Consider the following 72,089-nt stretch of genomic DNA (forward strand, 5'->3'; position numbering starts at 1 on the left):
TATATCCATTTGGGTTACAAACCACAAGGACATGAGGTTGAACCCAGCTCTCCATTCTCCAGCTGTGTGACTTTGGATGCTCTTCAGTGATATCCTTGGTAGTTCAGATACCAGTGTGTGCCCAATGGGATTCTAGGAATGATCTCTAAAGTTACAACTTTCCCAGTCATATCATAGGCCCAGCCACCATCTCTGAAAGCAGAGGTCAACATGCTTTTTTGGGAATGAGCAAGGTAGTAAAAATTTTAAACTTTGCAGGCCCTCTGGTCTCTGCTGTGACTATCCATCTTTGTCTTTGGAGTGCAGAAGCATCCATAGGCAACAAGCACATGTGTGGGCATGGCTTCTGTGTGGGGAGGTGTGTCCAGTATTGAGGCTAACTGTGCTGAGACAGGTGTGTCTCCAGGAGCACTCAGCCTCTTATGCTAGACTGGCCTCTCCCTTTCCAGAGGAAATTTTATCTCGGGCCTTATTGACTTGTCCTACTATGGGTCTTGGTAAGATCCCCTGAAGACATCCTAATGAATTGTCTTGTCTTTGCATCTGGAGCAGCAGGGGTTGGGGTCTTGGTTGCTTCTGACCTAGAATGTTCCAGTCTTCTTATTTCATCTTTGTCTTTAAGGTCCAGCTCTGCAAACCCAGGAAAGTGGCAGTTTTTGCAAAGTTACTCAGAGCACAAGATGTTGTTAGACAGCCCTTGCAGTGACGCACTGTGGGAGCCCCATGTTATTCCCTGATAAGGAGCAGCAATGACAACACAACATCAGCAGACCATCCCAGCCTGTGTTGTTTCTTTGTTGCTATAGCTACTAAAGGCAAAAGTTGTCACTATAGGCAAAAGATCATGTTATTGTCACCTGTGAATTTTCTCAGCCAGAGAAGATACAGCAAGTTTGATTCTCTCAGATAATGAATTTAAGGAAAAGTAGGGTGTTTAATAGAGTGAAGCTAATTGCCTCAGTGGTAGTGGTGGGAGGGTGAAGCTCCCCAGACAAACATCTACCAACCTGCCTCTCTGCTGGGCTGGTCTGTGAGCCTGGGGTTGTTTGCCCAGCCCACACACTCATAAGGTAGCCATTGCAGCCTAGCATTTTCCTGAGCCCTTTAAAAAAGTTCTATTTAAATTCTGGGTCAGAAGGGTTGATGCTGAGATATTTATGCCCTCCTAGAACTGCTGCCTAACCTGCTTCTTTGACAGACAAATTCTAATTAAACGGTTTAATAAGTTGAGAAACACAACACCTCTTGGTGCTTTTCCTGTGGCATGTCACATCTGTAAAAGCCACATCCTGTAACTTGCGGAGACAGTTTTAGGAACTGTCTTCGTGAAGTCCCGCTGCTGTTTCTCCGGAGATGTTGGTGATGCTAACACACTCTCATTTTTATTTTTTTTCTTAGTGACAACTATTTTTAGGTAGCAAATTAATTGTAGGGAAGTTCAGGTCAAAGAGATTTGTGTTTGCAGCAAATTCTGCCCTTGGCTTAGGAATGTATACCAGCCAATTAAATGGCTGAGTTGGGATTTGAACCCAAGAATTTCTGTCACCATACATTCCAGGAAATAAAAGGAAAATGAAAAACAACAACAGAACAACAACAACAACAAAAAACACCAAACCAACAACAACTAAGGTGTTTGACTCTGAGTATAAGATTTGACTTGGATTTGAGGAATGGAGGGTCATGGTAGTGGTGATAGCCAGTAAATCAGAAATGTGGGCCTGGACCTTGGGTGGCAAGTGCAGAGCAGAGATTGAATTTTGTGAGTCTCCTATTTGGGGCTTCTTTCTTTTTTCCCCTTAACCAACACAATTTGTTTAACTTCATTAAATGGCATTTTGTATAGGTTGCATCAGAAAGAGCACTAAAGGGGAGTTAAGACAAGCTTTTTATACTGGTGTTGCCTTTATACTTGCTGTGTGCTTTTGGGCGAGTCACTTAACCTCTCTGACTCTGAATTTGGTGGGAGTGGTGGGCATTGAGGCTACCCCAGGCTTGTTCATGTGCAGGCATCGGGTTCCAAGACAACTGACTAGTGGAAGCAGCCAGGTCTCAATGCCTCTTCTGTCCCTCTCTCCATTGGTCAAAGCAAGTCACAAGGTCAGCCAGATCGGAGGAGCTGCAAAATAACATTGTGAAGAGTTGAAGAAAGAGCCCAGCTGGCGCTCGGTCCCCAGGGTGGGGCTTGTAAGAGACAGCCAATCAATGATTCTCTCTCATCATTGATGTTACTATCTCTCTCTCCCTCTCCCTTCCTCTCTGAAATCAATAAAAATGTATTTTTTTAAAAGAGGTGACGGAAGAGGAGAATTATCCCAAGCAATCTATGCTGAATTAGTTTTCATTCTGGGTCTTCATGGAAAATGAGCGATAATGTGGTGGTTTGGGCGTGTGCATGGCATTAGCCAAGAGGAGTGGAAGGTGAAAATGGTTGAGGGAACCCTAAACAGGGAAGCAAGACTTACCACCTGTGTGGCCTGGAACAAAATACTTGTCAGAACCTCATGTTTTTTTTTTTTTTTTTTTTTTTTTTTTTATCCCAACTTGCCCAAAATTTATATTAAGCTGGTTCTATTCTAGGCACTGGAGCCACAGATAGAAAAAGAGGCGATCCTTGTGAATTTCTGTAGTTTCGTGATTTTGGGAGTGAGGAATGTTAATGCTAGCCTCTTTTGGCAATAAAGGGTCATGTTGTTGAAAGTGCACTGGGCCCCTGCTGGCTGTTGTTGGCTTTTGAGACTGGAACGATGTTTCGCTGAAGGAGCTCCCAGTAACCGTGGGAAATCGTCCCTTGTTAACTCAACTTGTGAACTGCTTGACCCCTTCGGGGGACATAGGTTGGTAAAGTCGTCTAGTGCTTCTATATTCTGTTCACTTGTCCTGGTTGATTTTCAACTCTGTTTTCCATTTGTGAAAAACATACGGATGGATGGCAGTAATTGGGAATTTAATAATTTTTTGATGTTTCTTATGGTGCTTGGGTACTCCATTGAGACTGATATACATTTTTTCAATGTTTCCCCATTCTGTGCTAAAACTATACATGCATTTTATCTTCTCTTTTTTCTTTTAGAACAGAGCAGGCTAGCTTTGAAGTCAAGTTTCTTTTTGAGGGTGTGTGTGTGTAGGTTCCTTATTTTCTCCTTGTTTTTAATGAGAATCATTGATTGGCTGCCTCCTGCAGGCCCCATGTTGGGAATTGAGCTTGCGACCCAGGCATGTGCCCCGCTTGGGAATTGAACTGTGACCTCCTGGTTCATGGTTAACACTCAACCACTGAGCCACACCGGCCTGGCCTGTCCCTGCTTTTAAATATTAATATTCCTCTAAGTGCAGCCTATGAATAACCTCTCTTCTCCGCCTATGTGGGAATCTCATGCACTTCCATAGATACATCTACCCTTGGTGGACAGATGAATCACACATGTACGTATCAGCCCTGACATGTATCCAGGCTCAGGTCTCACAGTCATTGGTGAACTTGACTTAATTTTTATTTTTTGCATTTCCTACAGTGACTAGCACTGTGCCCATATTAAATAGGTCTTCAGTACGTATTTGTTGAGTCAAAAAAGTGATCTTTTAAATTACAGGTATAATCTGACTGCATTGTCTCAAGTTTAGAAAATAGAAGAAAAAAAAGAATCACTCATAAACTTACCACCTTGATACACTGTTCCAGTCACTTTGGTATATTCTCTCAGTAGTTTCCCCACTGTTTTTTTATGTGTGGTTTGCAAAGTTGTCATTGTTGACCCAGAAGTCTACCCAGAACACACCAAGTTTCTCATCAGTGATGCAAAGGGCTGTATTGTAGCCATCAATGCTGCTCACCACATATTTCCAGCTCTCCGTTGTCCTGGTAGGATTGTGCTTCCTAGTTCCCTGTGGTTAAGCAAGGACAGGTGACCAGTTCTGGCCTAAAATCACCTCATTGTTGATCCCTCAGATCTGTTTTCATGGCTATTCCATCAACCTTGGTCCTTGAGTGAGATGGTGACACAAAGGGAGCCCCCTTGATGGACATGAAGTAAGAGTGAGAGAAAAGCTTTATTTTAAGCCATTAAAATGTGGGGTTTATAAAGAACTTGTATGGGTATATGCATAATCCATGGACACAGACAATAGGGTGGTAAAGGCAGGGGAGGGTGTATGGGGGTGGGCTAGAAGGGGTCAGTGGGGGAAGAAAAGGGGACATATGTAATAATTTCAACAATAAAGATTTAATTTTAAAAAAGGAAAAAAATGTGGGGTTTATCTGTTACTTCAGCAAACCTTAGCTCAGCCTGAGATATGGACTGCTACTTCTGGGAGTGAGAGAAAACCCGAGAGATTCTCGAGTTTAACACCACCATTTTACAGATGGAGAAACTGAGGCTCAGAGAGGGAAATGGTCTAAGTCATAGAGTCAGCATTAGCACTCGCCTGGAACCCAGGTCCACTGTCTCCTTGACCACTCTCCTCTGTTCAGTAGCATTGAGACCAGCCTTGTACGATGCTGCCCTGCTTTTCCTCCTGCTTCGTGGCAATATTTCTGCTGCAGAGTGTGTCGGGCCAGGCTGTCCCTGGAGTCTGGGTCACCGTCCTGCTCTAATTTTATACTTGACAGGTCATTCGAGAAAGCCCAGGAGTCCACTTTTGGAGCCTTCTGCACAATGCCACGACACAGCACCATAGCAACTAGAGGAATGTTTCTCTTTACAGATCGCTTTGAGTTCTGTGCAACCGCATGTCCATACCAGTGAAAGTTCAACAATTCTACTTGGGAATTATCCGATGGTGACGAAATTCTCAGATTCAAAGGTATGAGGATAATTAGGACTCTTGTTAATCATTCTGTATCCCTCTCCCACCCTCACACCCCCCAGCAATGAGATTCATACAGATTAATTACTGCCTGCTATAAATAAACGCAGAGAAAAGCAATCTGCCTAGGAGAGGCAGAGGGTAACTGTCATTTAATATATCACAGCTTTCCACACACCTGTTCTCCCTTCGCTGTTGCCATGGAAACCACACTTTATAAGAGAAGCGATGCATAATTAGCATGGATGGAGGTCTATATCAATCAGAATAATTTGGAAGAATACTAAAAACCCAGAGGAGCAGGCCAAACTACTTGTCTCAGTGGGAAGGAATCAGATCTCCGCTGTGTGGTAAATGAGGAAGCAGTTACAGTAGGAAATCAGCAGAATTAGCAATTCTGGGTCAGCTGAAAAACCGGGAGGCAGCCCAACTCCACTAGAGAGAAAGGAAACTTTGTCATCAAGTTTGACTTTTTTTCTTTTAAGTGCTATTTAGAGTTGCACAAAGGAAATACGAAGCTAAACAAACACAAATTATTTTCGAGGCGATGGGGCTCGGAGGACAGGCTCTGCACACTGGGGGACTCCTGCAGGGGGGTTAGGCGCTGAGGCTGGGGCTCCCAGGCTACAGCTGTGGGAGGGGCGGGTCGCTGAGTGCCAGGTTCCTTCAGGGAACAGTGAACAGCTTTCAATCAACGTATGGGATTTTATGAGTGGTTGGAATCGCCACATTTATTTTTAGTGGTGGAAGGGACTTCTGAAATCATGGAGTTCAAATGCCCTAGTTTTCGAAGGAGAAATGGGGATCATGGGAAGATGCAACTTGTGGGAGGTTCCCATTCAAGCTACTGGTCAATCCTGAACTTGACTCAGCTTGCAGGTTATCGCTGAGTACTGTTTGCGGAGGCCACTGATTGGACCACTACTGGGCTGGCCATCCTGGTCAGAGATTCTTAGATTCTTTATTATAGATACTGAGCACCTGGCATAAGAAGGCATTTAGACTTTGGATTTTTCAGTCTTTGAAAATTTCCCTTCATGGGACATGCAAAGTCATTATTCACTCATTCATGCAGCAAACATTCATTAAGTAAAACAGAATAATATTAAGTTCTTTTGAGATACACGCACAAAATTGCCTGTAAACTCTAAATTTCCAGAGATCTTACTGGATCACTGTTTATGTTAATTAATATTCATTCAACATTTATGTATAGAGTACCCTACTATGAGCCAACTCTATCCTGGGTGCTGGGATACAGCCACGAGTAAGGCATGAAGATCCCTGCCCTCACAGAACTTGCATTCTAGTGGGGAGAGACAGACCTTAAATATGGGAACAAATAAAATAATTTTATGTAGTGGTAAGATCAGTGAAGAAATAAAATAGGGTAATGGGTCAGGGTTATGAGTTTATTTTATCCTAATTGCAAAGAGCAGTAATCAAAGAGTATTAAGCCAGGGGAGTGGGGTAATCTGAATAATCAGTACCTTTCTTTGTTCCCTCAAACAGGATCTGAGGTCATTGCTCTGGGAGATTCTTGGGTTAGCAGGGTCTGTGTCCAGAAGCTTCCATTGACCTCAGAGCAGGCCTTGGGGACAATGATAAAGGAGCCAAAGCCTGGGTATATGACTTTCCCTTATTTTGCCTTTTCTTAGTTACTCAATCTATGCTTTATCTAATCGTGGCCCTGCAAATAATTAAAATAATAAAAATGAGAACAATAATAGCAGTGAAAAGGCAATAATAGCAAACTTTTACAAAATGAATCCTTGCCATATGCCTGATAGTGAGCAAATTTCTGTATGGTATTTAGCTCATTAAAGCTTCAATATGTGGAAACTATCATTATGTTGATTTTATGGACAAGAAAACTAAGGGCAGAGATTAAGTAGTTTTTTCAAGGTCAAATCCTTAATTTAATGCTGGTGCTAGGATTTGAAACCAAAACCTGTCTGTGTTCAAGGTCTATGCTGTTAACCTCTATGCTAATTTGATAAATCAATAGTGTCAATATGTTAATAGAGGAGGCTTGAATCCTACGGTTCCCACTTAAGGGAAGTGGGAAGAAGGAAGGCGTAAACACAGTGTCTGCTACATGGGTATCATGTAGCTCATCTTCAGGGTTAGGAAATGGAGATTCAGACATGCTCAATCACTTGACTAGGGGCTTCCAGAAGTTGGCCATTGGCCTGTGTGAAGGTGGCCACAGCAGAGGCTTAGGGTAGGCCTACCTGGGAATTGAGTGTGCCTTTGTGGATGTTAAGGGTGCTCTCAAGAGAGCCAGGCCGAGAGCCTGAACTGACTTCGGCCCCTGGGTGGGTTGCCCTTGGTCATTAGTAGTCTCCTCTAGGGGTCTTTTGGGGTCCTGGGAGGGCCAGAGCATAGTGGAATCTGCTGGCACACCCTCTCTTTCTTGAAGAAGCTCCAGTGGTCATGGTGACAGGGCTCTCCTGCCCATGGTGGACAAAGGGCTCAGGGAACTGCTAAGGACTTTGTGTTCTGGGTGCCTGAGGGGCAGTGGTTCACTGTCCAAGCATGCGCTGCCATGGATGGGTATAGCTCCAGGCAGGGCCCTCTGCCTCCACAGGCATCATTCTCTTCTACCTATTTGTAGCTGATGTGCACTTTTGATGGAGTCCAAGCTGTCAAATGGCTCTTCTGATGACGTGAGCACATGACGCAAATAGAGCTTTTATGTTTGAGATGAATATGTTTAACTGGATGTGAAATCTATTCACATTGTCACAAGAAACTTCCACTTAGATTTATCAGTGAAAGAAAAGGGAGTGATCTTACATTCCTAAAACATAATTTCAACGATGTCATTTTTTTGAATAATTGTAAGAAACAGTTTTACATTTTTTTATGCTTCTATGAATTTGTATGAAACCTTGTGCGAATATTTTTATCATTGTTGACCATCAAGAATTTAAGAAGATTATTATTAAATTGCCTTGATCAGGAATTGAGTCTTGTTTATAGAAACAACTTCAAATTTCCTGTTAAAATTTATAAAGGTATTTTATTTGGAAGTTTTATATACATTCGCACTTGTTATCTTCCATGCCATTTTATGTTTTAACTTTCTTAAATTTACGCAATAAATAAATGTAATAATTTTTCCTCCAGTCCCATACAGATGTACCCACCCACTAAACTTCTCATTTACTCTAGTGCCAAATGTTTTCATTTTTTATTGGTGGCATGACATGAAACAAGTTGGGTGGTATTGTGGGTCAGTATGCTTATGAGCTTCCTGCTGGAGTGGTTCTGGCTGGATTGATTAGGATGAAGGGACCAGCTTAGGGTCAAGTACACTAAGTCAGCCACCAAAGAGAGCAACCAGAAATCAAGATCAAATTAGGGCCAGGTAGATGGAGTTCAGGGGTGGGGAAAGGGGACTTGGCAAATAGAATTGGGAAAGGACAACAACGAATTCCATGGTGAAAGAGGATGCTGACGATGGGTTCTTAGCCAGGACTAGTTTAGGAGTATGGCATTCTAATACCTGATACACCTGGCAGAGGTAGAATTTTGGGGAGGAGAAGAAGTGGCAGGAAAATGCCCAGCGGGGAGGGTGAGGCAAAACACTGACAACACCATCAAAGTTGTGTTGTGAGCTGCAAAGAAGCAAAGCAAGGCCGAGCTCATCAGATACCATGAGTTAAGAGGGAGCTCCTGTGGTGTGCCCGGTGAATAGGATGGAGTTGGTCCTGCTCTCGGGGAACTGCAGACCAGGGATGGTTGGAAAATCAAATTCTCTAGGCAACTAAAGAAGACTGCTTTCAGCCCCCGACAGTGTGGACAGAAAGATGCACCCTGGAGATCCCTGGTGTGGCTGACATGGTTAAAGTGATTCCTTAGCTCCACCCCCAGGCAACACAGGTAAGCTTCTGTGTCCAAGAGCTATGACTCACATCTGGGCTTTTGTGGAGAATCAACCCAGTCCTCTTCAACTAGAATCCATGCCCAAGCAGGCTTTTATCCTAGCTCTATTCAGTTGCACAGGCAGTGGGATAGTGGGTGTCCCCTCATGGTTGGTCTATTATATAACTTAGCCATCTGTATCAGTTAGCCTTTGCTGCATAACAAATGACTCCAAAAACTTTTTAGCTCACAGTTTTGTGGAGAGTTGTTATTCTGACCTAGTCTGGTCTTCACTGCGTTTGCTTATGTGTCTGTGGTCAGTTGGTGGGTCAGCTGGGACCTGGCTGGTTCTGTGTGGTTCTACATGTCTGGCTATTGGCTGGGACACTGGGATGATTGGATGGGGTGCCTTTCACTCTAGTAGGTTAGCCTGGGCTCATTCATGTAGTGGCAGGAAGCCAAGAACAATAAGAGAACAAGCTCCATTTAAGTGCTTTTCAAATCTCTGCTTGGGTCACATTTGCTTCTGTCTCATTCCCTGCACCAGAATCAGTGTAGGAGAGGGACAGTAAAACCAACAATATATGTGAACAAATTGAGTTATTACTGAAATTACATCACCACCCCATCATTTCAATTCATGTTTGTAAAGAAGGATTTACTTAGGAGGCAGTTCTTACCAGGAAGGCTAGTGGAAGGGATCCAAGCAGGTGCTAGCTCTTGATAATGCAGATGACTTTAAAGTCTTTCCCCAAACTTCCATTCCTCTATTTTAACTGACTTCTGATTTTGGGCACTTTGAGCATTGTATTGGAGGACAGCCTGCAAATACTACTATTCTCTCTACTTCTCTGGGCTACTTTCTTCCTTCTAGATAGAATGTATTCTTCTAATACTGTTTGTGTTCAAAAGCCAATCATTTCTCCAAGCAGACTTCATTCCTTCCATATTTCAGATGTATGATGGTCTTTTCCTTTTACAGTTAATAGCGTATTTCTCCAAATAATGATGCTGTGACTCAGGATGAGGCTACCGGGTAAAGAGTTTTCTCTGGAATGTTTACATGGACATTGTGCTGGGCTTGCTAATCTTAGTGTGCAGGCATAGTTTCTTTGGAAAAATGATTATCCCAGTTTGGGAACTGGAATGGATAGTTTATTATATATGCCAACGTTAATGGTATTTTTATAGCAACAAAACATATTTTGAACCCAAGCATTCCTCTTTGTTCCAGAATCTTATCAATAATTATTTTGGCCAAGGTTTAGTACAAAAGATTGATTTTCTGTTTATTCCTTTGGCGTTTATATGATTGTATATTTGTACTGTTGTGCTGAATACGGTTACTTATACATATGCACATGAATAAAATATGTTTAATAAGCATGCATAAAATATATGAACTTGGAAACTGTTCCTAGGTGGAACATTATAGTCTTGGTTGAAATATCTAAGTGACTTCCTAAAGAAGTCATTAGTTCCACTACAGTGTATTTTGTTCCTGCCTGCATAGGAGGTCACACTACACACAACAGTGACTCCTAATTTTTGTTGTTGTTTTACAAGTCCCCTGAGAAGTCTAGTAACTTTTATGTACAGGACAGAACAAATTAAAAAACAACAAACTATTGGGTTGGTTCCTAGAGGGGCAGTCAGGCCTTTGGATTTGATTATTTTCTTATGGTGGAAGACCTTTAAAATGAAGAAATATGGCACCCTGGTAGATTGCAAATACGCTCCCTATCATCAGTCCCTCTGTGTGTCTATGTCCTGCACAAAATGACTTTGTAACTCTTCTCATCAAGAGATGAAGTGTATTTCCCCACTTCTGAATCAGGGCTGACCTTGAGATTTGCTTTGCCAATAGAATTTGGTAGAAATGACTGTTGCTCGTTTTGAAGGTCAGCCTTAAAAGATCTTTTGCACTCACCTCTCTCGGCATCCCGTCCTTTACCAATGTCATCAAGCCCGAGCCAGCTTGATGGAGAATGAGAAGTGATCTGAACAGAACCGAGTGAGTCTGGATTTCTTAGACAAGGCCACCAAATAGCAAGAAAACTCTCCCCAGAAGCTGACTGCAGATATCTGAGTGGACACAGTTGAGATAAGCGACCCCTGGCTTATCTGATAGATTTTACAAAGGAAGCTATGAAAGGAACCTGGTGGCTGGATATCAGGGCTGGATAAGATGTAAGAGCTCAACTTGCCTTCTTTTTATGAATGAAAACAGGGAGATTTGTTCTGTGACGCAGAGAAATGGGTCAGATGGGAGGGCTCGAGTCTGACTAGGATGGGGGCTGATGCCTTCAACCTGGAGTCTCTTGTCTGTGCACTGAGAACTGACCATCTTCAGGAGATCTGTTCCATGGGTGGTTGGCAGTGGAGGGTGGGGATCTAGCTGAGAATGGGACTGGAGGTGGTTACCCAATAGTGGTCAGCAGAGGCACTTGAACTGGTTCCTACATCGCTACTAGAGTCAGATTGCTAAGTGACAGTATGTGCTTAAAAGGGGTGAGAACAGTGTTTATTTGCAAAACTTTCATTCACTGCTTATTACACGTCAGACATGCTGAATACTTTGCATGCACTATCTTGCTTCATCTTCATCCAAATCACTACCCTATAATGCAGCACACCAGAGAAGAAAAAAGAATGGCTGGAAAGAGGGAAAGATTCAAAGTGGAGAGTCCTCATTCAGGGATGGGTTGAGTGGTTGAGAGGACTATAACTGTGTCACCTTGGGCAGCTACACCTCTTAGAGGCTCCATTTTCTCAGCTGTAAGATAAGGATGGTGGTTATAATCCCTGTGCTTGTTATTTATTGTTGCTTGTTATCATATGTTGCATCTTATTATTACTCACAACTTGAAAGACATACTCATTCGTTGTATTTGTGAATCTGCAATTTGGGCAGGGCCAGGTGGGGACAATTTGTCTCTGCTTCAGAAGGTCTGGGGCCTGTGTTGGGATGGCTTGAAGGCCTGGGGCTGGCCAGGCATCCCTTCTGCAGGAAGTCTTGGGGCCTCTTGATGTGTGCTCTCTCCATCATGGCAATTCAGAGTTCCAAGAGCAGGTGTTGTAGAGGCTGCCGGTCTGTTAAGGCGGAGTTCTTGAAGCTGGCACCCCTGCACTTCTGCTATATTCTCTTGGTCAAAGGAAAGGAGACAGACCCCACCTCTCAATGGAGGGGCCCTCTGTAACTGCCATTCATAGCATTGTTGAAGATTAAATAAGGTAAATAACACAAAGGGCTTAGCATACCACCTGGACCATCTTAATAGCTCAATAAATGGTAGCTCTTGTCATTATTAGAGGTAGCAGCAGAATGATCAGAGAGATAGTACAGATTGAGTAAAGGTGCTGTGATTTCATGACTAAGAGGCCATTGGTGATTTTATAGAGACAGTGGTGGCCTTGCTTTTGTGGGCAGTTAGTGTGCAGGAGGTAAGGAGGGAAGGGAGTGGGTGGTGACTCCAGGAAGGCAGCCCACAGGCTTGAGAAGTTCAACTGCAGCAGGACAGAGAGAAATTGGAGAGTAGCTGCGGGTGGGCAGATGATTGCTCTCCCAGGGTGGCGCCTCAGGTGCGGGGGTGGCACGAAGTGGGGAGGAAGCATGTGTGAAGAACAGGAGGAGAGAAAGGTGCTTGCAGGAGGAAGAGGGGCTGAGGCAGAGAGTCTGAGAGCAATCGTGTGGCTATGTGTATATTTTAAAGGCCACATTTATTCTAGGCAAGCTGCTTATTTGAGATTTGCACGCAAGTGAAAACAACCTGGCCATACATTCCTTAGAGGAGGAGGGACGGGTCTGCAGTCCTCATTTCAGTTTTGGTGGACTTGCAGACACCCAGGCCAGACCAAAGGCAAAGCTTAAACTGGGAGGTGGTCTGGACTGGTGGAGAGGGAAGTTTTTGGTGTCGGTGTTTGGGTATGTCAATTGTAGATTTAAGAGCAGAAGGTGACTCACAACTAGAGTGATCTGAGGCCAAGGCCACATCAGGAGTAGTTTTGGAGGCACTGAGAATGAAAATGTTTATGGCTCTCTCCTCACCCCCATGTAATTTAATAAAGTAAAAATTAAATTATAAAGTTAGTGTTAAGTAGTCAAGCAAGATTCTGTTTTCCCATGATGCTTGATATTGCCTTTGAAATAGAAATTGTAAATGGTTTTAAAAATAAAATTTGGTGCCTTTGCTTGGTGGGAGTAAGTCTGGGCTTGGCTGGCCTAGAGGGATAGCCTGGCATGTGTGTGAGGCCCACTGTCCCCAGTGCCATTCCCAGGAAGCCACTGGCCCTGAAATTCCTGCCTTGCAGACTCAGCTTTTTAGGTTAGGATTCCTCCAGCTCCCCAAACCCTTGGGTAGACCCAGTCTTGCCCAGCCACCTGCTGTGCTGTTTGAATATCCCTGGGAGATTCCCCCCCCCCTTTTTTTTTTTCTGACCTGGGCTTTATCAGGGCAGGGAAGTTTTTGGTTTGTTTGTTCCTAGCTGTATTCCCAAGCCTAGCCTAGTGGCTGGCATGTGGTTGGCATTTGATCACTGTTGTGCCAATGTGAGAACGAAGGGAGCATCATAAGGAAGACGGGTGCATAAGGAGAGAGCTGAGAGCAAACCGTGGGTGGCTTACACATTTGTAAGTGGCTCTGCGAGGAAAGACTGAAGTAGTTCAGATAAAAGATGGCCAGTTCCTTAAAAAAAATGATTTCCATGTCCAAGGGCTGAAATCTGGGGGAAAAGAAGGGTTTGTGTCATGGATCCTGAGTAGGTTGTTCCCCCCCCCCCCAAAAAAAAACACCCCAAAAAACTGACAAGTCTATATTTATATTTGAAATGCAGAGTGAAACTCTAGCCCTTTACACAAGTAGAATGCATTTGCTTATGCACAGGCCATATGGGACTTTGGAGTGGGTGTTCACAGCACCAAAATAAACTCCCCGGATTCACAGCCTTGAGCAGCAGTAAGACTGGAGCAAAGTTTCTCTTTCACCTTAAAAGACTTGAATTTATTTAAAACAATTAGAAACAGAGTGGGCTTTTCCCATTACAAAACCTGTGCAGGCCTATTATAGAAAATAGGGAAAGCACAGAAAAGGGAAGAGTCTTGGTAAGTAAACTTTGCAGAGCGTAGGCAGCGTGCTGGTTGGTGGCTGCAGGGAAGGCTCTAGAGACAGTGGGAGACCAGACCCAGGGACATTTCTGGGGTGGTCTTGAGAGGTGGGCTGTGGCGGGGCCACCTCTGTCTTTGGAGGCTGCAGGTCCTATTTTGGGCTGGGGGTGGGGTCTGTACCATCAACCTGTCCCTGTAGCTTCACATTACAGTACTTGAGTTACTGTGACCCCCAGAAGAAGACTTGGTCTCTCCTTGGGGGAGGAGAAACAGACTGCTGTTCTGCAAGGACCAGCTGTTTTCTCCAACACCAGCAGCTTCCGGAGGGTGTGCAGGGACCACAGAGGACAGGGAAGCTCAACTCAACCCTGAAGGCCAAGAGGGCTCATTCTTCCATCCAATAACTGGTGAGAGGGGCCCTCCTCCCCATTGCGAGGCCTGCACTGGGCAGACAGTGGCGAGTGAATAGGTGTGAGGCTTGCCCTCAAGGACCTTACAGTTTAGTTTATATCAGCTTAGTTGATTTGTGTCCTCAGACTTGTCTGAGATAATATGATCATAGGACTTTGGAAAAGACTGCAGTCCTACCCAAACTATTTTTTGGGAAGGGGGGTTGTACTCATCTTCACTGACCTGCTCCAGATGTGTGGGGTGGGAAGGAAGCAGCATGGAACCTCCACGGAGGAGGGTGATGGATGCAGACCTAGCCATCCCCTCCCTGGTAGCGATGAGGGAGGTGGGGAGAGCTGGTCCCAGCAACATGGTGGTGAGGTTCAGACCCTTTGTGTCTCCTCAGTGATCCTCCCTCCACAGCCCTCTGAGGCTGTCGGTGTCCTGGTTGTACCTCCTCCTTTCTTCTTTGCAGCACTTGAATCAGGAAGCTTTGGGACTTACCAGGAAGGAGCTAGTGACAGCTTAAGCTGGTGCCCTAGCCACAGGATTTCTCTCCCAAGAAAGATCTAAGCCTGAGTCATAGGAACACACACCTTAGCTGGCTTCTCAGATAGTGGTTAAGAGAGGAATTTTTGGGGGGAACAGCTTGTTTGTAGGAGAACCCTGGATGTAAAAGGTAGAGCCCTATGGGGTAAATGCTCCTGATAACATACATATTGTCTTAGAGATTCGGCCCCAAAGAGGCATTGCAGGACTCTCTGAGTTCTTTCTCCCTTCACAGCACATGGCTCTGCAGAGACAGCTGTGGCTAACACAACCCCTTGGCTAGGATCTCCTTACACGACTCTAATTTCAAATGGTCTGTCTCATCATCCATGCAAACCATTGTTTTAGAAGCACTGCCATTTTGACATCTCCATATTACGTTAGGTGTTGTCTTCATACCTAGAAGTAATTGAAAACTCTTTTGTCCATTTATGATCTAAAGAGTGTGGAGAAATCCAGCTACTGGATTTCTCGATTTGTAGCACTCTGTGGAAGCACTCTGAGCGCTGGATAAGGAAGGGCCATTTGCTGTGAAGCGTAAGTTCTGTTTATTCAGAACAGCTCCAACTTCACATATTCCATTCCCAGAGTCAAACCCACAGGTTCTGGATTTTGTTTTGGAAACTATATCTCCGTAGCTGGGAGGCGGTTAGTTTTCCGGAGGGACGGGGACTTGGCCCCTGTTTCAGGCTCCCTAGGGAAAATGAAAGGCAGTAGTGCGTCCACTCCAGAAATTGCTGTGAGATTTCACACAGGGAAAGTGAGACTTGGCCTTTTCATCTCTTACCTCTTCTGCTATCGTCACTGCATCCCTGTCTTCCAAGGACAGAGGTTTTGGTGAGACTGCAGTGCAGCAGTGGGTTCAATTCAGACACTGATTGAGGGAATGAAATGGGACGCAGGTACCAGCCAGGTTCGGATTCAATCCTGGGGTTGTTTCCCTGGGAAGGAAGATCCCTTACTTGCCAGTTTGTCAGCTCTCTCTTGGGTGTGGGTTCTCTCCTCGTGCTGGCGGCCTGTGCAGGCATTGGGCTGACCTTCATTAATCTGTAGATCCATTTCTGGCCTCGTGTCCATTTTGGAAATTCTATGAATCTGTCAGGACGTTCAGTATTCTCCACATCTTATTTTAGTTTTACAAGTATTTTCCTGGCAAATTTATTATGTAAGTATTTTTACAATACAAGTTGAAGAATGTTTTAAAAATTAAAGAAATAAAAACAGTACAATTGCTGTTACCAAACATTATCATCACTCTTCTGTATATTCTTCTAGTAACTTTTTATGTATGTGGGTTTTTGTTAACTTTAAAAACACAGTTTTATGTCTACAGTACATGCAATTGTCATTTAACCTTTTTACTAGACAGTAAAACATAATTAGTAATTGATATTTGTTATTGACTATTCTTGATTACCAGTCATTATGTGGCAGTACTTTACTTAAATATTCCTCTACTGAGGGTCATTCAAGTTGTTTCTAGGTTATCATTATTATAAAGAACATGTAGAAAATGTCTTTGTGCACATCATTTCATGACATTTAGGATGATATTTTAAAGGATATATTCCTAGAGCTAAATTTTTGATATTTCTGGGTTATAGGTGCTTTACTGATGTTTTAAACATTTTTTTTTTAAAAAATCTGTTTAACAATTCATAATTCCTACTGTAAAAGTTTTTTTTAAAAATAAATCTTTATTATTGAAAGTCTTACATATGTCCTTCCCTCTCCCGCCTTCAAGTCACTCCTGATACGAATCATGGTCATCGAGATCAGCTGCAGTGAGAGGAACACCATCCGCTGTACCCAATGGTGGTTCTGTCATAAAATAGTTGGGATCATTTTCGGGTGTTGCTTCTCTTGAATGTTGAGGTGGCATGGACTCTCCCCCAGTTACTTGACCGGAGCTCTCCAAGCTTCAAGAGCATCCGCTTCATGTCCTCACTGCAGGCCACGTACAGGGCGATATTTTCAATCCTCTGGATAACTTCGTCCATGTCCTTTGTTCCTTGTCCCTTTCAGGCATCTTCCAATGCCGGCCCTGTCAACTTCAGGAATTTTACTGCACAAATTAGGTTATCGTCCACAGGGTTAGAAAAGATGGCGTCCAGCAACCCCCGAAGAAAAGGCTGAAGAATAGCTGTTTGAACCTGTCCCTTTGCTCTTTTGATCTTCAGCGAAAGATAAAGTTCTCCTTGAAAAGAGCACGAGCCCATGGAATCGTCTCCGAGTTGCTTCATCCTCCTCGGCAGCTTGATCTCTAAGGTCATATTCAGTCTGACATCTTCGAAGGAGCACTTGGCAGAAGCTGCCCCTCTGTGAGCTAATGGTCAGGTGACAGGACAGGTACCTACACAGGCGAGCTCCCACGCATGGAACTTTGGCATGGACGTGGCCTGTTGATAGATGAGGTCCACAAGTTCTTGCAAAGCCTCGTCCGTGGAGACCCGGCCACTCGGGGTCTGTGCAAACTGTTCCATGTCAGTTTCAAAACTGCCAGGTTGCTCTGTCAGATGTTTCAAGAAATCCCCAACAAATACAGACAGAGGGAGGTCACCCTCGCAGGGTCCCTGATGGCTCCTCAACCGTTTCCTCAGATCAAAGTAGAGCTCAGGGACCTCGCAATCGGAATGAATATCCGGCGTCTCCAGCTGCACAGCCTGGCTCCTGCTCAGGGCGCCCTTCACCTCCTGCATCACCTTCTGGGCGGAGCCCTGGCATCGCTCCTCCAGCTCCAGGGTGTGACTCTCAAGCTCCTGGCCCTGCTGGCCCAGGTTGGCCTCACTGTCCCTCTGTCTCTGCAGAGTGTGCTCTTTCTCGCTCTCCAGTCTCCACAGGTACGACCTCTCCTCCTCCCTCAGGAAGCTGTGCAGGTTCTGGAAGGTCACCTGGATTTTCTGTCTCTGAGCCTTTATCGTCTCATTCCACTGGGCTGTCTGCTTCGCCATGAATGCTTTCTGGTTCTTGCATTCCTCTTCCAATTGCCTCAGTTTCCCCACCACTTCCTGGAGCTTTTCCTTGTAGCTGGGGCCCGTGTCCTCCAGGAGCGCAGTGGTGTGGCCCTTGTGCCGCGGGTGGCCCTCCGAGCGCCAGCAGATGAGCTGGCCCTTGTCCTCGCAGAACAGGTGCAGCCGCTCCCCGTGCTCCTGGCAGGACAGGTCCTGCTCCTGCTCCTGCTCCTGCTCCTGTTCCTTCTCCTGCTCCTGCTCCAGAGGGCGGTGATGAGGACGCCCAGCTGCTGGTTGGGCTGCAGGCTGCCTCTCTGGAAGGGAGCCCGGCACCGGGGCAGGAGAAGGTCTCCGCTCAGCCGCAAGGAGGGGGAGGCCCATGAAGCCCAGCAGGCAGGCCTGGCAGTAGCTGTGGCCGCAGGCAGGCAGATGGAGCAGGTGGCCTCCTCCTGGATCTTCTTGCTGGTGGTGGCCGACGCCATGCCTCTGCTGAAAAGCTGCAATGCCGGACCCAGAGGTTCCCCACAGCGATGGTGGAACACCCGCGCTTCCTGTGGACGCTCTGCTGCCACGGCCCCCACGGGCCTTGAGGTCTAACCTGGGCCACCACCGATGTCAAGCACTGGCTGGAGGGAGTCGCCTGGAGCAGCCACTTCCCAAGTCCTGTAAAAGTTTTTTAAAGACAAAGAATCACTGTGACATAGAACTCCATGACTAAATATGTCAAGACATTTATTGCTCATTCATCCTTGTGTTGGACAAATTCCTTCTGAAGAGAACTTTGGCCCTGCCTGCAGGTGTTCTCATGACCCCGTGCAAAGCAGAGATGGGGTCTTTCCTTAACTGGGTGGCTCTTCTTGGAAACTCCAAGCCCTCCTGCATGTCAACTGATGTCAATTCACAAACACCATTTGCTCTCCAGCTATGTGCCAGAGAATGTAACTGGAAATTCTTCGGCCCTACTCTGGTCAAAGGTGTGGTGTAAACTATAACCTTCTGAGAATTGCTTGGAGGATATTGTCATGGACTTGATGTTTATGTTGAAGCCCTAACTCCCAATATGATGGTCTTTGGAGGCGGGGCCTTTGGGAGGTGATTACAATTAGATGAGGCCATGAGTAGCGTTCCCTGATGGAATTAGTGCCCTTATAAGAAGAGGAAGTGACCCTAGAGCTCGCTTCCTCTCCCATGTGAGGTACAGTGAGAAGACAGTCATCTGCAAGCCAGGAAGGGGACTCTCACCAAGAACCAAATCTGCCAGCTTTTTGATCTCAGACCTCTCAGCTCTCAGACCTATAAGAAAAAAATGTCCATTGTTCAACCAGCTCAGGCTGTTATGTTATAGCAGCCTGAGCTGGTTAAGACAGACATGTAGGCCTTCCACTCTTTTAGGCCTTCTCTATTTTATCCTCAGATCTGGCTGGATCACCAGAGCTTGGCCCAACTTGCCTGGGCCCTTTAAAATGACCTTTTCTGAACTGTGTTTGGAATGTGGCTCTGAGCCTCCTGGGAAGTGGGCCTGCTCTAGGACCTGGCAGGACAGGGTGCCCTCTGTAGCGCTCCTCTGCCACCTCACACAATGCCCTTCGCCAGGCCTGTTTGCAGACCACAGTCCCAGGGCCAGCCTGTCTTCTTCTCGGGCACCTTGTTTATTATTGACAATATACAGTGGTGTTTAACTAGCCAAAGTTCTTCCCAAAGTCAAATTATTAGTTTATCCTCAGTAATCAGCAGTCTGGATTACCCAATAGGCAGTTCAAATTCATGGTTAGGTGCCCCAAACATTAATTGCTATCCTTTTTCATTTTCAATATACCCATGGAGAATTTTACTAGCAGGGAATCTAGATAAAAAGCTATTTTAATTTCAATGCAGATGTATGTTTTGTGTTTGGTCTAATATTGCTTTTGCCTGAATTGCCTATAAGGGGATGGGGGCCTCTAAAGGCCTTAATCTGGCTTGACATCATGGACACTTAAAAAAAAAATTATAGCTTTCAGAGAGGAAGGGAAAGGGAGAAAGAGATAGAACCTGCTTCTGTGAGCAGCTGGTTCCATTGGCTGATCAATGATGAGAGAGAATCATTGATCGACTGCCTCCTGCTCACCTTCTACTGGGGATCGAGCCCTCAACCTGGCATGTACCTCGACCAGGTATTAAACCATGACCTCCTGGTTCATAGGTTGACACTCAGCCACTGAGCTACACTGGCTGGGCCATGGCCACTTTTTTGGGGATTCACCTAACATCTGCCTTTATTTATATTGTCTTAATTTTGCCATACATTGTTTATTTATGTAGTTTGACTTGCTGAATGTAAGTCACCTTCAGTAAGTTTGGGTATTAGATGGGCTATAAGCATAATGATCCATAAATAAAAATGTAATTTATTGGGTCAACAATGTGAATGTTTTTGAGGCTGTTGGTACATGCTTCCATTAACTTCTTTCCCTCATTACTTCTTGGAGCTGTCATCCGTTTTATCTGATACTAACATGAGCAGCCATTAGTGAGCTGGTACCAATGGGTCTACAAAACTTTTAGCAATGAAATAAGTGGGTTAGTGTTCACTTGCTTGGACGTCTCAGTAAATGTAAGAACAATTTTTAAATTTTTATCCAACTTTCTCTTTGGTGGAGGTTGGGTTATCTGGGAAGCTAACCCTGAGATTGACTTAGTGTTAAGGAGGATTTTTAAGAAGTACTCTTGGGATCCACACCCGTGGAAGGGGGGGGAAGGAGACAGGACTGGGCAGAGGGAGGATCTGGGCAGTGATGCCATCTCAATGAAGTCCTCAATGATGATTCCACAGGGAGCTCTGAGCTGGGATGGTCCTTCAGAGTTGTCCCAAGTTGGAGTGAGAAGGCCTAGGAGGATCAGCCAATGGAACCAGTTGCTCACAGAGCAGGTGTGACCTTGGGCAAGGCAATGGTCACAGGGGGCTGACAGCTGAGGGTAGTCTGGCAGGAGCACCTTAGCAGGTTGGGAAGTGCTGTTAGTCTTATAGGGGATCTGGACATTGTACCACTATGTCCATCACACTCACATTGACGATGGAAGCCTTTAGGCATTACCTGATTGGGGGCATTGCTAGGCCTGTGGGTGTGTCTTTGCAAGAGAATTTAGCCAGCAGTTTATTTTTTAGCTTGAATTTCTGAATTATTTTCCCTTTCATCAGCACTTGGTACCATTGCCACCTGTGATTTAGGAAATCCGAGTCGTGGTTAGCCTTCTAATTTTATAATTACCTTTACAGAATAATAACCCTATCCAGGTGTTTTGTAACACAAAACAGCAAGGGAAATTAATTTCAATTAGAAGGGGAAAAATACAAATTGAAGTGGAATTGTGGAAAGAAGAAAAGCCCAACATGCATTTCTTTAGTGTATTTCATACAGGTAATTAAATCCCTGCCATGTGACTGAGCCATTGGCAGTGGTGCCCCTTAAAGACCAACATTAAAAAAAAATACACGACTCTGTGGCATATGGAGCTCTTCTGGCTGCCCCACATACGCCTGGAAATACAAGGGGTGGAGAGAGAGGAAGGCTGGCGGGAGACTCCAGGGAGATAATAGAGACACAGGGAAGCATTCTTCTTTTGTGTTTTCACACTTAAATTATTTTTGGCATGAGACCGAGCCTTGTAATAACACTTTCATGTTCGTTTCCAGCATTTTGAAGAGATATTGAGGGAATTGAAGGCAAATGGGGACCTACGGGTTTTTATTGCAGAAGAAATTATAAGGGCTATTCTTGTCCTCTCCTCTCTCCCTTGAGTGAGGAAATCATGGACCCGGATTTCTCTGGCTGAGTTGGCTGATTTCAGAGGAGATAGCTTGTCCCTGGACATAAGGGGCCCTCCCTTGGGAGCTGGCAAAGCTGGCAGGCAGCAAGAGAGAGACCAGTGCAGAAAGGAAAAAGGAATGGGGAAGGGAGGACCTTCTATTTTCTCAGCCAAGACCCACATCACCAAGAAGCAGCCGGTCCTGGGCTTCTGGAAAGGGCAGTGTAGTGTGGGGAGTATGCCCAAGGCTTTGGCCCTGCCAAATATTCCCAATGAGCTGACCCCACTTATAGACAGAATAGTCAGGACCACTCAGCATGGCCCAGGCCCGCTGGAGATGTTTCCTGAAGCAGTTAAGTCTCCGCACTGCCTCCAAAAACAAGTACACAGTCTTCTTCCCAAAAGAATTTTTCTGACTTTCCTGTTCTAGTGTGAGATAGGAAACTGAAAATTATTGATCAGATTTATTCTTCTGGATCTCCTCCACATGCTCCATTCTAACATTAGCTCATCCATAATGAAGGGAGAGCCTCACGGGGAAAGTGGCATTCAGGGTACAAAGAACCTGGCTTCTCTAACCCCATGGTCAGTCCTGACAGCTGGCGGGGGGGCAGCTCTGCAGAGGCACACACGTTTAAGTCATGCAGGGGAAGAGCCCGTTAGTGGAAGTGTTTTGTGTTGACTTGAGCTTCCTCACAATGAAAGGGGCAGGAAGCCCAATTATGGATCTCTGTAGAGTCCTACAATTTTGATTCTTCTTATTTTTAAAAATATTTTTTATTGATTTCAGAGAGAAAAAGAGAGGGAAAGAGAAACATCAATGATGAGAGAGAATCAGTGATTGGCTGCCTCATGTACGCCCCTCACTGGGGATCGAGCCTGCAACCTGGGCATGTGCCCCGACCAGGAATTGAACCATGACCTCTGGTTCATAGGTCCAGGCTCAATCACTGACCACACCTGCCAGGTGATGCTTAATATTATTACTGAATGAGTTTAAGATGATAGATTCACCTTTTTGAAGAAACCTGCCAAAGATCACACAGGAGGCCCCTGATCTCCCAACTTTGTGTTGGATGAGGTTTGTAACCTCTTCCTCAGGACTAATTTTATAAAAACTTCTAGAAACAACGCAACCAGAGTTTTCTGTTTTATTGGTTCCTATTTATTATTTTCTCCCTTCTTTATATCTTTATTTTATTTTTCTGTCTTTAGTTGCACTGAAGCTCATTAATTTTTAATTTCCCCCATTTCTAATATACACTTTAGAAGATTATGAAATTTCCTTTACATACTACTTTACCTTCTGTAATTTTTGATATGCAATATTTTTGTCACTGTTTTTTCTAAAGATTTTAGTATGTATATTATGATTGTCCTTTGACCCAAAACATACTTAAAGGTGTGTTTTAAAAGTTTTAAATATATGGCCGAAACCGGTTTGGCTCAGTGGATAGAGCGTCGGCCTGCGGACTGAAAGGTCCCAGGTTCCATTCTGGTCAAGGGCATGTACCTGGGTTGCGGGCATATCCCCAGTGGGAGATATGCAGGAGGCAGCTGATAGATGTTTCTCTCTCATCGATGTTTCTGACTCTCTGTGTCTCTCCCTTCCTCTCTGTAAAAAAATCAATAAAATATAAAAAAATAAAATAAAAAAATAAAAGTTTTAAATATATGGCCATTTGAGGTTATCTTTTTGTTACTAATTTCTAATTTAATTATACTGTAGTCAGTGATCATGGCTTCTATGCTATTCATTCTCTAGGATTCATAGCAAATTGCTTTGCAACCTTTTCATGTGATCTATTTTTATAAATGTTTCATGCTGCTTGTAAAAAATGTGTATTCTCTAATTGTTGTGAATGGCATTTTATATAGAGCCATTAGATTAAGTATTTTAATAGTGTTCTATATCTTCACTAATTTTTTATTTGCTTAATTAGATACTGAGACATGCACATTAAAATTTCTATTATGATTGTAGATTTGCTAATTTTTCTTTGCAATTTAGTACATGTGTGCTTCATCAATTTCGAAGCTGTGCTGCTAGGAAAAAAAAAAAAGCACAGTTTAGACACTGGAACCAGACTGCCTGGGTTTGAATCACAGGCTATGTCATTGGCTAGCTCCGAATCTTGGCAAAATCATTTATTCCCTGTAATTCAGTTTACTCATCTGTAGAATGGGTTATGCCCTGGGGATCTTTGTGAAGATTAAGTGTATTAATATGTATATAAAAAGCTCTTAGGCCCTAACCGGTTTGGCTCAGTGGATAGAGCGTCGGCCTGTGGACTGAAAGGTCCCAGGTTGATTCCAGTCAAGGGCATGTACCTTGGTTGCGGGCACATCCCCAGTAGGAGGTGTGCAGGAGGCAGCTGATCGATGTTTCTAACTCTATCCCTCTCTCTCTTTCTCTCTGTAAAAAATCAATAAAATATATTTTTTAAAAAAAGCTCATAGAACAGTGTCTGACACATAGCAAGTGCTCCATAAGTGTGAGTTATTCTTACTGGTGAATTCCCTTTTTATCTCTAGATAGTGACTCTATCTCTTTATCTCTGCCTCTATCTCTATCTCTGCTTATATCTATATCTTCATCTATAGTTACCTATCTCTATATCTGTATTTTTTTTTGTTTAATCTGATATTTATGTTGCTACTGGTTTTTTTTGTGTGTGTTTTTGTTTGTTTGTTTTTGCTCTTAGTTGGAAGGGTATACCCAGCATATCTTTTTTCATCCATGGACTTTTAACGTTTATATGTCATTATGTTTCAGGTGAATCTTTGGTAAATCACGTATGGCCAGATTTATAAATATTTAATCTGGAGAATTTCTGTTTTTCTTCAAATTAATACATTAAATCTAATTCATTTATATGATTATGAATATTTTGAAATTATATCTACCATCTTATTTTATGTTTCCTACTTACTAGGCATTTTCTCTGCTTTTTTTCTTTCCTACTTTCCCTTAGGTTAATAAAATATTCTTTATTACCCTTTTTAGCTTCAACTGTTTTTTGAAATTTATTCATTCTATTTCTATTCTTTTATTGGTTACATTTTAATTTGTAACATGCATAGTTAATTAAAACAACTACAACAATAACATTATCCTGAATAATTCAAGGATTTTAGAACATTTTAATTTTGATCTTTCCCTTTTCCATACCCATGTTTCTTTTTTATATTTTAGTTCTACCTGTTTTAATTCCTCTAAGTAAGTCATTATTATTAATTTTATTTTTCATTCTATACTTGCATAACTTATCCATATATTTCCTAATTCCCTGCTTACCCTTGAGTCCTGAACCCCAAACCTGCCTTAGGTTCAGTTTTCTTTTTCCTGCATTTCCTTTAATAGATACTTTTGGTGTGATATGAATTTTTACTTACTCAGCTTTTGTCTGTAAATGAATACTTCCCCTCCTCTTTGAATCATATAGATTTCTAATATTTATTCTACTTTACTCATTTAAAGGTATTAGTCTATTGTGTTCTTGCTTCTGTTGTCACTGTTGAGAAGATAATCTATTTTTTTCTTCAGGCCTCTTTTTTTTTTTTTTTTTTTTTAACTTCGCTCTTCTGGAGTTTCACTATACGTGCCTGGGGATAGGGTTTTTTAAATGTATCAAATTTTTAAAGCTCATTATTCTTCAACTTAAGATTTATGTCTTTCATTAATTCTAGAAGAGTCTCATTTATTATCTCTGAGAACATTACTTTGCTTCAATTCTTTTAAAAAGTTCTATTTGACATTTTCCACCTTTGTCTCTTAGTTCTTCACCTCTCTCCTCCGATTAATTAACTTTTGAGCTATGTTTTATCTGTTGTTTATCTTGGGCAGTTAAATGTTAATTTCTTAAAGTTTATTTGCCAAAATTTTTCATGTTTTTCTGTTCTTTGCACATTATTATATCTCTTCTTTTTATCTATTTATTTTAATCATCTAAGAGCCTTTTAAGATTTTTCCTTATCACAAGCTCTGTTATGCCTGTTTGCTGTGTATACCGGGTCACTGTCACAGTGAGTAGTGAGTGTGATTTGTGGTTTTGGAATGTGAACTCATTTTCAGTAGAGCTTTTCTCTTTTTTTTCTGTGCGAGTTTCATGGATGCTGGATAGTGAAAGAGTTGCTACAAAGTACATTTCATTTGATTTAGCTCGGTGTCCTGGAGACGTTTTCTTGCTTAGCATCTTCACAATTTTTGTTATTGTTTATATTTATACTTGGGCATTTGCACTCCATACCAGTTTTAAATTTGGACTCTACATCCCTGTCTGATATAAGACCATGGTCTTTTTCTTCTGGGGGAAGACTTTTTGTCCTACCCAGAGTGCCAGGTAAGGACAAGCTTTCTTACTATATTTTCCTGAGCCAGTGGGTACACTTTTTCCTAGTCTTTATTTTGATGATAAGGGCTTTTCCATGGTCTGGTGTTAGGGAGTGATTTCTGTTTTGACTCAAAGCCTTATCTCCCATTCCTATGAAACTGTTAAAAACACAAGATCCTTCAGGGCTATGTTTTGTCTGATATGCCCCTGGAGTGTCGTAATGTTGGCACAGGGTTTTATCCTGTCCTTTTGTTTTTGACTCTAAGGAATTTCTCCTTTCTTTTAATCTAAGCTATGTATTTAATCCCCCTCCTCCGTTATCTATGATTTACACGTGGTAGTATTGATTGGAGATAGAAGGGATATGTTAGTTCAGTCTACTATGTTTCCAGAACCCAAATTGCTGAGGTTTATTTATTATTATGGAAATATTTTAAAAATAATATAAAATCAAAGGGTAAATGACAGGTTAGAGAAAATAGTTACAATATACATGGTATAGGATGTTAATCTCTAGTAAAGAAAGAGCTATGAGTCAAGAAAAGATGAACCTAATAACAAAGTGGGTGATTTGAATAATAAGAAGTTATGACGAACTCAGCTGTTATGGCAACCAAACAAATGCAAATTCAAATCATGCAATGTCTTATGTTGGCTATGATATTGAAAAAAATTAACAGCATTTATAATATCTAGTGTTGTTTAAGATGTGGAGCACTCAAACACTGTTGATGGCAGATCTGAAGTTAATTTTTTGGAAGAACAATATGAATGAGAGTCCTCGACAAATGTAAATAATTTTTTGTCATTATCACTTCTAGGAATTTTTATTAATGAACTAATTGGATATGTATGTAAAGATTTAGGTATAGCCCTCGCTGGTTTGGCTCAGTGGATAGAGCATTGGCCTGTGGACTGAAGGGTCCCGGGTTCGATTCCGGTCAAGGGCACATGCCTGGGTTGTGAGCTGGATCCCCAGTGGGTGGGGAGGGAGACGTGCAGGAGGCAGCCGATCCATGATTCTCTCTTATATTGATGTTTCTATCTCTCCCTCTCCCTTCCTCTCTGAAATTAATAAAAATATATTAAAAAAAGATTTATATATAAAGATGAAGCATTGTTAATGTTTAGTAATTGAGACACAACAGCCTGGTATGTCTCCTAGGCCTGCCTCTTCCTTCTTGAGAATCCTGTAAGCTTAAAGGGTTAAAACTTTTTACAATTTCCGTCTGCAAATGAATGGGATGAGTCTTCTTAGAAACTATTTGAGATGAGAGTTTAAATGACATCTGAAAAGTATAAAAATTTGTCTTTAAATGCTCATGAAAATTCACCTTACCTCAAAGATCTGTGGAGGCTGTGAAAGAGGTAGAAATTTGGATGAAGTGACCCAGGGCATTGTTGCTCTGGCGTTTATTTAGATTTGCCCTAGTGGGCCCAGGGGAACCAGGACGCCTCTGAGCAGAACACTGGCGCTTAAATAAAACATGCATCTAGATTGTGTTGTGCCCAGATTTCATGATTCCCAAGAACCCACAGGGAGCCAGCGAGTCCGATGCAAAAGCAAAGAGTCATTCATTTCAAACCTAGGTTTGGCTCCCCTGCCACACTCACCGATGCAACGGTAAGCTCCAGTGGCCGAGAGAGAGAGAACTCTGTGTGGAGAGAGGTTTTATAGGGGGTTGGGGTAAGGGGAGGAGAAATGATTGTGGGTCCTGCCGATTGGCCAGGCGCAAGTCGGTGTCTTGTTACACAGGATGTGGTCATATCTATGGCGACTTCCCTTGACTATCATTGGCCAGTCCAGAGAAATCCTGGGTGTGGCCAGCAGCGGCTTGGCTTCCAGGAAGAAGCCTTGCTGAGCACATGGCCAAGGTAAGATGGAGGGCATAGCCCTTACCCTGGGGCAAGGTGGAGGGCGGTCCTCGCCCTTTCAGATTGCATATTCAACTTTTATTCTGTTTGAGTGGCAGTTTGCCTGGGGTCTGAGGAGACTTCCGAGAGCTTAGCCGACATGAAGTTGGGCAGTGTAAGACTGGGTAGGACATCTGTGAGGGAGACTGGGGAAGGCTCTCCACCCATCAGGCTCATTAACTCATGAACTCCAGTGGCTCTGCCCCTAGGGGTGGTTAATTCACTCGGTCTTGGTGGCTATGCAGTGGAATGGCTGTTTGAAGGGCGTTGGGAGTTACTACTCTGAACCAACTTTTTTGTTGTTAAAAAGTTGAATTTTCCAACTTGCGAGCATTTGTAATAGCTGATAGAGAGCCGCCCGCCAGGCGTCCTTTAATGATTACAGGGGACTCATTTGACATGAGCACATTTACTTTTTGAATGCAAATGGGTGTTCTTAATCTGCTTACAAATGAGTGTGTTCTTAAACATTTGCCCGGCAATTTTGTGTGTTAGAACACTCTGCATAAATTATCATAAATCACAGAAGAGAAACTTGTGCTCTGCCTTAGTTGAGTTAGCAACAGTTGTAGGTAAATGCTACAAGGAGGCTGGTAGGCTTGGGAGGAAACCAGTAGAGAACTGCCCTCAGCATGAAGACCCATGTGACTGTGCAGATTTCTGGTGGGAGTAGATCGCCACAGGGATGCTGTGGAGGTGAACAGTGCTGCTAGGTCCAGGGAGGACTCAGTGCAGAGGCTGCCAGGGAAGAGAAATTAACTAAGGTCTATGACCTGCCACTGTGGCTCTTGGGTTCTCTCAGGGTAGGCTGGCCTAAGTTTTGCTCTGGACCTCACAAAGCTGTCTGGATGTCCGCTTCTGGTCACGAAGCTTCTAACACATATGGTTAGAATATATTCTCTTTACCAATGCACACTATAAAGATGCTTGAAGTCTTATTCTAGGCAGCAGAAAACATCAGAAATACTATCAGTAAACTGAGGAGCATTTACTAAGTATTTTTGAAGTTCTCATTTGTATTTTTCCCACGCTGAAATTGCGTCTTAGACAAAATCACATTGGTTATGCAGAATTAAGAAGTGAATACACCCACATGTTTGGCACACATGGGGTTTTTATGTCACAATCTGCTTAATCTTTTTGCATATTCCAAGGGAAGCTGACTGTAGGAGTATGTGTGTATCTTTGACTTGTAGTCAAGTTATAAAAAAAATAAATCTAGGTCTAGGGTTTGAAATTATAGGAAAAAAAAAACACTTGGGGAAAAGCCAGGATAACAAACTCACAAGGAAAGAAAGTGGTGGCTTCATTTTAATTTTCTTGCAAAGTTTGTAGAGTCCCTAAGATTTAACTCAAGAATCTCCATGTTACCTGGAGTAGGTAATGTGCTGGGGTAGGAGACTTGTAGGAGGCAGCCAATCAATGATTCTCTTTCATCATTGATGTTTCTATCTCTCCCCTCTGAAATCAATAAAAATATATTAAAAAAAAGAATCTCCATGTTACAGCGAAAATGATAGGGACCCAAATAATTCTATTTCACACGAGTCTGAAAATTAGATTTCAAGTAAGGGTCTATACTGTTATTTGGTGACACCTTACTTATTACAGATACAGAATTTATGATTTTAATAAAATATTTAAACATTTTCTTGGAAATTATTAATTTGAAGTACCAGGTACTTCAAATTTTTTGAAGGCATTCTCTCATTCATTTATTTATTTTACTCTCTTTAATTCTAATTTTCTAATTCTATTCCCTCTTTATTAGAAATTATTCTAAGATTTTATAGTATATCCTTTTGTCTGTCTCTGTTATTGTCATGTTTCTTTTTAATTTAAACATAATTTTCTTTCATTCTTTAAATATTCTTATAGTAATTACTTTGTATTTGTTGTCTGCTAAATCTAACATCAGGGGACACTCAGAGACAATTTCTCTGTTGTCTGCTTTTTTCTTGCATATGTGTCAGACTTTTACATTTCTTTTTATGTCTTAAAATTTTTGTTGAAAACTTGGAATAGTAAGTAATAAATTATAGCAAATCTGGATTCTGATTATTTTCCCTCCTTAGGGTTTTTGTTTGTTTAGTAACTTTCCTATAAAATCAGTTGATGTCTTTGCTCACTTAAAAATATGTAAAATGTTATGTTTTCGAAATATTTTTTGTTTAAAAACAAACATTTATATAGGGTGTGGCAAAAGTAGGTTTACAGTTGTTCATATAGAAAATAATACAATAATAAATAATACAAGAATAAACTCTGCATTTCATGTACTCACAACTGTAAACTTACTTTTGTTGCACCCTGTAGATAAAGAAACATGTAGATCTAGTTGTTGTTTTTATTTTTATCTGGTTTCCTAGGATTTGTCCTTGAGTCTGCATAGCTTAGTGGCCAGTCAGTAATTCCTCAGAGGTTGTGTGTGTCAGTGGTTGAGCGTCGACCTTTGAACCAGGGGTCACTGCAGGTGCTTCAGCCAGTAAAGCGTCCACCCAGTGCTGGATTGGTGACCTGAGAATGCATCCCAAGTTCAGGCAGTTTAAAGCCTTCCCTGGCTTTTACTTCTCACAAGGCTCTCTCTGGTCTCTCCTGCACATGCGTGCCAACTGTAGATCAGCCGGGGATGAGTGGAAGGATGACCAGATGCCTCTATAAGTGTCTCATTTCTTGTATTTTCCTCTTAAAGTTCTGGCTAGCCCTCTCGTCCATTGTTTGCCCCAAATAGGACCATTACCTCAGACTGTCCTAATGGCTGACCTTCCTTGTTTGCTCCCGACTGAGAGTGCTCCTTATCATGCACGGAACCAGATTTTCACAGCTTCAAATGAAGTCATCCCTTCTGGCAGTGAAGCTGTGGGTAATGGACAGCCTGCCCACCTGTTAGAACCACTGTGCTAACTGCTCTAAGAGGGTGACGGGAGGTTGATGGGATCAGCCCCAGGCAAATATGCTGCAGATTCTCACTGTTCTTATCCAAAGTCAGTAGTGCTTTATGAATAAATCTTCTCAGCTTGTCCTATGACTTGGTTGATTTCCAGGGTCATGAAATAGCTGTCTTGGTAATTATGTCCAGTGTTTTAGTTTTTTCGGGAAGAAGATTTGCTGACCTCTTCCCTCTGTCATGTCAGAGGGAAGTTCCCTCTTACCCCAATTACTTTTGTATTCCTAGACAATATTTTCTTATTTGTTACACAGATAGGTCTCACTCAATGAGAAATGACTCCTGATATTTAAAATGATGCCCGGCCGGCTTGGCTCAGTGGTTGAGTGTCAACCTATGAACCAGGAGATCACAGTTCAATACCTGGACAGGGCACATGCCTGGGTTGCGGGCTTGATCCCCAGTAGGGGGCATGTAGGAGGCAGCCAGTCAATGATTCTCTCTCATCATTGATTCTCTACCTCTCTCTCCCACTCCTTCCTCTCTGAAATCAATAAAAACATATTTTAAAAAATGTGATGTGCCTTCTTAGGTTGAGAGTTTGCCTTAAGAGAGAAAAAAAAAATAACAGTGGAACCTCTGTTAACCAACCTCCACAAACCAATTAAGGACATTAACTAATGATGTTATGATTTAATTAAATAGATAAGCCAATGAACATTGAGCATGAATAAACTGTTTCTGTGAAAACAAAATTGCATGCTTTGATAGGACTCAATAAATGAAAGTTGCTAAAAACATAGCTGTTGAATTAGTTGTGGGTGAGACCTCTATAAATGATTGCAGAGAAACAGAAAAATATGGGAGGATTTTGCACTCACATGATCTCATAATGTCCTTAAATTTTCACGTTGCTTTGAAAAAAATGGAAACTGGAAATTATAGATGATGAGTTATGGATTTGGCTTTTTGAAGAAAGATGATGGAGCACTTTTATCATTTTAATATTTAAAGAAAACACCGTGGCTCCACATAAAAAGTTAGCAGAAGAAAGCATGTTTCTATTTTATGTTACAATAAACTATTTTGAGTGTTATGCATCACTTTTTTATGATTCTCTGCTTTAAGTTTTTGATTAACCAAATTATTACCAGTCCTAAAGTAAAGTGGTTTCTTTACTCTTCCATGCTTTAGTGAAATCTTAGGCTTGCTGCTGACTGCCTGCCTGGGAAGCTCCCCCAGACTCTGCAGTTGGCCTCTTGAGCTAGCTCAAGGCTCACCCTTTCATCTCCCACTCCATAGTAGAGAGAAAAAAATACAGATTTAGGTGGAGACCCTGGGTTGTCTGGAGCCATGGTGCCCTGTCAAAGAACCTTCAGTGAGATGAGCAAAGAGCTTCAAGTCTTTTTTTATTTTTTCTCCCCACCTGCTTGGCAACTCTTAGTGATTCCATGAGTTCTGATGCTGTGAGGGGAGTCTAAAGCTGCTCCTGGTGCCATGCTGGGAAGGCCTGGGAGTGTGCAGCTTTATACCTTAGGGAGAAATAGTTCTAGTTCCTTGACGTTATCTTCCAGGGTCAAGGTTAGATGTTGATTGAAGATTAAGAGCTAGGCCAACCAAGGACCTTCATCCAGGGCTCCTGCTCTTTGAATAACAAAGAGGTAATTGGTCTAGCCCAACTCACTCAGTGTTTTTAGATAGGAGTTCAAGGCTGAAAACCTGTGACAATAATTCTGTGCATTCAGTCAGTGGTCTTCTCTGCCTCTTTCCTTGAAGCACCTGGGGTGACCCCCAAGTGATAGTCAATGAATCACGTATTTGGATCCCATATAAAATATTTCCAGCTGTCAAGGAAACAGCTGTGAATATCCTGTCCCCTACTTTATGCATCAGAATTCATTCATCCCAAATCCCACTTTGTCAGTTAATCTGAAAACACATTCATACTGAAAAGTTAGGGAAAATAGTCCTAAATCTTTGTCTTTGGATAGGCAGATATTTGAAGACAGAAAGGCGTAATGTGAATGTGGGTTTTTAGGCACTGATGTTAGTTGATAGGGGGACAAACTATTAGATTGGCAAGACTTTTAGTGCTGCTTAAACCGTATTACAGAGGAAGCTGTGCAGTTTGTCTAGACCAGTGGTCGGCAAACTCATTAGTCAACAGAGCCAAATATCAACAGTACAATGATTAAAATTTCTTATGAGAGTGTGGACGAAAGGGGCCACACGCTGACCTGACAAGCTCAGGGAAGGCCTGCGTGGCAGCCTAGCAGACTCAGAGACCTAAAGTAACCACAAAGGATGGTCTGAAATTAAACTTTGACTAAAAGCAGTTATGGTGGGCAGTTATGTCCTAAGCCAGTATCTTCACTGACAAGATCAACTTTGATCCTTACTGAGCCCATTTGCCTTTTTGCCTCTAAGATAACATTCCTTTGAAGTGTCTGGGTAACTTGTAACTTCCCTTTTTCTGGAAACCCTGGGGCATAACCAAATGTTCTGGGCGCCAGGGCAGATACTACAAATTCCTTCATTATCATGTTGATTGATCCTGCACCCACCTAAGGATGTGTCCATCATTTTACTTTTTATCCTATCACAGAGGTTTCCCCGCTTCGCTTAATCCCACCTCCTTAAATCTGTCACCAATGAATTTCATGTATAAATACGAATGTAACTCTGCCATTCTCCGGAGCACTATCTCAATTCATTGAGGTTCTGCTTCCCGGCATATGTCGACAGTTTGGCTCAAATAAACTCACAAAAATTCTTTACAGGTTTCAATGGTTTTTTACGTTAACATTAATTGGCGTAGTCGCGGCAGGATTCCAAAGCAGCTCACCCAGGACCATCCCTTGGACTTTGACTCGGTGCTAGGATCCAGCAAAGGGCCCATTGAGCCCGCCGGTTCTCCGCCCATTGGGTGAACATGGGTGAGTTTCTCTTGGATCCAGAACCTTCCCTTCCTTTGGTCGAAGGTCGGACTTTATTTGAGCTGTTTTAAATCCTCGAGGTGGAACCAGGGTTGATAAGACCCCAGGTTAAGGGTTCAGAGCAGAACCCAGGGTAAGGCAGGATTGGAGGAAAAAATGGGAGGCTGGGTTTGATTTAGGCTTTTTAATTAAAAGGCTTTCTGAGAGTCTGAGCAAAAAAGAAAACCTTCGCTGTATAAATGGCTTACTAGGGGGCCACCTTAAGGCTTGGTCTGCCCGGGCCCTAAACCTTTCCTGTGGTTTTAGACAGCCAGGAGACAAACTGAGGCCACATTTGACCCACTGCATAACATGTCTAGAAAGTTTGCTCAGACTACAGATATTCATTAATAATAAAAAAAATTAACATGGGAAATTGTGCCTCCAAGGCCAGAAACTCCCGAGACACCAGCCCTCATTTAATACTCCTGATAGGAAGCCTTTACTTGCAAGTACTTTAAAATATTAACTGAGAAATGGCTAAAATGCAGTTTGTTTGGGTACCTATGTTAATATTTTGCATGCAGAAATTAGAAAATGCCGGCTCTGAAATTAAACTGAATGAGTACATGGGAAGCATATCTTAATTTGGAAATTAGAAGCTTCTAGAGAAAAGCATAGGAAAAATTTTTTCTAATAAGATGGAAATTAATAAAATTTTAGAGACTGTCTCAGAACTATTTTGAAGTTAATTAATGTCTACACCCTGTTTTTCCCTAAGCCCATTGTTTGTTTGTTTTTTTGAATAGTCCATTGGGAATATACTGAAATTCTAGAAAGGGGAAGTTCCTGAACCAGGGACAAAAGACACTGCTTTGGTAATTTTTAATGCTGGACATTCTCTGGTGTAAACTTTTAGTGTGTTCTGTGCGCCTATATAAGAGTGTTGATGTTTTTGTGTCTTTTTGTAGTGAAATAGGAAAAAATTTAAAAATATCTTTCTATTAATCATGACTTTGGGAAAAATACGCCATTTGAGTCATTTGCTTTAACTTCCCCAAAGCAGGATGTGGGGAAGGGGAGAAGGGAACACATGGCGATCCAATATAGATGCCTCCTCCCCAAGTATTCTAATTTAAAGTCTCCTTTGAAAAGTTTTACAAAATTTAAAAATGCGTCTGGTACTTCTGTTCACATGTAAAGAGAAAAGCTGGTTTAAAACTAATGCGCGCAATTGTCCTGTTTTTGGACATTTAGATAGAGTTTTGAACTGGACTCTCTTCACAATGTACAGAATAAAACCCAAGACTGATTATTTCCTAAAGAAAATGGCGAATTTTACCCAGGGAAGAAATGCAGGCTTGTTCTAGCAACAAACCTCCAAAAGAAAATTCAGTAAAATTGTCTCTGTTACAAAAATTTGTAAATGCCTTAATAATAATAATTGGATTTGAATCTCAAGAAATTATGTAGCTACAAATTTGCTTCTTGACTTTCCCCAGAGAAAAATGGTCGTTTTAAAGTCAAGGGCTGGGCCAGGCCTGTTTGCCAGCCTCAGGTATGGTTTTCCAGAGCTGCTGGGAACTTGAGACCTTAGAGTTTACTGAGTCAAATGATAAAAACTTATGTCTAGGTATTTTGAAGTGACATAATACATAATGTTGATCTGAGTATGCCTCGTACGAAATCTAGAGGGTAGAATTGAATCTGTTGGTTGATTGTGTCTTATATTTTTGAAGTTTATTCTTAAAAATGTTACTGATGTTAAGGTTCGGGTTGAATTGGGAGAAATGTGTAGCTGTGGTAGCTAGATGCCTAAAATGTAGAAATTTTTGAGAAAATAATTTTTGCTTTCTCTGAAATAATTAGGAATTCAAAATATGCTGCTTATTGGTCTGATTTAAAAAAAAAAAAAAAGAAAGAAAGAGGATTAACTCTGTGATCTCAACTGAAATTCTTAATACAAAAAACCAGTTTAAATTTAATTGCAAAGAACTCGCAGAGCCAGGTGCAGACAGGAGGCTCTCAATGGGGTAGGGTAGCAGCTGTCCCGTCAGGGACTGGACAGCCAAGAGTCAGGATCCCCGTGGGGGCTTCTGCCAGTGATGCTCTGGTGTTTGCTTTTCACAGATTGGGAGTTTATGAATTATTTTCAATGCTGAAAACACTGCTTACAATAAGCCATGTGCCTCATTTTAAAATCTTACATATTTATATTATAGAAAAGCAAAGTTTTTATCAAATCTATGACCATGCCACTTTTAAATTTTGTCATTCGTGGACAGCTTTATTCTGATTCATTTGTAAGGTATATTATATGTTTAGAAAAACCCATGAAAAGGACTCTGACTTAATCTAAATTGCAGGTTTTTAAGCAGGTCATATCTTTGAACTGGATGAAGATTTATAGAACTTCAAGGAATACCTGAATTCAAAACCTACTGGCAAATAATCAGGATAAACAAAAATAACTATGGGACTAAATGAATTGAGGATAATTATTCTTATGACTGTTTAAAATATTGTTGACTTTTAAATCTTTTGTTTCCCAAATATAAGGAAAAGTAAAGAGCAGACATTCTGCATTTTAGGAACTTACAAAATTGGTAACAGATTCATTTCACAGTGCACTCCCAGGCGACGAAGATTTCAAAGATCATGGCTTACAACCAAGAGATTTGGTGTGTTGGAAAAGATACCAAATAAAAGACTTTCTCCAACCTCGTTGGAGACGACCTTACCAGGTATTACTAACTAACCCATGTGCAGCTAAACTTAAAGGAGTTAGCTTTGGATTCACATTTCTCATTTGAAAAAGGCACCTGACTGTGAATGGACATCTACTTCCATCTCTGACACCCATCTCCATCTGGAGCGGAGATCAAAGACTTTTCAAGGATGAGAAACAGCAGAGGTCTTTCAAGGATGAGAAGTTGCTGACTACGGAGGCAGACAGCTATCCCAAGATGACGTCAAAAAGGCCTGTATACTCACAAACTGATATTGCTAGCTGTGGTGATCCAAAGTTTTTAATGGGGAATGTTATCTGTCTTTATTGTTTAAGTATGTGTCTTTGTTTAAAATTATTTAGCTAGTAAAATTTCTGTTTGTGTCTCTTAAAAAAAAAAAATGAATGTATTACTAATCTGAGGAATGTTAATTATTTACATGTCACCTAAAAATTAAGGCTAAGAGTTCTAACTAACTGGAAAGTATGGCTTAGGTGTGATGGAGGAAGGTAAAGAGAAATACTTAATGGAAGGTCTGAGGCATGGCTATGCATTTTTGAAGGCTATGCATTTTTGAAGGCTAACTTGAAAGTGTGAAATTTGTGAAGGTTTTGTATGTGATGAGAAGGAAAGAGAAATGTTGAAAGAAAGTTGAATACATGATAGGCCAGTAAGCTGAAACAAGTAAAATAGGGAAACTGAGCAGAAATCCTATCTTCCTTAAACCAAGGACACTTGGGAGTAAATGATTTGCACTTGCCTCCCTAAACAAAGGTTAAATCATTTATGTCAATCTGATTAGTGTTATTTGCTGTCCACACCCAAGGACAAATGAAGTTAAAAAAAATTAAGCCTTATTTTGATTAGTTCTTTTAGAATGTATGTTAAGGAATTTTAAAATTGCTCAAACCTTGCTGCCTTGGGTCCGGTTCTGCGTGTGTAAGAAGGGACAGAGTAAGGTTTAGCAGCAGGAGTGAAGAGGCAGGCAGGGCAGGAGCAGGCCAGAAGAAGCTGGAAAGGCCATCCAAACCACCCAGCGCTATCGGCCAGAGCCGCCTGAGGCAGACCTCCTCGGACTGACAACAGCTGACTCTGACTGGGACAGACTGGGCTCTTTCCAAATGGGCCCCCATGAGTCGATGGTTGAAATGAAAATCGGGGGCCAGACTGGGAACTTTATGGTTGATACAGGGGCAGAGCACTCGGTAGTTACTCAGAAGGTAGCTCCCCTCTCAGGACAGGAAGTCACCATTATTGGAGCTACCGGGACCACAGTTGCAGACTGTTCTGCCACCCCCTCTGATGTCAGTTAGGCGGCCACCAGGTGGTTCATAAATTCCTGTGTTTGCCAGAATGCCTGTACCCCTTTCTTGGATGTGATCTCTTACAGAAATTACAAGCCACCCATAAGCTTGGTCGAGATGCCCTGCGAGTGCCACCTCGGACTCCGTACATCCTTTCCAGCCTGGGGACTCGGTGTGGGTAAAGAAGCTCACTACCTAAGGACTCACCCCAACTTGAAAAGGACTATACACTGTCGCCCTGCTGACGGCATCCAGACCTGGCTACACCACTCCCAGCTCCTGCACCAGGAAACGGCCTTGATCCCGGCAGCCAGCGGCCTCACCCGTGAGAGCCAGAAGGAGGCTCGACGTCCGCAAGAGTGGAACTGGACTTCAGTGAGGACAGTACTAATGGGGACCGTGGCACTAGGGCGCTTGGTAACTGTAAGAACATTTTTTTTCTAGCCAGTGAGAAAGTCCAGGGACAAGTGGGGCTAGATGCACAAGGGGACAGAAGAGCAGGAACAGAATAGAGAATGCCCCTAAAATAAGTGGGGTGAGTAAATGAAAATTAAATGTGCCAAACTGGCAGTTTAGAAAAATTAATTCGGTCTAACTACTTGTAGTTAGAGGGTAGTACAATCCCCTAACTAGTAAAGATGAGTCCATGATTTGGCTCATGTACATAAAACCAGTAGGGAATGAAGTGTGGTACATATTTGCTTTGCTTAGCAGTGGAAAAGTTATTTGATTTTCTGAATTGTATACATCATCCCATTCAATTGAATGACCATCCCATTGATTGTTATCTTACTGGTTTTGGAAAGCACGTTCTTCTGTACCCGGGAAACAGGACAGCGCAATTATCCTAGGTTGTTTTAGTGACCACAGATAATGCATTCCAGTTGACTCAGTGGTCCCAAGGCCAGGGCAGCACAATTACTCTAAATTTAATGAGTTCCTGGCAACTCAGTGGTCTCAAGACCCGAGGGCTCTGGATAAGGTGTTTCTGTCAATCCAGTGACCCCGAGACCCAGAACTATAATTCTGCTTCTGTAAACTGTTCTTTTGCAAACCAGGTTCCTCATTCCAAACCCTGGGATGTAACCAAGACCTTTGTGATTTTTGTGTTCATGGTATGTAAATGTTATACTAGATGCAGAAAAGCAAAACAAACAGCAAAAAGACTCGGATCATGGTGGCTCAAAAATTAGAAATGATCCAGAATACTTTTTAACCAGGACGTATAGGACCTGACTGCCTCCCATTTACCTGCCCTTTTTTAAATAATAATAATTCGACCTTAAATGCCATCTAAGGTTATGGTCTTGCCCCATCCCCAGTGGTCCACCTGTTCAGCAAGACATGCTGACACTGAGACATCCTAGGAATGAGCCTTCCTAGCACCGTGGGACTCCGTTATCCAACCAAAAGGTTGGTCATCAATGCATCCTTTGGATTGATTTATGACCAAAAGGGGGATGTGTGGACGAAAGGGGCCACACGCTGACCTGACAAGCTCAGGGAAGGCCTGCGTGGCAGCCTAGCAGACTCAGAGACCTAAAGTAACCACAAAGGATGGTCTGAAATTAAACTTTGACTAAAAGCAGTTATGGTGGGCAGTTATGTCCTAAGCCAGTATCTTCACTGACAAGATCAACTTTGATCCTTACTGAGCCCATTTGCCTTTTTGCCTCTAAGATAACATTCCTTTGAAGTGTCTGGGTAACTTGTAACTTCCCTTTTTCTGGAAACCCTGGGGCATAACCAAATGTTCTGGGCGCCAGGGCAGATACTACAAATTCCTTCATTATCATGTTGATTGATCCTGCACCCACCTAAGGATGTGTCCATCATTTTACTTTTTATCCTATCACAGAGGTTTCCCCGCTTCGCTTAATCCCACCTCCTTAAATCTGTCACCAATGAATTTCATGTATAAATACGAATGTAACTCTGCCATTCTCCGGAGCACTATCTCAATTCATTGAGGTTCTGCTTCCCGGCATATGTCGACAGTTTGGCTCAAATAAACTCACAAAAATTCTTTACAGGTTTCAATGGTTTTTTACGTTAACAAGAGCCAAATTTTTTAAACTTAAACTATATAGGTAGGTACATTGTTATTAACTTAATTAGGGTACTCCTAAGGCTTAGGAAGAGCCATACTCAAGGGGCCAAAGAGCCGCATGTGGCTCGTGAGCCGCAGTTTGCTGACCCACAGGTCTAGACTGTAGACAAAGATAGAGCTAGTGGCAGTGGCCACCATAAAAGGAATAAGGCTCAGCAGAAAGCATGTAAGGTGGTAATAATTTTGAAAATCTGGTTATCTTAATAATGGATTCACGATTCAAAGGGAACATGTTGCATCAAAAGCATTGCGATCATTGAAATCTATATATACGTTAAACAACAAGCATGACACAGGCAGAATTTTAGAATTCATTGCCCAATATACAGTCTCATGGTTTAGCTGAAATAAGCTTGGTGCTTGTATTTGCTTGTTGAGTCTGAATCTAGGTCTTGATTCCCAGACTTTTGTGACAATGACAGTGAGTAAACCAATGAAGTTTTGAAGGAAAAGCTGACCTTAGGAAGACAATGTGGCCACTCTCCCTCCCAAAGCACTTGTCTTAGGAGAACAATCTTAATATGGACGCTGAGATCCTGCAGGGCTTACGGATTTTGGGAAGGGTTTAAGTGTGGCATGACATTTGTCAGAGAGCCATGGACCAAGAGTCTCTGAGTTTCCTGCTGAGCATCAGAGCTGGGCCTTTCTGCATCTTGGGGCAGAGAGCAAGAGACTTAGTTTGACTCACCTCCTACTCTGTTCCACCTCCTGCTCCATTCTGTATCCCCCAGCCCTTCCTTAGCAGGCTTTTTGCACCCTTTCCAAATGAGGAAGTTGAGAAAACAGCCAGTAGAAGAAAAGAAGGTGAATAGGATTCTTTGGAATGGGGTTTCCTCCCTTTATCTCTGAAAATGAAAGCCCTCTTTCAAAGGAGACAATGCTATTTCCGCTCCTCTTGCCCACCCTATCTGAAACCTGCTTTGTCCCAGACAACACTCTATGGCTGGCGCCCTCTCTCTCTCTCTCTCTCTGTCTAGCACTGTCCCCCTTCCCCCTTCCTTTTTTTTCTCTGTAGCTTCTCGCTCTCATCTAGTCCTGCTGAGAGAACATAATACTGCTTTATTTGTGACTCTGAAGTCATTTCCATGGAAACCGACCCATGGCCCAGGTATGAGCCGGTGCCTTCTCCATAGGACTGTGCAGGAGAAAATGCCTTTATTAAAGCTGAGTGTCAGCAGGTTCCTTTCCGCAGCCCTTGCCCAGAGAGAAACTTCTGCAGGAGTCAAAGGAGGGACACATGAATGAAAGGCAGGGTTCCCAGCTTTCTAAAAATTTCCCCAATATAAATGAAATACCCCTAGCTCAGTGCACGCACAGGCGTGCGTGCACCGCCCCCCACTTCTATTTCTGGACCTTCGGCCACAGAGCACTTTTCCTTTTGAAGGGAATCAGCTTCCATACTATAGCCTGGAACAAAAGCTTGTGTTTGAAATTAGAAGTGGACTTGGCAGTTTATGGGATGAGGGTGGGGGAGAAAGTGGGCACAACAGCAAGGACAGGGGTGACCATGTGGGAATAAGGAATAAATGTTAGAGCCCCCAACTCAACGATGAATAAGAGAGATAGGGAGAAAGAAGGTTTCAACTGTGAAGTTCTTAAAGCAGGAGTTCAGAAAGTGTCTATTATGGTGCAATGGTGACACAATAAAATGGTATGAAATGGCAAGGGAGCCTGATATCCCTCCTTACGATCTCTCTTTAACATTTTTCTGTGGATCTCTGCATTTGGCTCTATCCCACTTTTATCTGGGTCATGGGAGTGCCATTTTGGGAAGGTGCTAGAAAGATCCTAGTCAAATTCCTAAGGCTCTGGATCCTACCTCTCCCCTCCCTTCCACCTGAACTCTTGAATCCAGATAAAGAGGAGACAGGGGAGGGGTCTCTTGCCCCTTGCTCCTGAGAAATGTCTGCTCATGGAAAGCCAACGGAACTCGGTGCAGTCTGGAGCTAGGAGGGTGTTCCGGGTTTGTACTGCGACCAGGACGAGTTAATCTTTATTAAGCAGATGTACAGAGGATGAGCCCGGCTCCATAACATCTCCATGGCCATCCGCTCCCCATTTCTTTTATTGATCTGCCTGTCTAAATGGGTACTTCGAAACTCAGTGGGAGTTTTCCAATTAGATAAAAGGCAATTCATGTTGCCTGCTGCCTCCGTGCTGCACTCACAGCCCCAAACCAGGAGAGCACATTCAAGACTTCTTGGCAGAACAACCCACTTTAATCAAGGCAGCCCCCTCCTGAGCTCCCTTGCCTGCAGGACATTTCTCTTAATATGCAGAGGCTTTCTTTATTGGAGGTGGAGAAAAATGGGCTGCTCCTCGAGGAGCTGGGCTTCAAGGTGAGCTGCGTAGTTAATGGAGAAGATGCATCGCCCACTTTTGGGGCTGGTGTTTTAGGAAAAGCTGTTTGGCAGTTATTTTGGGGTCAAGCAGCGACTTGAAGATTTTCAGATCTCTGCTAGAAGCATGGCCTCCTGGCACGGGGGTCCTCCTGTCCCTGGATGAGTCACAGCCTGGGTAGCACAGTGTTTTGTGGGCTCTAGTCCCTGTCAGGAGGGCAGAAGAAATCACAGGATGGGCATCACTGTCCCATTGGTCAATGTAAGTGGCCCGAAGTCTGGACATCAGCAGGGGCCTCCCACAGCTCACTGTGGCTTCCATGGTCCAAACATTCTGCATGAAGTTCAAGGTCTTGTTTACAAGGCAGACTCATTCTCCTGCCTCTTATTGGTAACTGGCTCTATTCTGGTCTGGCTCATCTTCCACATAGGCAGGAGACAAATTTTATAACTTTTGGTTGTACTGTTTTTTTCCCCCTTAAAAAGTAGCCCTCATCTGAGAAAGGGAAGCCCTTCTCAGTTACCGCCTTTCTCCTTCCTCCAGATTCCTTTTATACTGTTAGTATTGCCTTACTTATTGCCTAGTCACTAGCAGACTCTACCTGGTAGAGTGACTGTCCTTTATTGAGTGCTCACCAGGTACCAGACACTGTGCTGGGTGGTTTACATGCAATTAACAGAGTCAGACCTCACAGCGTTACTATGAAATGGTTGCTATCATGACCCCTTTTATACCAAAGAGGAAACTGAGGCTAAGAACCTTACTCAAGGGCACATATGCATTTGTATCTACATCTGTGTGTTACCAAAATTCTTAGGTTTTACCGTGCACAGTCAAGGATGAATAACAATCATAATGGTAGTGAAAATAAATTACTTGCTTTTGAAGACTCCTGGCACAATCATACTTGCCTGACATAAGGCTTAGCAACAATGCTCTTTGACTTTGAGACCTTTCCAGGTCCCCAGAAGTGCCCTTTCCCATTCTTCCCAGGACAGCAGATAGTGTGTATGCAAATAAGATTTTTGGCAGCTAGTGCAGGTAGGTCAGATCTTTGAAGTCTGGTGTAAGGATTACGTGTCTCCCTCCATACCTTCAACTCAAGTGTATTATCCCAGTTGGCTTGACCTAACCTTGAAGCCGGGGGAGGTGGCCAGGCTCTTCTGTGGCCACCACAGTCCTGAGCACTTGGCTGCAGATGGAGATGTTGGCACATTGTAAGATTGAAGTAGGGAATGTGATGGGAGATGGATCATTGACAGTGAGATAATGAGCCTCACACCCTTCCCTTCATTCCTGCTCCTGGCACAGTATTTGCATAATCTGGAACAGCTGTGTTGTCTAGACCCACGGAAGGTTGGGGTGTCTCCATTAGCTCTCCTTTCCCCCTTTCCTTCCCCTTCAACTTCGCACAGCACAACCTCAGAGGAGAGGCACGACTTGGTTTCCCCTTGCTTGTGTGGATAAAGCTAGGTCCTTCTCTGACACATGATAATCACGGTCAGTGTGAAGAGAGCTGGAGCAATGCATACTGAATGTAAATACTGAATTTCTGGGTCTTGACTTCCCGGCAGTGGCATCTTCTCGCCCATCAGGCATTGTCACAGCATTATTTTGACTGCACCTGGGAGTCAAAGCCAGAGAATGATGGCGCTGTGTTGTTCAGTAGCCTTAGGCACCTGCAGCTCAGAATCTCCATGAAGCTACAGGAGAGGCTCTGGAAAGAGGCACTTGACCTTCCCATACATCAGAAGAGAGAAGAGCCAGGGATTAACATTGGAATTAATGCCCATTCTAGCTGGAGGGGTTCCCCTTTGCTCTGGGAAATAAGGGGAAGTGTTTGAAGATGCAAGAAAGCTTCTGTTCATTATCAAACCCCAGCAGGACTTTATGATAATTTTTATAACTTCTTCATTCACAACTCTGGGTGCTTTGAAGGTTAATAACTTGTGTTTATTGAAACTTCCCTTCAAGGAACTCCAAGAGCTTTGTAGATATTAATTCAGCAGCACCACAGGACAAGGAAACAGGAAACAGGGAGAGGTGAACAGAGAAGTTTATTCCAATTTAGGAGAACTGATGATATTAATAGCTCCGACAGGGAGTTGAAGTGAGTTTTAGAAAATCACAAAGCCACTCATGAGTCATCCAGAAAGAGCTCTCCTCACGCCCAGCCCTGGCAGCCTCAGACCACTATCTGGTTCTAGCACTATGAACTAGGGGGGAGCTGGACCTCTCTGCCTCACTTTACTTTTCTGTAAAATGGGACAATAAATGCTACTTCTTGTCAGCTGTTGTTGTATTAAATGAGATAAAGGAGTAAAGATACCAGCACAGTGCTTGGCACATGAATATGGCCTCCCATCCCATCATCTGCAGGGAGCCACAGAATATCTTCCTGTGACTGCAGGAATGAACTGCATGTCTCTTACTCTGCTCAGCACGAGGAAGATGGGCAGGGATGCAGGGGCTTGTCTGAGCACGGGGGACTGGTGGTCATTTCTCTTTTCTGGAAACTGTGATATCCAAAGGGTACAGCCAAGTTTTGTGAGAAAACTAGCCCTCTCCAAAATCTGGAACAAAAGGAGGGCATATCCATGAATGAAAGTAAGATGGAGATTTGAAGCAATTTTATAGTTAATCGGGGGAAAGAAAGTACCTCTGCTGAACTGTCTTTTGGGGGTTGAATCGTTTGTGGAGGTTCACATTTCTCAGCTGGTTACCTTCCATTTTGCTCTCTTTGGAAGAGGAAGTGTCCGCAGAAGGTAGTTGGCCTGTGTCTGGTTTGGAGCATTCCAGATTGGCATGAGATTTCCAGTTTTAGATCAGGACATGGCTTGAGAAATTCCCCCCCCCCCCCCCAACACTCACAAATAAGGGTGAGTGATATACTAGCAACCTTCTTTAGTAGCTGTGGCCTTTTAGGGTTTTAAAGTTATATGGGGAAGAGAAAAGAAAGGACTCATACAACCAAAAGATCCTTAGGGCTTTCCTGGTGGTCTGGTGACTGAACACTGTAGGGAGTCAGGGCATGGCTGCCCCCACTCAGGCCCCCCCCCCCCCCCATTGTCAATTTTGAGCAAGACTTGGGTATGAAAGAGTAGGAATCTTCTCCCAGTGTCTCTGTCAGTTTCTTACTAGTTTTGGGCTCTGTTCACCCATAGGAGTCAATGGAATTACTGTGAGAGGCAGAAGCTTTGATTTGCAGCTTGAGGTCTGAGGTCCGAATTGGTCCCCTCTTCCTGGGCTCATCTATCTCCAGAACACTCTAGCCCTGGAGGGCTTTGCTAGACATCTTGCCATCAGTGGTATTGCTTGGATTCACCTCCTCTTGGCCTGCATCTTAGAACAAGAGAATTTTGGACTTACCTGAATTGCATATGTTAGCCAGTGAAAAGATAAAGGCAAACGATGCCAAAGCAGAAGAGCCAGTGGAGCATTACCAGGTGGTTCTGGTGATACCAAAATGGTAACTAGGACGTGGCTGTCATGTGGCTTAACCTCAAGGCCAACTTATTACCTAAAGAGAGTACAGCTTAGCTCCCTCAATTTCAATGGGAGTGACCCTCAGGCAGCAAGACCATCTCGCTGATACCACATTCTAGACGTGTGCAGAAACAAAGGAAGGCGAGCCCAATTTTATTTATGATGACTAGGCCTTTCTCTCGACTATAGACTAGAATTAATATTCAAAGTTTAGAAGAGGAGCAAATATACTCATTGAAATTTCCCCTGCATTTCCTAGCCTCATCTTGAAGTCAGACAGATTGCTCTGTCATTTCTGGAGACAGGTTCCTTTCCTTGGTGCTACTTGGGGAGTGATGAAAGCTGCCTTCCCTAGCTCTGAGCTGAGGCCTCGGAGCCAGGTTGAAAGCTTTCTTGGGAATTACCTCTGAATGTCTCAATTCCAGTAGTTTTAAATCTCAGCCATAAATGTTTTAGAAGTGTGCTCTTTTTCTGCACTGGATGTATATGCTCAGTGATTTAACTACCCAGCCTATGACCTAGTGTTGCTATTGCTGTCGAATGGATAAATCTCCATTTGCAGATGGGTTTTGTTTCTCATTGTTCTCCTAGGCTTTAATTGGGGAAATGTTTCATGGAATAGCATAAAACACAGGTGTTCAGGACCCATGCAGCAATTAGGAGGGAAATCCAAGCTACCATCCAACAAAGAGGGGAGGGAGTTGAGGGGAGGCTGAGTGAAGAGCAGAACTTGGCTTCTAGTTTAATGGGCATTCAGTTAGACCACATTTAGTAGAGTGAATTACAGAAGCTGTGAAATCGGGGTGAGAGGGGAAGCCACATATAGTTCAAGACCAGTTCTGAGAGGGCACTGGCTAAGGTGCTGGCCAATGGGTGTGGCCAAGAGTGGTTGTCAGGTCTTAGGTCCAGTCTGACTGGCCATGGAGAATCACCCATGTTCTAGTCTGTCTGCAAGTACTTTGCTGGGGCCTGCAATGCAGGGACATGTGTGCTCTCCTAGTAAGTGGGGTACTTCGGGCTTACCGAGAGGTCACTGACTTTCCTAAGGGAGAGAGATTTCTAAGACCAGACACATAAGAAAGGACTCCTCCTTCCCCCACTAGTTCCTGTTTGCTTCTCAAGGAGCTGGACACTTTTTCCCCCTGAGAAGTTACAGTAGATCATTCATTCATTTATTTATCAAACACTTTTGAAAGCCAGATATTGGAAAGAGTGCTGAGAATAGAGCAATGCACGAACACAGTCCTACTCCAAGAATTGGGTGCCCCATGTGTGTGTGTGTGTGTGGGGGTGTAGGTATATGTACAGTTGCTTCCCATCTGAAGGTAGTAATTGCTAGGATGAATGTTTGTACACTGAAGGGAAGAATTTCACTCAGACTCCGTGTGTGTGTGTATCTGTGTGTTTTCCAGGAAAGGTTTCTGCAGAGAGATAATAAGTCTCAGGGCAAGATGGAGTTCAAAGGCAGGTGGGAGGCTGGAGGTAGGGATGAAATAAAGTCAAGGTAAGGAGATTAAAGCTAATAGGCTTGGGAGAACAGAGCATGCTATCCAAGTGAGGCTTCAGAGATATCCTCTTCATGTCTGGGGGTGAAGGAGGGAGCAGCAAGAGCCTGTAACATGGCACTGTTCCCATGAGAGCCTTTTCCTGGTCTGCTCGAAGGAGAGAGTTAAGTCCACTTGAGAGTTGCCAGATCTAGCAAATAAAAAAACAGGATGTTGAGTTAAATTTGAATTTCAGATGAATGGCAAATAATTTCTTGGTATAGCTATGTCCTATATAAATTCTAGATATATGAAAAATGAGTCACTGTTTATCAGAAATTCAAATTTCCTTGGGTACCTCGTCCACAGGCATGTCAGACCTAAAGCGTTCGAGGAGACCTGAGGGTTTGGAAGTCCCAGGGGTGGGCCACTTGGCAAGATGGTGCTCAGGGATTTTCTAGGTTCTTATTGCCAATCTTGAAGCAAATTTTTTTTGTTAATCCTCACCTGAGGATATTTTTTCCATTGATTTTTAGAGAGAATAAAAGGGAGGTAGGAAGGGGGAGAGAGAGAGTGAGAAACATTGCTGTGAGAGAGACACATGGATTTGTTGCCTCCTGCACGCACCATGACCAGGGCCAGGGAACAAACCTGCAACACAGACTTGGGGCTAATTCTTGAAGTGTTTTCCCATACTGTGACAAATGTATCACATTTCTGGCAATTGCTCTATTTCCCCTACCTGAATCAAGGAAGACACTTGATTCCTCTCTCTTCATTTTCCCCCACCTTTTTTGACCACAGACACCTTCCTTCCCCTGACCTCTCTCTCCACACTGCACCCTCTCAATAACTACCCCACCCCGAATCATCACCCTGGCTCTTCTAGGGAACCTGATCTAATGAGAGAATTCCTTTTCTTTCTTGGACTGTGGGGGTATTTGCGCGAGCCATTCTTCTGGAAGTGTCTGGGTTTTGCAGGTTGTGTGTTTTCTGATTGCATGATGAGTCAGGATGGATTTGAGATGCCACCGGTCTCCCAACACCCTGTCGTTAGCAATGCAAGGCTTGTCGTAGGCACAGACGGGAGGGCAGACTGGTCCTGGGGGGAGGCAAGTCATTATTTCTGCCTGAGTGCATTCTAATCATATTTTCCTCTGTCAAACCTGGCAGGACCTTCCAACTTACTGCAGAGTCTCTGCTTTCCTTCCGCTCGGATCAGAAACAAATCAGCGTGATCAAGCCTGGCAGTAGATCATTTAGAGATTTTCATCCCTATCAGTAGCCAAGGGCTGGTCATATCTTTTGTGTTTGTGTGTGAACATACATGTGCCTTTTGCTTTTAAGTAGTCAATGGCACTGCTTCCCATTTTGAAATGCTGGATATTTTGCCCCCTTTTAATTGAATTTATTGGGATGACATTGGTTAATAAAATTATACAAGTTTTAGGGGTACAATTATATAACATCATCTTCACATTGTATTGTGTGTTCACCACCTCAAGTTAAGTCTCCTTCCATTACCATTTATTCCTCTTTTACCCTCTCCTACCTCTCCCACCCTTTCCTTCTGGTAATCACCATATTGTTGTCTGTCTGTGAGGGTTTTTTTTTGCTTTTGTGTAATCCCTTCACCTTTTTGCCCTTTAATTTCCAATAATGATTGCGGTCATGGAGAAGGATGAATCAGCATAGAACAAAAATTGGATGGTGATGAATCATCAGAGAATTCTTCTACCTGTGAATTCTACCCAGTATAGTGATTCAGATATCTGTTCAATCTTTTTAAACTTGTATTTTAAATTGGAGTATTAGATGTATACACTAAAGTGCCTAGATATCTATAATTATAAAAGCGTAATATGCAAATATAATGAATGGCCGAACAGGGGAACTACCATCCGGATGATCTTCTGAAGTGAGGGGTAGGGGGGAGCGGGGGAGGGGGGGGGTGTGAAGGCCTGCTCTTGCACGATTTCGTGCACCGGGCCTCTAGTTAAGTATAAAACTATAGATAGTTTTACATATGAGGATGTGCATATAGCCACTACCCAGATCAAGATGAAGCCATTTCCAACACTCTACAAGGGTCTTTTGTGCCCCTTCCCTAGTAACCACTATACCAATCTCTGTCACTATAGATTAGTTTTCTGTACTTTAACTTCATATTAATGGGAGCATACAGTCCTTAGTATTTTTTCTACCTGGCTCCTTTGATCTATTATGTTGTCAGTAGAATTCATCCCTGTAGTTGTATGTTGTGGTTACTTTGCTCTTTTAAAATTTCTGTATAGTATTCCATTGTACTACAATTTATTTACTCCACTCATATTGGATTGCTTTCAATTTTTGGCTACCTCATATTATCAAAATGATCTCAGTGTCTATGCAGGGGTGGGCAAACTTTTTGACTCGAGGGCCACAATGGGTTCTTAAACTGGACCGGAGGGCCGGAACAAAAGCATGGATGGAGTGTTTGTGTGAACTAATATAAATTCAAAGTAAACATCATTACATAAAAGAGTACGGTCTTTTTTTTTTTTTAGTTTTATTCATTTCAAACTGGCCGGATCCGGCCCGCGGGCTGTAGTTTGCCCACGGCTGGTCTATAGAGTGCTTTAGTGCTCTTCTCCCACAAGAAGCCTACACTATAGACAGGATGGGGATTTGTATCTTTATCTTCATTATATAGCTGAAAAAAACCTCACAGAGAATTTTAGAGACTCGTCTAAGGTCACACAGCCATGGAAGGACAATCAGGAGCCCAAGTTAAGGGACCTCTCCGCTTAACTAAGAACCACCTTTCTGATGGCTGAGACCCTGCGGACGCACCTTATTTAGCTGGAACCTGTCTCCTGTCTGAACAAGTGCAGTTTCCTCAATGGCCCTTCAGCCTAGAGCCGTGGTCGGCAAACCGTGGCTCTGAGGGGGGCTGAGCTGATGCAGGAGATGATGGGGAACAACCTGGAAGTTAGCTTAATCTACAGGCAGCCTCAGATGTGCCCCCACCTGCGTGGTCCAGCTGATTTAGGCTGAGAAGATGGAAAAGGCCTATTATTTAGTCACTGCAAATGAAAAGGGAGAGAATGAATCATAGTCTCCCAATCTTGACTCGATTTGGGAATTCTCAAGGCTTGAGAAGATAACGTGGTTAGTGATGGTGTGACATAGTGACCCTTTTGGACTGTGGCCTGCAAGGTGCTGCTAGATCCCTAGTTTTTGGCCACTTTTCAAGGGGAGTTATCTGGATTTAAATAGGTCTCAAAGTCTTTTTTTCTCCACAAGTTTGCTGACAAGTGCTCTGTCCTCTTCGAGTGTGTCTCCAACACTCTGGTTCTAACCAGAGCGAACCAGCACCCCCACAGTCCTTCCCAATGACAATGCATCTCCATGGAGAGCTGCATTTACTTTGACCCAACTTACTTATATCGCCTAATCAAGCATGACTTGACCAATGATCTACATGAAAACATTCTCTACTGGATCTTAAATTTGGTCTAGAATTATGTGATTCATTTTCTATTTTAAGCCAAAGCATGCTTATTACCCGATCCTTAGACTTTAGTGTGGCCTCAGAGATTCACAATTCTCTGCAAAGTGGAATCTGAAACCCTCCTTACCCTCATGCCCCCCAAGGCTGACATCTGTTTTTCTTTTCTGCCACCCAACCATGATTAGGTCATTCAAATGGAATTTACTGGAACACCTTCTAGACCAGCAGTTCTCAACCTGTGGGTCGCAACCCCTTTGGCGGTTGAACGACCCTTTCACAGGGGTCGCCTAAGACCATCCTGCATATCAGATATTTACATCATGATTCATAACAGTAGCAACATTACAGTTATGAAGTAGCAACAAAAATAATTGTATGCTTGGGTCACAACATGAGGAACTGTATTTAAATGGCCAGAAGGTTGAGAACCACTGTTCTAGACACATTTAGGCACAGAGTGAAATCTGATTGAGCTAGAGCTTAAATTCATGGGCAAGCAAATCAGAAGGTGTGTCATCTTTGTTTTGAGGTTACTGGCCCGTGGAAGTGGCATCATTTCCTGGGAGGGTGAAATTGTGTGGGAGGGAGGGAAAGGCCAGGAAGGGATTAATGGATTGTCATCTGTGTGCCAGGCATCAGATTTGTGTCATCTTATTTAAGCCTCACAACAAACCTTATGAAGTATGAGACTTACACATGAGTGGCTAAGTGACTTGTGCCATGATTCACACAGCTGTTAAGTGGCAGGGCCACTATCTTAACCAAGTCTGACTCCAAAGCCCAGGCTTTCCCCAGAATATGATGGGGAGGAGAATGGAAAGTTTAGAACAGATTCCAAGACGATTCCTACTATTGGGGGACATTAGGAAATATATCTATATATTTGTATGTTGGGAAGTTTTCTATCTTTTTTAAAGTGGAGGATACTCCTTGAAACACATCTTAAAATTTATTTTAAAAGCAAAAGACTTCAAAACAAAAGGTTACTTTCCACTAAACTATGAGTTGATTTCCACAAGCAGTTTTACATGGAGGGTGGGGAAGATAGTTAAAAATGTTCCAAACCCGTAGGTAAGAAACCAACATAGAATAAACGAATCAGCCAGATGTGAGTGTGAATTCTGACAGCTTCTGACAAATTGAGCGGCTTAGATGAGCTCCTTAGCGTCGCTCAGGCCGTTTCCTTATCTGTAAGAAGGAAACAATAGCCCCCACTCTGCAGAGTTGGCAGTTGCTTAGTGCAGTAAGCTGAATTTGTAAGATGCTAATTCTTTCCTAGAATTCCTTGCTTCTCAGAAGCAAGCCTTCTAATGCTGGTGGCAGCTTGAAGAGCCACCTGGTAGAACACCAATGTGGGGAGGGGGCAGAAGACGCACCAGCTCTGCTCCCCATGGAGTTTCCTGTAGGGGATGATTTCTGCACGCTTCACTCATCCGACCCCTGGCTTTCTCTCTGCTCTCCTTTTGGTCCATTGTACCACCTCCATCGAAGCTGAGCAGAGAAGTTGCGGGAGATAAATTGATGTGCTCCCAAGGGTGTTAGACACTCTGGTCTGCCCTGCACATGGGCCCAGCAAACTCCAGTGGCCAGAGGATGCCTCAGGCGGTGTGGACAGGAGCACGCAGGAACAGTGAGTGCTGAGGGGTGGTCCCTCACAGCCTGGCCCATAAGGTCTTGGGTGACCCCATCATTTCCCAGCTCTCCAGCTGCACTACTACCTGAGTCATGCTAGAGTAGCCCTGTGCTACCTGTGGGTCCCCGCATACCCTAAGCTTGTGTTTTGCCTTCATGCTATTGCTCATGATAAACTTCTGATGTCCTCTCATTTCTCTGTTTAACATCTACATGTTCTTCAAGATTCAGCACCACCTCTTCCAAGAAGACTTTCCTTTTTTCTTTTTATTGTTTTGTTAAGCCTCACCTGAGGATATTTTCCCCATTGATTTTTAGAGAGAATGGAATGGAGGGAAGTGGGGAGGGAAGAGAGAGAGAGAGAGAGAGAGAGAGAGAGAGAGAGAGAGAGAGAGAAACATCGATGTGAGAGAGACACATTGATTGGTTGCTTCTTGCACGTGCCCACACTGGGGCCTGGGATGGAACCTGCAAATCAAGTACGTGCCTTTGACTGGGAATCAAACCCTCGACTTTTCGGTGAGTGGGCCGACACTCTAACCACTGAACACCCCGGCCAGGGCTCCAGGAAGCCTTTCTTGATTAACTCCTTCCCTAGCCTGATTACATAGCCTTTTTGCAGCATTTCTCACAGATCTGCTTCCCTCACCAGACCGTGGGATCTGTGGTACATGTACCCAGTCTGGTTCCTCTTTGAGTCCCTAGTGAGGAGTGAGCATGCGGCCTGGTGTAGAGTAGGCACTCACTGAGCAGGTGATGGTCTGAACGGTGCCTCTGTGGCTCATTGTTTCGTACACGGTTGGGACTCGGTATCTGTGTCCTGAATGGAACAGATGTTTCCTCAGCTTCCTCTTTTCCTCGGCAGTGGCAACAAGGGAATAAAATGGAGTCCTCGCTGCCCCAGGAGACACAGGCACTTCACTCTCCTATCCGGAGAGATTAGAGCTGAAAGTGGTGGCCAAGGGGAGGCACAAAGCTTCAGGAGACAGAAAACATCAGGGAAACACACATATATGTGCGCGCGCGCACACACACACACGCGCAAAGATGTGGACAGACAGATCCACACACACAGAAAAGAGGGAACTCAACAGGCAGCATGAGAGGGACTGGTCTCAGAGGAAGTGAAAAATGGACAGAGGAATATTGGCGGAGAAAGAAAAACAAAAAGATAGAAAAAGGAAGAATAGAAGATGGGAGGAGGGAAAGGGGAAAATAAAGTAAAATGATGTGCTAATTGGGAAACTGAATAAAACCTCCTGGAAAAGATTTATCGCCTCTCAGAGATGGAGACTGGAGGTGCAGTTGTGAGCTATTTTGTCCCCTTGCCCATCTCTGGCCCAAAGGCAGAGGTGGATGCTGGGTTTTGCTGGGTGAGGGGAGTGGGGCTACTGCTTGCTGAGCCTCATGGACAGGCACACATTCACTGCCATTGTCTGGTGGCACCTCCAGGGGGAAGAATGAGTGGTTTGTGGTATTTGCTGGGCCCTGTTTAAGCCCTTTTTTAGGGGCTCAATTCTACAATGAACAGAGCACTGCTATAGCTCCCATGTGCTTGCCCTTGGCCTTGTGTAGTTGGATTTGTGGTGGTTCATGAAAGAATAATGATCTGCATGAAATTTTAAAGCTGCCTAATGCTCCTCCTCAGCCCAGCTGTCTGTGAGTTTGCAAAGCAGGCAGCAAGACTCCCCAGGAAAAGGCCATAGGACCGACTGAGTGTCAGGTCTGCTGCTGTGACAGCTAGTGCCCAGGACTATTCTTGATGGCTGTCACAGTGCCGGGGGCGGGAGAGAAATGGTTGGATCATTATTTGGGTCAAAGGGCAGGTAGGCTGGACTTAGGAGCTTGGCAAGATTTTTTTAAAAAAGGCAAGTTCTTTGATTAAATCATTCACCACAGATTATTTTCTCTCTACCTATGTTTTCTGGCCGCGGTGCCAGTTATTAAGCTATCATCTCTCTGTTCCAAACCTAACATCCTGCCCTGTGCTCAGTGGTGCTGGATGGGGACTCTGCAAACCACATTTCTGCTTTGCCAGCTGGGTCACTGTTAAGTTTTGCCAGTAGAAGGCACAAGAGGGAGGAGGGGTTGCTCCTGCCTGTTGCCTCTCTGTTCTTGTGAGCCACATCCCAGCAAAGCTTCCTCGGGGCCAGCTCATTTGCAAACCAGCAGCTGGATGCATTGGGTCATTTTTCCAGACGTCGCTGCACCTCCTTGGACATCCCAGCACCAGCCAGGTGGTGCCGCACAGGTCTGAGTCCCGTCTCTGAGGGGCTCCACCTCCGAACTTGGAAGCTCTAACAATTCCAACTCTTCCCAGTGTTCTCCCAACACTCAGGGTTGTATAAGGTGACCACCTTATCGTGGTTTTCCTGGGCCTGGAGCACTGAAAGCCCCGTTTCCCAGCAACCCACTCAGTCCCAGGCCAACCAGCGAGGTTGGTCACCTCAGGGTGGGCACTGCTCCCTGTGCTTATGACCTCAGTTACCTCGTTAGTGATTTTATATCAAGATCATTCTTTATAATACAGTTTCTCTGTTAAAATACTGGTGTGACTTCTGTCCTTAGACTGGAACGTGATGCATCCGCACACTGAATTGTTAGGAAGTGATGTGCCATCAGAAAGCATCCATTGCTTGTGGGGAATATCACAGTGTTCCACCAAGCAGCATTGCCTTGTTTTATTGCTGCCTTGCGATCAGTGTGGCTGGAGCAGCAGCTGCTGCTCCGGGGATAACAATACCTCACATATGTAGAGCATCTCCCAGTTCCCAGAACACACCGGTCACCTTTGCTCGCTTGTTTTTCATAACAACTGTGGTGGAAGTACTATTATCCCCAATGGATTCAGAGGGAGAGTGACTTGACCACAGTCATAGCTAGTCACAGATTGCTGAATTTCAAACTAAAAAATTCCAGATCTCCCTCTTATTGCCTTGCAGCCTTGCTTTCTTTTTTATTTTTTATTTATTCATTTTATTGATTTTTTACAGAGAGGAAGGGAGAGAGAGAGAGAGTTAGAAACATCGATGAGAGAGAAACATAGATCAGCTGCCTCCTACACACTCCCTACTGGAGATGTGCCCTCAACCAAGGTACATGCCCTTGACCGGAATCGAACCTGGGACCCTTGAGTCTGCAGGCTGATGCTCTATCCACTGAGCCAAACCAGTTAGGGCATGCCTTGCTTTCTTTTTTAAAAAAATATTCTTATTGATTTCAGAAAGGAAGGGAGAAGAAGAGATAGAAACATCAATGATTAGAGAGAATTATTGATTGGCTGCTTCCTACATGCCCCCCCCCCCGATTGGGAATCGATCCCGAAACTTGGGCATGTGTCTTAGACCGGAATTGAACCCGGGGCCCCTCAGTCTGCAGGCGAATGCTCTCTCCACTGAACCAAACTGGCGAGGGCCAACCTTTCTTGAACTGAATTCAATTGCAGGCAAGCAGTGGTTGTCTTTTGCTTCCCACCCCGCCTCCCCCGCTCTGCACCCCTAAGCTTTTGAACTTCATCTAGCTCTGCTGGATGAAATGGACCACAGGGACGGTGATGAGGAGAACAAGGCTCTGCATCCCACACTTTCTGCTGGACATCTCCCTAATGATGGCATGCCTCCCATTTCCAGTGGGTTTGCATTTAAGCTAAAAGCTTTCTAAATGTTGGACTTAGACCTGCTTCACTCAAAAGGCATTTCCCAGAACACTCAATCTCATTAATGCCATAAAACAATCCATGTTGAACAGCTGGATTATTTCATATTCAGAAAACATCCCCAATCTGAATTGCTCTGTTTGGACAGTGACTGAAGTATTCCTATAAATGGTGGCCCTGGAGAGGTTCGCCTAGAAGATGCAGATTGGGGGAGTAATAGAAAGGGAACTGTACGTAGACACCTGTCTGGGCACCATCCGGGGCTGCTGCATGGTGCCATGGAGACCAGAAGCATGTGTGATGTGGTCCCTCCTCTCAGACTGCTTACAAGGCAGATTTGAGTTGGGGGAATCAATTCCGCCTTTTAATGGGAGGAGTGGCAAGTGTATATTGGGATGGGAAGATTGCCAGCTACCACCACTGCAGACAGTCCACTCCTGCTGCACACTGATCCTTGTGCTTGGAGTGAGAAGTAAGATTCAGTTTAACTGTGCAGCTGTTGAGCTCATTTAAGCAGATGGAAGGCGACCTCTAGAAGGTTTGACAGCTCAGGAGCCCATATTCCTGTTGAAAGCCATGACATTTGGCCAGAGAATCGGTCAGTCCCAGCTCCAGGAAGAGGAGGTAAAAGGTTTCTTGGTTCTGGGTAGAACATTTTATTGATCTCTGAGAAATAAGCCTGAAATGGAATGCCAGGAGGATTTGGAAACATTTCTTTAAATTTGATGCACTTAAGTCCAAAGGCAGGTAATGACATTTTGTTCACCAGTAAAGCTTCAATCTCCTTGATGAGCATATGCAACAAAAACTGAAAAAAAAAGGGCAGAAAATTACCATGGTGATGGCTCATTGTGGTGAATCTGCATAAATTACTTCACAATAACCCAAATAACACTTGGTTGACTGAAGGGCTAAGGTACAGAAAGTAGTGTTCTGTTTAAAATGTAAAAATCACAGTCTGTTCTGATTAAACTAACATTACAAATATTAGCAAATACAATGTTGTTTAATGGTGAATGGGAAAAGAGAATCAGAATTGGGCTTAGTCTTCTGGTGCAAAGGCCTGGAATGTGGTCGGTATGCTCTGTGCTCCAGCGAAATTGGAAATAGAATATTGACCTTTTGGGCCCTCCTATCTCTCTCTCAGCAGCTTTTTCTCTTTTTTTTTACATTGGCATCCTCTTTCTAAGATGCCCAGATATCTTCTCAGGAGCTGGCAGTGTGGGAGAAAGTATAAGAAAGATAAAGACAGGTCTTGTTTTTAAGAAGATATAGTAGGCTAAACTTAACTGTCATACCCAGGAGGCCTCAACACCTGCTGATGTGGGCCAAACGGATTCCCTCACTGAGACTTCATTTTCTCATATGTAAATCAGGGAAGGTATGTATCTTGAACAAGGTATGGGTATTTTAATGCCAATGATGTTAGTTGGAGAGAAAAGGCTGGTGCGCATGAAATGATGGCAGAGTCGGGGAGAACTATGGGGATGTGCTAAACTGTGGTTTGGCCTCTTAAGTTCAGCAAAGGAAGTTCGGCTTCCTGAATAAGGAATGGCTTGAGCTGAGCACAGCTGGGGCAGGAGAGGATACTCTTGGAAGACATCTCATGCGAGATGTGGAGGCAGAAATAGGCACGTTGGTGGGCAATGAGAGATAAATGATTGTCAGGAAAGCAATGGTGACTAGTGTTAGGGTTACTTCATGGAGAGCTATGAAACTCAGGCAAGGAGTGGACTTAGCAAGGAGGCTTAAGCTTTGTATGCCCTTACGACATTCTATATAGTCCCAATTATTTTAAGGTTGTGTGATGTACTTTACCTCCCATGCTCCATCCCCAAATTCATTTCAGTTTCATTTCTCTCTCTCTCTTTTTCCAAATTACCCTCTTGTCTTCACTCTATAGTGTGCTGTTTACTTCCAAGTGCAATTAACGGACTGGGCCAAAAAGCAAATGGAGCACATCTTGCCAACTCTACCTGCAAATGCATTACATTTGCTTAACTGTGACTCAGATTTGGAATGACCTGGAAAGGGAAGGGCAATGGTGTTCGGGTGGTGACAGCACCATCCATTACCTTGCTGAGAGCCAAGAAAAGGAGCCAGTGGAACTATTTGAGAAAGGATGAACCGTGAAGCACACAGTGATTCAAGATGAACAATAATTCCTGAAGCCTGTGTTGTGAAGAACAAGTGTTTAAAACACTCTCACAGCCAGTAACTCGTGTTAAGTTTTAGGACAAGCCTATGAGGTCATTAGAGAAAATTGTTTTCCTTATTTTACACTTGAGGGAGCTGAGATGGAAAGAAAAAGAGGGCTTGCCTAAAGTTACATAGCAAATAAATGGTGAAGGTAGTTGGAGACTTAGGTTGCTGGCTATATCACCCATCAAACATCTGTTCTGTGTTCACTGCTCTTGACTCTCCTGCTCCCCTCACCCCTGTCCTGGTGGCAGCCTGGAAAATGCTGGATTAGGGATGAAGTAGTTGGGAAACCAGGTAGAAGGCTACTTTGGTGGACTAGATATGAGATGAGGAGGGATGGTGAGATTCTAAACCTCACTTTTTCTCATGACCTCTCTGGGCATTGTTTCTCAGCCTCCGTGTGGCTCTCTTTTGTCCACATTGACATCTCCCAGTGCTTGGCCATGGTCTCTATTCTCACTCTCCACGATCACATGGGTGATGCCTGTCATTCTCCACCCTGGCTTTTATCATCCATTCTGAATTCATATTTCCAGCCAGACTGATCTGGCTTGATCAAGATCCATTTAAAGATCTTAAGTCACAAATCTCACCCTTTCTGGCATCTAGTGATGCTTTCTCTGCTCACCATCTGAGTGTTCTCAGCAGAAATCACAGCAAATTATTCCATTATTCTTGGAACATGCTTACCTTGGCTTCTGTGACACAACACACCTGGTTTTCCTTCCACCTTTTCAAAGGCTCTTTCTCTTTTCCTTTGCTCATCCTCCAGTGAAAAATGATTAAATGGTCCCACTCCATGACTTGTTTCCTCACTCTATACATAATCACCTACATGCAAGTCTTCAATGACGACCTGTATGGAGGCAACTCTCATATTTACAAATCTAGCTTACGTGTTTTTTTCTGATTCTCAGGTCTACACAGTCTACCTATTAACATGCTTCTGTCCTTGGATGGCTTCAAAAGTCCTCAAAGGTAACGTGTCCAAAAGTGAACTCACCATTTTTCATTTCAAACATGGTGCTCCTTTAATGTTCCCTATCCCAGTGAATGAGCCTCAATAAATTTAAGTCAGAACCTCTACAGGTCTTCCTTGACAATTCCTGTCTCATATCCCACCCCAGCCATCATCATTAATTTGCAAGTAGCTTTTGAATCTACCCACTTGGCCCTATTTCTGCTGTAACCACAAGTCATAGTTGTGTCTTGTGTGATTATGAAAAATCTTCTAATTAGCTCTTCTGGTTCACTTTTGTCTCCTTCAGTGTGTTTTTACATTGAACTGAAGAGACCTTTTGTTATCTGATTCTCTGCTAAAAGCCGTTCAATATTTCAAAGTACTCTTTGAATAAGTCAAAGTTTTTCATGTTGCTCCTGCATCCTTCATCTCTTGCCTTCCTCTGCAGCCTCATTTTGCTCTGTTCTCTTCATTCTTTCTACTTCCCACCTCAAGATTTCTGCACACATTTCCCCTTTGCACAGAATTCTTGCCTGCTCCTCACATATTCAACACCTCATTGTCTTTGCACACCCAGCTCAGAGGTTGCTTTCATAGATACGTTTCCCTGACTTAGCATATGTGGTCCCCTATTCATATGTCTTCTCAGTTCTGGCTTTGTTCCCTATGTAGCCTTTTTCAGTTTGAAATTCTATAGTTATGTGATTGATTAATAATGGTCCCCCATATTTAACTGTACTTCATGACAGTAAGGACTGGTGAATGCTCTTATATTGGATCCTGAGACTGAGCTGAGTGCCTGTTGCATAGTAGGAACTCAGCAAATGTTTGCTGAGTATTAAGTATGTAAAAATGGATATTATTCATCTTCATATAAATTAATATCTCCAAGCCATACCTCAAATTGAACTCACCCTTTCCCTATGCCCTTGCCCTCATTACCTTGGTATTCTCCATTTGAGGAAAGGGTATAGCCATCTACCCAGTCACTCCACTAGAAACCTGTGTATCATTCTTGATTCTTCTATTTCCAATCATATTTAGTCACTAAGTCCTATAGACGTTATCTCCTTGCTATCTCTTGTATGTGTGTCTTTCTCTTGAACTCCACATTGTCTGTCTTGGTAAAAGAGATTCTTTGGCTTGAAGTAATTGCAACAGCTTCTAATTTGTGTTCTTGACTCTAATTTTGTCTTCTAATTTCCTTTTCTTTTCACTGTTGGAGTCATCTTTCTAAAGTACTAATAGGTTTATTTTTTTCTTTCTCAGTTTCAATGATTTCCTGTTTGGGTGACAGATAAAATATAAAACTTATAGCATTTCTTTCATGCTGATCATTGCCAACAAGTCCGAAGTCTCCTCTTCCTCCTTTCCTTTCCTCTTCTCTCTCTCTCTCTCTTTATAATACATTAATGCCCTTTTTGTTGTCCTCACATGATGCCAGGCTTGCTTGTGCCAATATGTCTTTGTTCATGTTTTGCATTCTTCCTAGAATGACTTCCTTGTCCACCTAACAAATGTTTCCCTAGTCTTCTAGCTCAGCTCAGCTGCCCAGTATCACCTCCTTCTTGTGGGTAGCCTTTCTTGCCCTCCCCCCACTCCCGCATCCTTAGGCAGATTGCTTCTCCTATGTTCCCAGAACACCTTTTATATACCTGTTCTAAAGTAAGTACCTATTTCTGAATTTGGATTCCCAGTAGAGAAGTGTCTGTAATGCTTAGCACTGTCATGTCTGCCTGGCACTCAGTGAATTATTTTTAAAGCTATGGATATATTTTCATCAAATGAAGTAATTGGTTGTCAGGCACAGGGACCCACCCACTTAAGCTAATTTATGTAACAGGATTTATGGTAAGGCCGTGAAGTCGCATGAAACCCAGTTGTAGGCAGTATTTTTAAGGCTTTCAGAATATTAGAAAGTTGTCAGACAGCTGCTCTCTTTATGTCTCTTTCTCTGGAGATTCATTCTCTCTTGTCTGCTCCTCTCTGCATATGTTCTCCGTTCTCCTCATGCATACCTGCTTTCTCGGCAAGTCTCTCATCTCTGCATCTCCATAACTTTGGCTCGCGCCCAGCTTTGGGTCAGATGTCTGCCATTGTCTCATGCTGCAGTGCCAACATCTGACTTTCAACAGTCCCTGTGTTTCAGTTCAAATGATCCAGGACATTTATTGGTTCTTGGCCAGTCAATGGAGTGGTTAGCTTTGAATTGGTTCTGTTCACTATTCTTGGTTCCGTCCTCTGTTGTTAAGGGGGTAAAGGTCACTTGACCTGATGCTATTGGTTAGAGAGTTCAGTCTCTGAGAAGGGATGTGGGGTGGGAAGGAAAGTCAATTGACTACTAACGAAGGAACAAAATCATAGTTTGGTAATTTGCTTATCAGGACCACTGCAACTGGGAGTGATGTGAATAACTCAAGTCATGGGCAGTCAGTTCTCCAAGCTTTCAGTGCCCCAGGGATTCTGATTCCAGCTGGGCCCTGTACCAACTCTAGGTCCTTCATCATCTCTTAGTGTCTTTCAACCCAGCAAAACAGCCTCACACATAAGACATCAACTAGAAACCAACTGGTAGCTCAGCAAAGGTAAGGCTCAGCTTTTCAGTATTTGTTTGAACCAGGTTTACTTGTATTAAAGTGATTCTGGGAAAATAGTGTGCTTTGTCCTGAACAAGGATTTCTGGAGAGAGTAGCTCTAACTAAAGGGACACTCCAGCTGGGCCTTCCATTCTCCAGCTCTTCTCTAGGGAATTACTTTCATGGATTTGAAAGACTCACAAAGTGGTATGGAATATAAAGACCACAGATTGGGAATCAGGTTTCTGTTTCATTTTATCAGCCATGGGGATGTGATTAACAAAAATCAGATTATAGGGAACTCTATATGACAAATGACCCAATTTGTCTAACGACAACAAAATGCAAAAAAAGAAAGAGGAGGAATTTATAGATTCCATGCGTCTTAATAAACACCAACAATCACAGTATATGAACCTTATTTGGATCTTTATTCAAACAAAAATTGTTAACAACAACAACAACAACAACTAAAGCCCCAATCTACTCAACACTGGGGAAATGTGAACAATGACTGTATATTTGTGATATTAAGAAGTTATTATTTCGATGTGATAATGGTTTTGTGATTACAAATTTTTAAAAATTCCTACTTTTCAAATATGAATATTGATGAGTGATATACTATCTGAAATTTGTTTCAAAATTGGGGAAGTAAAGTGGGAGGGAATTTAGAGAGAACGAAATTGGCTGAGTTGGTTGTTATTGAAGATGGGCTTCATTAGATTGTTCTTTCTATTTCTGTATTTGTATACATTTTTCCATAGTAAATGTAAAAGGGGAGGACTGAAGGAAGACTTGGCCAGGACAGTGTCAGGATCCCTGGTGGCAGTGTTTCTCATTTCTATAAGATGATTTTCTTGGTTGGCGGGAAGAGGTCTCAGAAGAGTGTTATTTCAGCTGAAGAGCGTTATTTCTGACCACATTTATTTTGGGAGTTATTCTCCTGTCTTCCTAGTTCTCCTTTGGGAGAGTTGGCCTAATGAGCTGATCAGATCTCTTACTCTGCCCCTCACTCACCCCTTCTGAGAAAAACAGCCACTGTCATGGAGGAAGATCATGCTTGCTCCCCTGGACATACCTGATTTTGCTGGAGAGCAGTGCCCTGTTGTTCCTCCAGCATTTATTCAGACCACTTTTCTTTTAGGTTTAATTTACTTTTGTATTGACTTCAAGAATATATTCTGTTGTCCCTTGTAAATAAAAACTATGTCATGCTTTTTTTTTCTCTCATATTGCTTCCGTTTATCCTTAATACTTTGTAGCTACAAGTTTTTAGTATATGTGCTGCTGAAGGGAGCACCAGCTACTTGCTTTTACTACCACTCTCTTTGCTTCCTTCATTTCTTTCCTTTTAATTCCACCCTTAACCTGTTTGGTGGATGCTTCTGGGCCTTGCCCAGATCTCATTTACTAAGGATATGGTAAACCACCCATAGTTGCTGTGAGTGTTGGCTGCTAATGGCTCACAGCTTCCAGGGCCAAAGGGTAGCTGCCCTGCCAGGGAGGGAGTACACAGCCAATGGGGGCACAAAAATCCAGCACTTTGTCTGAAGGTGGGCCAATTCTGCGGTGCAACTCAGGCTCCAGAACTCCCCATGGGATCAGGCTCCCGCTGAGACCACATCTTGCTTAGCTTCTTCATCTCCTGCCCCATCTTGTTTCCCTCATCCCTCTTCTCATAAAAGGACTCTTTCCGTAAATTGTGTGTGCTGGCTCTGCTTCAGGGGAGCTTGACTTAAAATAGTCCACATGCTTTCTGACTTTAGCCTTCTACTCAAAGCATCTTCCATTCCTACTCAGCCTTTGAGAATCGTGCATTTTTCTACTCGTCTCTTCCATAATTTCCCTTGATTTATTTCACTGCCACGTTTGCTTTTTACCTTTTTAGAGCTTCTTGCATGCCTCAGAGTTGCTACCCCCAGAGCTACATATGTGATGCATCTCTGCTTTGTAGTTAATTGGATGAACCAGAACATGTTCTCCTTCTTTGCACCAAAGACCCGCAAAGATGCCATATGGGAGGAGAACCTTATTCCAATGAATGTCCCTACTAGAAAGGCTTGGGGTTGTAAGCAGATTGGGACTCTGCCTTCCTTCTCCGCCATCTGTTTCCCTGTTGGAGGCAGGAAGCCTACAGGACTGAATGAAAAGATGGAGTGACCTTTCTCAAAGACTGGTTTTCAGTATAATGTCTTAGAGTCTCTCTTTCCCAGAGCTAAATAAATACTGTCTCTGGTAATAAATGTGTGCAAGCTGTGCTAATTCCCCCAGGACACCAGAGGGCCAGTGAACAAGTGGAAGAAGACTGTCATTTGCTGGCCTCCAAACCTTAGGCAAAACTAAGCCTATTTGGCCCAGCTGCCGTGGCTCAGTGGTTGAGCATTGACCTATGAACCAGGAGGTCACAATTTGACTCCTGGTCAGAGCACTTGCCCGGGTTTCGGGATGATCCCCAATGTGGGGTGTGCAGGAAGCAGCCGATCAATGATTCTCTCTCATCATTGATGTTTCTATCTCTACCTCTCCCTTCCTCTCTGAAATCAATACAAATATATATATTAAAAAAAACACTAAAAAATAACTAAGCCCATTTGGGTGATAGATTCCCATACTTGTACCCAGTGTTCTGTGGTATATTAAACTGTGCCTAAAAGAAAGTTAAGCAGCCTTTATTTGTAATTAAGGAAATTTATTGCAACACTGCTGGAATGTTTAAAATGCTATTATGTAATAACTCTGGAGGTACATATAGTATGTAGCACTTACCACACTTGTTTTATGATACAACTTCTCCTCCCTGTTTCCTTTTAGTAGAACATCTTATAAGAACATCTTATAATAATCATGCGACAATAGAGTTCAATAAATACTGTTAAGCACTATTTGTGTATATAGCATTTTGTTATCTATTTTAGGAGATGAGATAGCATTTGCATACTAGTCAGGACTCTGTCAGTTATAAGATACTAAGACCCAATTTCAGTAGCTTAAGCAAAAAAAAAAAATTGATTCATGTAATAAACATGAATAAACAGATCAAGACATGTTCTGGCTTTAGGTGTACATGATCAAGGTGTTCAGATCATATTGTTGGATTTCTTTATTTCTTGTCTCTTCGTTATGAGACAAGCTTTGCTTATGTGCCAACTGTCTTAGGTTGGGCGCCCAGGAAAAAGGTGCTGGAATGGAGAGGTGCATGAATATTTATTGGGGAGAGCTTTTGGAAACCACACCTGTGAGGAAGTGAGAAAGACAAGATTGGGCAGAGGAAGACATTGACCTCTGAAGTGGTTGAAGCTAAAACCTCAGCTAATCCTACAGGGAGCTCTGGAAGCTTTCAGAGTTGTCCCCGAGTTGAAGCAAAGAGTCTATGCCTTTATCAGCAGATCATTTGCTATGGGCCACTCTCTGGGAGGGGACATAACTGATGAAGTGCTTCCTTGTGGGAGGGAGCAAATCCACCTCTTTGGGATTGCCAACACTTTTGACAATGGGGGAAATTAGTGTATTGCCCTGAATAGGGTAGCTGGACAGAGCACCATGGGGTCCACTACAATCAACCAATGTGGTCCTGTCAACTCAAGCCTGAACTTTCTTACTATTTCAGAAGGAGAGAGGCTTTCTTTTCAGGTGATTTTCTTGAAAAGGGAATTTCATTATCCAGCCTTTGTCCTACTGATCCTGTGATCGAGGAGGTGGAGATCATATAGTGCAGGGGTCGCCAACTGCTAGTCCGCGGACCACTGGTGGTCCATGAGGTCCGAAAGGTTGGCGACCGCTGATGTAGTGAACAATTCCATTGTCCATGGGAGGGGCAGTCCTTAAAAGGAAAACATGCTGCACAGACAAAAAAGAAAACCAGTGTCAGAAACTATAGCCTTCAGAACCTTATTGCGCCAGAGAATAAGAAAGCACATCCATAAATGATAACAGTAAAAGAGTCTATGACAAATATACCTAAAAAACATGAGCTTGGGCCATCCAGTCTTATTTTATAGGGTCAGAGAAGGGAACCTTGTTTTGAATTTACATTTGCACTTACTATTAAATCTATGTTCTATGACATTTTAATTCGGAAGGTAGCTCTACATTACCTGGGCTGGTCTATTTTGATTAAGAAAAGACAAGATAAAAACTATATAAGTTGGAATAATTTTCAGCCTATTGTATATAGAAGTACTCTTCTGTGAATATTATTCTCTAATTTTATTCATTGTTTATCTAAAGATTTATACTGCTTTATTAATACTGTAGTCCTCCTTTTATCAGAGAGGGATCCATTCTAAGACCCCCAGGGGCTGCCTGAAACCACTGATAGTACCAAACCCTATATAAATTAGGCACAGTAAATTAGTTATTAACAATAACTAATAATAAAATAGAACAACGATAACAATATCCTATATAATAAAGAGCTAATATGCTAATTAGACCAAACAGCTATACGACCTTCCAGTCGTCCTTCCTGATGAAGCCAGGGCTTCGAGGGCTGAGCCCCTTGCACGAATTTTGTGCATCGGGCCTCTATTACTATAATACTAGTAAATGCTATGTGAATGGCTTTGGGGCCATTATTAAGTGAAATAATGATTATTTGGACATAAGAATGGCAATACCATGACATACAATCTGTTAACCCAGACAAGTGGTCAAGTAGCTTATACAGAGAAGATACGTTGGACAAAGAGATTATTCATGTCTAGGCCACAGAGCAGGATGACTTGAGATTTCATCACACTACTCAGAACAGTATGAAATTTAAAACTTATGAGTTGTTCATTTCTAGAATTTTCTACTTAATATTTATGGGCCGCAATTGACCCTGGGTAACCCTGAAACAATGGAAAGCAAAACCTTGGGTAAGGGGGGACTATTGTAATGACATACTTGCTCATATTTGTTGAATATGTATTATTTGCAAGAAACTCAAATAAGCAGTTGGTATTCATTGATCAATCTTTGTGACAACCCCAACATAAGTACAATCAGTTATAGTTGAGGGAACTGAGTTTAAATGAGTTAAAGTAATTTTTTAAAGGTCTTTTAAATAATAAATGGGATTTGACCCTTTAAAACCTGGAGCTTAACCTCCCTGCTATGTTGTCTTATTACTAAGTTGACATTTTTTATTAGATCTTTTCAAAACAAATCCGTAATCTCGTTGAAAACACAATTCCTTAATTCTTATATGGTGAATTAAAGTATTTGAAATGGAAAGATATAACAAAATTTATCCTTTGATTTATTTCATGACATATCTTTATCTGCATAGCACTCATGTCTTTAATGTTTTAACAGTAAAATTGATTTTACAAATAATATAACAGCGTGAAAAATAGCAGAGGATAAAAAGTTAATCTTTAAAACTACCATCGCTTCTGCTTTGGCTGGTGTTTCTAAGTGGTTAGAGCGTTGCCTGGTGCACCGAAGGGTTGCTGGTTCGATTCCTGGTCAAGGGCAGTTACCTGGGTTGCAGGTTTGATACTCAACCCTCGTTGGTTGGGGCACTTGCGGGAGGCAACCAATCAATGTGTCTCTCACTTTGATGTTTTTCTGTCTCCCTCTCTTCCACTTTTTCTAAAAGTTAAGTAAATAGAAAAAATATCCTCTGGTGAGGATTAACAAAAATAAAATAATAAAACTACCATCCCTTCAACTGTTTTTCTCTTACTAGTAGGTCTGGTCCTCAGAAGATATTATTTTTACCTATCTGTATCCATGACAGAACTATTAGGTTGAACCATGTGAAATTTTCAATATTCTACATTTTTCCTACAAAAATTTCAGTTGGTATGGTTCAACTGAATGTTTTAAAGTGTTAATTCATCACTTTGTATTAACATTTTCCATGTCACCATGTAACCTTCATACTTTTCATTTCAGTGAATGTCTAATGTTCCATCCCGTAAAACTTTATTTAACCATTCTTTGTCTGTTGTCCTTAGATTTTTACTATTGTAGCTAAATATCTTTAAACATAGACATTTCTCTTTCCTTTGGGTTAATTCCTTATGATAAATTCTTAATGATGGAATTACTGGATCTAAGAAAATTAATATATTATGGCTTTTGATATTGATAGTTAAATTGCAAACAGAATTTATTTAAATTGCAGTCAATAGTGAATAAATGCACTGACTTCATCAGAATCTGGTTAGCCTTGAGTATTATTATTTTTATAATATAATAGGTATAAATGGTACTTAATGAATATTTTAATTTGTTTTTCTTTGCTCACAGCAAGGTGGAACATTTTTACATGTTTGTTTACTAATTTCTATTCCTTCTGCATAGATGATCAAATCATATTCTTTGCTTATTCATCTACTCGGCATCTTATTTGTACATAATTGTGCAAGTTATATAATACAGATGTTAATCCTTTGTATGTCTTTTAAAAGCATTTTAATTTCTTGTTTTTCTCTTATTTTCATTATATTATTTCAGAAGTTGCAAAGTGTTTTATAGCATTAAATCTGATTTTTCCTATCAATTAAAACTTAGAAAGTTTTAATTCCTGCACATATTTAAACATAAGTAAATTTATTCTTTGCCACATTTTATAAAATTTAATGATATTTACATTTTTAGCGATGCAAAATTTATTTTGATTTATGGTATAAACTGAGGATATGAAGTAATTTTATTTTAAATTTGCTAATTAGATATTCCCAAACATTTTTAAAATAAGTTTTTCTTTCCCTGTTGTTTAGAGATTTTTCCTCTAAGGGTGTAAATACCTTGAATGTGATAGAGTTTATTTCTGAAGCATTTATTTGGTTCCATATTTTTTATGGTACCAGATCTATTTTAATAAGGAGAACATTTTAAATATTTCCCACTATTTTCCCCCTACTTTTTTTAATAGTCTAATTAAAAACAAAGTATTTTTATTGATTTCAGAAAGGAAGGGAGAGGGAGAGAGTGATAGAAATATCAATGATGAGAGAAATCATCGATTGGCTGCCTCCTGCACACCCCCTATTGAGGATAGAGCTTGCAACCCAGGCATGTGCCCTTGACTGGAATCAAACCTGGGACCCTTCAGTTCACAGGCCGCCGACGCTCTATCCACTGAGCCAAATTAGCTAGGGCTTTATAGTCTAATTTAATAATATTTCACAATTTGGTCAAGTTTAAAAAGTGTATTGGTTTTCTTTTGCCTTTATAAAATAGCACCACAAACTTGGTAGCGTAACACAACACGGATTTATTACATACAGTTCTGTGGGTTAGAAGTCCGACATTGGTCTCCCTTGGTTAAAATCAAGGTGGCAACTAGACTGTGTTCTTTTGTGGAGGCTCTGAGTGGAGAATTCACTTTCTTGCCCTTTCTTGCTTCTAGGCTGCCCACATTCCTTGGCTCATAGTCCCCCTTTTCATCTTTAAAGGCAACAATGTTTCATCTCTCTGACTGTTTTTCTCTGTGAGCAGAGCCAGAAAATATTCTCCAATTTTAAGGACTTACATGATTAGATCAGACTCTGGAAATTTCAGGATAATTTTCCCCGAAATGGAAAGTATTCACCATTAATCCCACCTGCAAAGTCTCTTTTGTCATGTGAGGTAACATATTTGTAGGTCCTGGGGTTTAGGATACATACATATTTTGGAAGGGGGCATTACTTTGCCTACAATAAAAAGCATCGGAGTTTTGTTTGGGATTCTGGTAAGGATATGTTAAAGCAGTGGTTCTTAACCTTCTGGCCCGTTACATACAGTTCCTCATGTGGTGACCAAACCATAAAATTATTTTCGTTGCTACTTCATAACTGTAATGTTGCTACTGTTATGAATCGTGATGTAAATATCTGATAGGCAGCATGGTCTTAGGCGACCCCTGTGAAAGGGTCGTTCAATCGCCAAAGGGGTCGCGACCCACACGTTGAGAACCGCTGTAAAGGATTCTGGCAGATTTGACATTTATGCAATATTTCACTTTGCTATCCATCAGTAAGGTGTAGTTCAATCTTCATGGAGATTTCCTGGTGATATTTTGAGGATTGAGTACTTTTAAAGACCTTATTTCCTTAATTGTGTTCCTTAAACTTCTATTTTGTGCATTGCTAACGTGACTCTTTTTTTGCCTGTATTCCTCCCTAGTATATTTCTATAACAAGGTATTGCTTGATGTTCTTAATTCTTCATGAAAATTTATTCCCTAAATCTCAATTTGTCATCCACACTACAAGGAGAAACATATGCTAGCACTTGGTGGTGCGGTGTGAATGCAGCTCCCAGGGAACCAGTCCAGCTATGCCATATTGAGAAATCTCCATTTTCATTATTTATTTGAAAAGATACAAAAATGCTGAGCATTGAATGACCTTCAAAGCTTAAGAGAGGTTGCTGAATACTACATTTGACCTAATTTGCTCGATGTCCTGAGCAGAAGGACACCCAGCAGTCCAAGAGCTGCCCTGGCAAAAGGAAGTGGCATATGGGCCTGGGTGGAGAGGCAGAGCTTTGCTTGGGGACCCTGCACAGCCCCTCTCTCCAAATGATTAATTTATACCTCAGCAGGTTATAGTTTGTAGTCAACTTCCTTCTAAGTTTGATATTGATGTTGAAAGTAAGCTCATGATATAGAGGAACGATCATGGAAACAGGAGGCCTGGTTCCAGCCTCAAATGAGAGCTTGGTTAAGGAGGTAATTTGAGGCATGGATTTGTGCACCGGTGGGGTCCCTCAGCCTGGCCTGCACTCTCTCGCAATCTGGGACTCCTTGGGGGATGTCGGACTGCCGGCTTTGGCCCGATCCCTGCAGGTCAGAATGGGGCCGAAGCTGTCAGTTTGACATCCCCTGAGGGATGTAGTAGTGCATGAAGCAGCAGGCAGCCAGGGAGAAGCCCGAGCCCAGGCCGGGTGCTGTGCTGCTCCTGCTCATCCCGGCCCCACTGCACCTGCCACTGCCGCTGCTTGGCAGCACTGCCACAAAGGTGGGAGAGGCTCGTGCCACCGCAGTTGTGCTTGCCAGCCGTGAGCCCAGCGTCTGGTGCCTCTCGGGCAGCTGAGCGGTGCTCCCACTGTGGGAGTGCACTGACCACCAGGGGACAGCTCCTATGTCGAGCATCTGCCCCCTAGTGGTCAGTGTGCATCATAGAAACCAGTTGATTGGTTGTTCAGTTGTTCGGTCATTTGATCGCTTAGGCTTTTATATATAATATAGACTAGAGGCCCGGTGCATGAAATTTGTGCATGGGTAGGGTCCCTAGGCCTGGTCGGTGATCAGGGCTGATCAGGGCCTTCCTTCCCCTGGCTGCCGGCTGCCGGTCAGGGCCTTCCTTCATTCCGCGCTGCCCCCTGGTGGTCACCGCACATCATAGCGAGTGGTCGAACTCTCGGTCGGTAGAACTCCTGAGGGAACAATTTGCATATTAGCCTTTTATTATGTAGGATGGAGGGTTGGACTGGATCTGTTAATCTATAAGCTGATGGAGATTTTAAAGAAGGCAAAATCAATTTGAACAAGGAACAAAGCACCAATCATTTCAGATCCCACTATTTTTTTTCCTCTGAGTTAGCATGTAGAAAGCAGAAGTTCTTTTTGACCCTTTTACCCTAGGAATATCTTTGACTTTGTGAGCTAATTTTCATCTCAGTCATGAGCCCTTGAGAAGCTTCTGAATTCTTTAAGTAGCGATGATGGACTTGACATTCCTTCTAAAGGAGAAGCATATCTACCCAACAAATTTAAAAACATTTATTTATAAAGAGATATAGACCCCTGAGTTTACTGCAACATTATTCATGGTGACCAAGATATGGAAACAACTGAAGTGCTCTTCAATAGATGATTGAATAAAGAGGATGTGGTACATATATGCAATGGAATACTACTCAGCCATAAGAAAAGATGAAATACTGCCATTTGCAAATATCATGCTAAGCAAAATAAGTCAGATGGTGAAAGTCAAGAACCATATGATTTCACTCATACATAGGATATAAAATTGAAAGCAACATATGAACAATAAGACAAGCAAAAAATCAAATCTTAAAGTCACAGAAAACAGCATGGTGGTTACCAGAGGGAAGAAGGGGGGGTGGTACTAAAGGGTACAGGGGGTCAAATATATGGTGATGGAAGGAGATTTGACTTTGGGTGGTGAACACACAATGCTATATACAGGTGATGTATTATAAAATTGTACACTTGAAACCTACATAATTTTTTTTAAATATATTTTATTGATTTTTTACAGAGAGGAAGGGAAAAGGATAGATAGTTAGAAACATTGATGAGAGAGAAACATCGATCAGCTGCCTCCTGCACACTCCCCACTGGGGATGTGCCCGCAACCAAGGCACATGCCCTTGACCGGAACCGAATCCAGGACCCTTCAGTCCGCAGGCCGAAGCTCTATCCACTGAGCCAAACGGGTCAGGGCCCAAAAGCTACATAATTTTATTAACCAGTATCACCCCAATAAATTAATTAAAAAACCCACATTGGTTTTCTGGCCGTGGACCCTCCAGTCTGTTCCATAGGAAGCCTTTGCTGGATAGGCCAAGAGGAGAAAGCTTATAAGCTTGTCTTCTGGACCCAAATAAAGTCTGCAGATTTTTTACGAAATCCTTTCTTATGGATCTTTTAATTCTCTCCTT

At 42.7% G+C, this 72,089-nt stretch overlaps 1 pseudogene across 1 annotated transcript; it reads right to left on the reverse strand.

Moving 5' to 3' along the window:
- Window positions 1-16,463: 16,463 nt before the first annotated feature.
- Window positions 16,464-18,152, reverse strand: LOC308529470 (E3 ubiquitin-protein ligase TRIM38-like; annotated as a pseudogene). Its single transcript has one exon. The product of its transcript is annotated as an E3 ubiquitin-protein ligase TRIM38-like (transcript).
- Between the last annotated feature and the right edge of the window lie 53,937 nt (window positions 18,153-72,089).

This window comes from Myotis nattereri (assembly GCF_964212035.1).
Source record: "Myotis nattereri genome assembly, chromosome: 14".
In the NCBI taxonomy this organism is placed as follows: domain Eukaryota; kingdom Metazoa; phylum Chordata; class Mammalia; order Chiroptera; family Vespertilionidae; genus Myotis; species Myotis nattereri.